At 40.7% G+C, this 72,089-nt stretch overlaps 1 protein-coding gene across 1 annotated transcript; it reads left to right on the forward strand.

The window, feature by feature from the left end:
• Positions 1-409: 409 nt before the first annotated feature.
• DCLK3 (doublecortin like kinase 3) lies at positions 410-18,549 on the forward strand. The gene is made up of 5 exons (XM_075214363.1): positions 410-479; positions 654-2,443; positions 3,978-4,110; positions 15,894-16,061; positions 17,236-18,549. The coding sequence occupies exons 1-5, from the start codon at positions 410-412 to the stop codon at positions 17,430-17,432; spliced, it is 2,358 nt and encodes a 785-aa protein (XP_075070464.1). The 3' UTR covers positions 17,433-18,549.
• Positions 18,550-72,089: the final 53,540 nt, after the last annotated feature.

A 72,089-nucleotide genomic window follows, 5' to 3' on the forward strand; every position in this document is an offset into this window, starting at 1 on the left:
TCCTTAGCGAACAGTGACTTCTTCTTTCTTCCCCTCTCCTCTCTCTCTCTCCTCTGTCCCTCTCTTCACACTTCCCTCATCGCTAGATTGGCTATGCATAACATTATGTGTTGTATCTTGATCCCTGTATATGTCTGTTTTGTTGTGTTTTTTCTCTCTGTATCTCCACTGGGCATTGCTACCAAATATGCTTGTCTTGCTGGTTCTCTTTCCTCTGTTTCCTTTTGAAAAACCCACTAAAAATGTTTATTCTAAAAGATTTGTGCAGGAAGAGTAAGGGAATATACTTGCAAGCATGTTCGTATTGCCCATTTAAGAACTGTGCTGGGGAGGGGTAAGGAGCTGTATTTATTTTCTTTATTTCTTTGAAGCCGAGTATCTTCAAAGAGACTTTGTAAAAATAACCGGCATGTGCGGGAACCATCTGGTCATCTACATCTACATACACGCCCAGGAGCTAGCCAGATATAGAGGAGGAGGTGCACTGCCTAACCTGTGCACCTCAAAACTACACACAGTGACAGGGGGTTACATATAATTTTTAAGTATGAAATTCAGGCTAACCAACTGTGGAAAGTATGAAATTGTACATTTGTTTTAATCTTATACAATTCTATACATTTATTTTAACAATTTGTTTTATTTTTTTTCAGGGCAACAATCACTTTATGGTCATCTAAATAGCAATATACACACAAAGTCCACAGACATGAGACACCAGGTAACATGTCCACCTCTAATTCCCAGAGGAATTGGCAAACCATGCCAGGGCATAAATAACTATACATCACCCTATTTCCATTCTCGAAATGGTTTTCACACAATACATTCTGAAAACAGCCCAGTAAAACCAAGAATTCTGACTGTGGTTAAACCCGGAAGCCATCCTGTAAAAAAAATCACTTTACTTCTTAACCGGAGGGCTGTCCAGACCTTTGAACAGCTTGTTGCTGATATATCAGAAGCACTGGGATTTCCAAGGTGGAAAAATGATCGTGTAAGGAAACTTTATAATCTCAAAGGCAAGGAAATTCGTAGCATGTCTGATTTCTTCCGTGGGGACGATGCTTTCATAGCATTGGGAAGGGAACAGCTGACTCTGAAGAGCATTGAAATTGTTTTAAATGAACTTTACCCTGATAGGCCTTTGAGACAGAACAAGGATCACTATGAAAAACTCAAATGCAAGCTGAGCAATAAAGGGCTAAATATTGATAGCGGCTATGAAGACACAGACGTAACCAACAAATGTGAAGACACCATGTCTCAGAGAGCAGCATATAAAAGTGATGGTAAAACTTATGCCAAAAATAGGATTGAAGAGACCAGGAGGACAAAAAAACATGAAAAATTAAAGAGCAATCAAAAACAATTACCTGGCATAATGAAAAAACTTGAATTTTGCCAGTGCAAACCGAATAAAATGCTTACTACAAGTTTAGATTATGCTAACCAATGTGAGCACTGTAAAGAATATAAATTTAAACAGAGACTTAACAGTGAACTTGACAATGATACATTATTAGAAGATACCTCTTTGATTGAAAGGTGTAGAAAACTACAAATGAAGAAGTGTAAGTCAGAGAAGTCAAAACTAAAATGTATAACCTGCCATAGTACATATAAGGACTTCAGTAGGGATTGTAGTGAGGTAGAGGAAAAAGTGGACAGCAACTTGAATCTGTATGAGAATTCACATTATCCACATTCCAGAATGGAAAGACAAAGTGACAGCATGCAAAGGAAAGCGCTTGTTAAGAGTAAATGTCACAACGAGAGGAAACAATGCAATGTTGAACACACCAATTACTCAACTATAAAACCCAGTAGTAGGCTCATAGAGAATTTCCTGGACGACACAAAGGAAAATGTGCAAACAAAAGGAGACAAAACAGCCTTGGACAATGATTCCAATAGTAACATAGACGTCATGAAAAATATTGACTTAACAGCACAGAAGTCTGAAGGTGGGCCACCAAGGATGGAGGAGGAAAAGGGAATTTTCAGCATTAATAGACCATGCTATATCAAAAACAGGATGGATATAGAAAGGTATTATGAGATTGGTAGGACTATTGGAGATGGGAACTTTGCAGTTGTAAAGCAGTGTAGACTCCGGAAAACTAATCAAGAATATGCCATGAAGATTATTGATAAGGCCAAGCTAATAGGAAAAGAAGATATAATTGAAAATGAAGTTAGGATAATAAAACTGCTTTCACATCCTAATATAGTGAAACTTCTAGATGATTTTGAGACTGACAATGAGATATACTTGATATTGGAGTATATAAAAGGAGGGGACCTATTTGATGCTATTACTGAAAGTATAAAATTTACTGAACACAATGCTGCCCTTATGTTGACAGACTTGTGTGAAGCCCTGGAATATATCCACAATAAAAATATTGTCCACAGGGACATCAAACCTGAGAATCTACTGGTGAGTACTGTTATTGTTAGTCTTATGGTTTATGTAAGAACATAAAAGTATATGGCATATACATATGTAGCAGTTTTATTTGAAACAGATGGTGCTGTTTGGAATATAATGACATAAGATATACAGATTGTGCCATAATCCTTGGCTTGATAAAGCCATCATAATTACTTGCCATGTAACAAGCTGCAGATCAGTCGCTAAAAGCTGTTGCAACTATATTGCTAAAACTGATAACTATATAATATTAAAAAAATATATATACAAGGTTAAAAAAACCAATATTTTCTAATTTATGAATTGGGTTATTTCATTTTTTTTTTATGAGTGAGGTGGGATGATAGAACTTCTTTTTGGTAGCATAGGGGCCGATTGATTTAGACATGAGGTGCCATTGGACATCATCTTGATGTTCGGCTACGCACATTGCTGGCTAATATGGCACAGAAATCTCCACTCATTTTCCCTCGCATCTCTATGGGACATTAGAGTAAATGAGTGAAGATTTTAGTAAAAACTCTGACACATTATGTCTCCGCGAACTGTTTCAGAGACACGTTGCGTCACCTCAGTCCACATTGAATTTTCCCCATAGTGCCACAAATATATCTTTATTATCTTTACCCCCATCTGCCACCACCATCATTGCCTCCATCAGACTCCCAAGAGAAGCCTGTTACTTTGTACCCACCCCAATAGTTCAGCATCCCTTTCTACATTGGTATTATGTAATAAGCAAATTAAAAGGGTTCCTCAGTGCAACTGTTTACATGGCAGAGATCACATAATATTGAACGCTCTCAAGAGGGGAGCTTGTTGCAAAAACCATGTCGGGCCATCCTCATACTGTATTCTCCCAGGTAGGCATCTTCTGTATTTCCTGTTCTTATAAGCTTTTAAAATTATAAACCTGCCCTTTTTAGAAATAATAACAATTAATTGTGCCATAACATAAAAAATTCAAGCTCCACAAGTATATTTGTACAAGCAGCACATTCCAAGGCACAAGAAAAATTCCAGCTAAAACTGAATTTATACAGCCTTATGAAATGAATACCGCTCCTTTCATATTTATCAGCATTGTGATATAATTTATACCTCTTTTTGCACAAAGCATAGACAGGAGTACTTTTTACTCCTTTTATCCGTGTTCAGTAAAGGTTACGCTAGCTGGCAACTGCTTTCCTCCAGTTATTCCCCCCAAGTTGCCCTGTATGCCTATGTTTGTATCCTGTATGTTATTACTTTTTTTTATGATTGTAACAGAGCTAAAACTGTTCCAGACCTGTGGTCACCTTGGGGACAGACTGAGCACGCCAAGACTGATCCAAGTGCAGCCTGCTCCATATGTGACCTAATGTATTAAATAAATCCTTTAGCTTTGAGTCCACTGCAAACACAAAAGAGAGCCAGGAACTAATTTAGCAGGATACACCATAAATACGCTGGTTCAGTCACCACACTTACCCAGTTCTGACTCTAATCAGAACCACTCCATCAATATTTGCATTAAATTTGGGTAACATTTTATTTTTAGGTACAACAAAATCCTGATGGATCTGCTACTTTGAAACTAGCTGATTTTGGACTTGCTGTCTATATAACAGAGCCTATGTTCACTGTTTGTGGAACTCCAACATATGTGGCCCCTGAGATACTATCAGAAAAAGGTACTTTTGCTTTTCCCTTCCTTATTATCAATAATGCTAATATTATACTAAATAGAAAAGCAATTAATTTATCTATAAACTGCATAGTTTCTGGACTAAATGTATGTTTAAACTATGCTTTAAATACATCTGTCACCTATACCCAGTGAGGAATTCATATATCTAAACATTGTTGCAGACCAAGTACAACCCTTTGTGGCAACTATATTCCCTGATGGTAGGGGCTTCTTTCAGCAGGACAATGTACCCTGCTACAATGCAAAAATTGGTCAGGAATGATTTCAGGAACATGACGAGTTCACGGTGTTGCCTTGGCCTCCAAATATCCCACATCTCAGTCCGATTGAGCATCTCTGGGATGTGCTGGATTCCGAGCCATGGAGGCCCAACCGCGCAACTTACAGGACTTAAAGGATCTGCTGCTAATGTCTTGGTGCCAGATACCACAGGACACTTTCAGAGGACTTGTGGAGACCATGCCTCGGCGGGTCTGAGCTGTTGTGGCCAGGGCTGCCAAGAAGAATTCAGGGCCCGGGTACAACAAATTCATGGGGCCCCCCTCATAGTCAAATAAGCCCCAAAATTTTTTTGCGCCGCCTTACGGCGGCGCAAAAAAATTTAGATATATGGTCATGCATTCAGGGGCGTAGCTAGCCAAACGGCGGTGCAAAAATTTTGGGAGGTGTGGTCATGCATTTTGGGGCGTGGCAAACGTGCCATTGGGGTGTGGCTAACATAAAAACCACTAGGCTCTCAATTCGCCGGAGCGTCACATATGTTCAAGCACTCCTGACTTTCAGGACATCTACCACCACAGTGTAGTATACAAACAATGCAGTGTGTACACAAACAGTTCAGTCTTGGCCTACACCTTACATTGGGCACAACATTCACCAAAAATTGGTATTGTCCCTACTAGAATCACAACATTTCACACACTGTGCTGCTCTCTCCTACCTGTTCTTCTCACTTTCTCCACCTGTGGCTGCTGGTTTCTTTAGTTGTGGCTTGTCCGGATCCAGAAATGTTGAAGGACCTATTTTGAAAAAAAAATGGCTACATTTAGAAAATTACAGCCAGCCCCGGCGTTAAATCAATAGCACCCACGATTAATAATTAGGCCTTCCTCCAGCCCCAACATTAAAATAATACTATTTACATTTAATAAATAAACCTATTTCACTTCCTGCAAACAGCCCCAGCAATACCTATTTCCCGCAACCATCACTGCCATTAAATAATTCATAGTCACATTTAATAAATAGACCTCATTCTCCCTAAACTCACCCCAAGATTCAATAGCCCCCAAACCACCCCATCTTAAATTAATAGTCCCTACTATTAAATTGCCTCACCATCACCCTACAAACAAAATAGCGCCCATTAATTAGCCGCCACCTACCTCACACACACTACATTGCAACAAGCCCCCTGTGCCATCACACACACAATACTGTGCCCCTTCATCACAACTACACTGTACCCCCTTATGCTCACACTGCGACCTCCATGCTGCTTTTCCCCCTTCTTTTTTACTTTGTGCCTCTCTCCCACTTTTTTTATTCCTCTGTTCCTCTCTCCCACTTTTTTCCTCCTCTGTTCCTCTCTCCCACTTTTTTTTCCTCCTCTGTTCCTCTCTCCCACTTTTTTTTCCTCCTCTGTTCCTCTCTCCCACTTTTTTTCCCTCCTCTGTTCCTCTCTCCCACTTTTTTTCCCTCCTCTGTTCCTCTCTCCCCAATTTTTTTTTATTCCTCTGTGGCTCTCTCCTTTTTTTCCTCCTCTGTTCCTCTCTCCCACTTTTTTTCCCTCCTCTGTTCCTCTCTCCCCAATTTTTTTTTATTCCCCTGTGGCTCTCTCCTTTTTTTCCTCCTCTGTTCCTCTCTCCCACTTTTTTTTCCTCCTCTGTTCCTCTCTCCCACTTTTTTTCCCTCCTCTGTTCCTCTCTCCCCAATTTTTTTTTATTCCCCTGTGGCTCTCTCCTTTTCCTCCTCTGTTCCTCTCTCCCACTTTTTTTTCCTCCTCTGTTCCTCTCTCCCACTTTTTTTTCCTCCTCTGTTCCTCTCTCCCACTTTTTTTCCCTCCTCTGTTCCTCTCTCCCCAATTTTTTTTTTATTCCCCTGTGGCTCTCTCCTTTTTTTCCTCCTCTGTTCCTCTCTCCCACTTTTTTTTCCTCCTCTGTTCCTCTCTCCCACTTTTTTTTCCTCCTCTGTTCCTCTCTCCCACTTTTTTTTCCTCCTCTGTTCCTCTCTCCCACTTTTTTTCCCTCCTCTGTTCCTCTCTCCCCAATTTTTTTTTTATTCCCCTGTGGCTCTCTCCTTTTTTTCCTCCTCTGTTCCTCTCTCCCACTTTTTTTTCCTCCTCTGTTCCTCTCTCCCACTTTTTTTCCCTCCTCTGTTCCTCTCTCCCCAATTTTTTTTTATTCCCCTGTGGCTCTCTCCTTTTTTTCCTCCTCTGTTCCTCTCTCCCACTTTTTTTTCCTCCTCTGTTCCTCTCTCCCACTTTTTTTTCCTCCTCTGTTCCTCTCTCCCACTTTTTTTCCCTCCTCTGTTCCTCTCTCCCCAATTTTTTTTTATTCCCCTGTGGCTCTCTCCTTTTTTTCCTCCTCTGTTCCTCTCTCCCACTTTTTTTTTTATTACTCTGTGGCTCTCTCCTTTTTTTCCTCCTCTGTTTCTCTGTCCCCTTTCTTTATAGTACTGTCCCTCCCTGTTTTCCTCCCCTTGCCTCTCCGTTTCTTTACTTACCTTTTGTCAACTTCTTTCTTTTCTTTTCTGCTCTTCTGTCTCCTCTTCTGTCTTCTTTCTTCCTGCTGGCTGCGGCGCTCCTCACTGACTGACAGGCGTGACTTGATGACGTCACGCCCAGCAGTCAGTGTGAATGGAGGAGAGGAGGGACACGGCGCCGCGCGATCACGTGAGTATTTTTTATTTTTATTTTTTTTTCTTCCAGCTCCCATGAACCCCCCCCCCCCCCGCGGGAAAAAAAAATAAAAAAAGTTTTAAAAAAAATAGCGCAACAGAGAAAAATAATAAAAAAATAAAAATAAATTTAATTAGCAGCGAGGGCCCGGCCCGGGCCCCCTGGCATGGCCGGGCCCGGGTAAACTGTACCCGCTCCCCCCCCCTCTCGGCGGCCCTGGTTGTGGCGGCATAAAGGGGACCTACACAATATTAGGCAGGTGGTTTTAATGTTGTGGCTGTTAGGTGTATATCACCTATAATTATTATATATTATCTATACTTAAAAAAGGCTATACTTCAGACAGTGTTGGAAGTTGGCTACTCCAGGGCCTTTGAATATTTTCTACTTTTTCATACAGCCTGTAATGTTTTAAGTGTAATAATTAAATAATACCTCTAAAGCATAATTAATGCAGCATCAAAACATTAGAAGAAGTAGTATTGGATCAAATATTAGCTGTGTGTGTGTGTGTAAGTGGCTGAAGAAAATGGTGTTGTAGAGGACAGTTATTGTATTGATTTAATTTAAATGTGTCAAACTGATCAAAACAATATTGTGTGGCAGAACAAAAAGCAAAAAGTGTGTTCAAGAAAACTGTATAAAAAGATTACTCGGCGGGGCAACACTGAGTTTAATAATTGAATATACTATTGTAATGCCTGCAGGGAACGGACAGATGCACAGAAAGTTTCTACCTTGTTCACAATTGGTCCACCTACTATTCGTATGGACCCCTAAGCATGGCTCCCAACATCACTTCGATCTAGGGATGAAATCAGACAGATTACTGAAGGGCAGGGATACAGGGAGAAAGGAGAGGGGGTGTCCGAGGTGACGGACAGGAGCAGAGACACTTCATTTTACCCCTATTGCCAACACATCAGTTTGATCTGGGCCTGGGAGCGGGACTATGGATATTCAAGGCAGGGAAGTATTTCACCCGAACAGTCTACTCACCAAGAGGAAGAGATGAAACAGAAAGATGATATTTACCAGATAAATCGCTACCTTCTCTGGATGGTCATCTGCACTTCCGGGATCGCACCTAGAGACAGGGGCGACACAAGACAGCCCACCCACAATGCTGTCTACCGGGTTACTATGTACTTTTCACACGAGTGCTAACTACAATAACACAAAAGAGTGCCCTGGACCTAACAACCAAACTATGTGACCTTGTGCCGTGCAAATATAAACTCCTAGCACTAAGTGTTGTGTACTAAATTCCATACCCATACACGCCTCACAGGTGTTACACTAAAATATAGGGAGGGGGGCTGCCTATGCTAAACTATAGGGAGAAGGCTGCTTATGCTAAACTATAGGGAGAGGGGGCTGCCTATGCTAAACTATAGGGAGGGGGAACTGCCTATGCTATACTATAGGGAGGGGGAAAGGCTGCACAGAGAAAACTATAGGAAAGGGGGGCTGCACAGAGAAAACTAGGGGGAGCTAAATAGTGAAAACTATAGGAGGACTGCACAGAGTAAACTATAAGGGGGGCTGCATAGGGAAAACTATAAGGGGGCTGCACAGAGAAAACTATAGGGGTGCTGCATAGGGAAAACTATAAGGGGGCTGCACAGAGAAAACTATAGGGGTGCTGCACAGAGAACACTATAGGGGGGCTGCACAGAGAAAACTTTAGGTAGGGGATGGGCTGCACAGAGAAACCTATAGGGGGCTGCATAGGGAAAACTAGGGGATGCACAGAGAAAACTATAAGGGCGGCTGCACAGAGAAAACTATAGGGAGGGGGGCTGCTCAGAGAAAACTATAGGGGGGGGTTGCTATAATGTGTGAGGGAATAGGGGGCTGTTTTAACAGTGCATGGGTGGAAAGTAGGCTAATAATTTAATGGTGGAGTTTAGGTGGGGGCTAATTATTTTATGGATGCTATTATATTTGTGTGGTGATATTTGGGCAATTTAATTTATTGGTGGGGTCTATTAAATTAAGATGGGGTGAAGGGACCTTTAAATTAATGCTGGGGTGGTTTGGGTCTATAATTGAATGTGGGGCTGAGTTTAGGGAGGAGAGTATTTATTAAATGTGAATATTAATTATTGCTGGGAATGGACATAAGAAATGGTTGTATTAAATGTAAATGCTGTTAATTTATTGCTGGGGCTGTTTGGAGGCAAGGTAATAGTTTTTTTTTATTAAATGGGAATACTATTAATTTAATGTTGGGGTTGGTTGGAGTGAAATAGATCTATTTATCAAATGTGAGTACTATTACTTTAATGTTGGAGCTTGAGAGAGTTCTAATTATTAAATATGGGTGCTGATGATTTAATGCTGAGGATGGTTGGAGTTTTCTAAATTTCATGTACCCATTTGTTTTCCAATAGGGCCTCCAAGGATCCAGACAAGCAGCAACTGATATAAAGAAACCAGCAGCCACAGCTGGTGAAAGTGACAAGACAGGTAGGAGAGAGCAGGACAGTCTGCCATCTGTTCTGAATCTGGTGGGGCAGTTCCAAATTTGGGTGACTGTCACGCTTAGTCAGGATTTGGTCTGACTACAAGGACAGTTGGGAGGTATGTCCCGCTTCACACTGTACTGCTCATGAAGGCAGAACTGCGTGCACCTAACAGTAGTACAGACAGTTGTGCCTGTGGATTTGTCTAAAATGATAACCCCCTGTCTTAAGTGCACCAGGCTCCCGAACACCCCATTTGCAGCGCTACATGGTATTAGGTGGGCCCCAGTCATTGCTTTCCCTAGTGGGCCCTTCTTGCCCCAGTCTAACATTGAGCAGTAGTATTACTTCTACCAATAAAAAGGTCATGTAAAAAAAAAGTCTCATGTAAGGCCCTCCAAAGACACTTGGTTATCGTTCCCAAATCAACAGCTCTTTCAAGCGTTAAGGAAAACTACCGCTAAGAATAATCATTGTGATGGATTTAGTAAAAATAAAATAAAAAAGCCAACATTCTATACACCATCTATGGAAAGGAAAGACTCAGGTCCTGTTACAGCTCATACTACAATACCCAGTGCCCACCAAGGTCATGCATCACCTTCTAGGAGTACATTTTGGTCTCTCCAAAACAGAAATGTCAAAGAGTCAGAAGTACAACGAGATTGAAGAAGAACCATTTTGGCTTTCATCTAATCCTGAAGAGTATAAGGATATTTGTAAGTTGTATGTTTGCCAGAGTCTGATATTGTAGCGTACCCTGCAGCCCCCTCCTCAGTTTATTAACCATTTAGAAATAGGAGGATGATTAGTAGTTACAATGATTTAGAAATTGAGGATGCTTATTTGGAATTTCCTACTAAGCTAAAGCTTGAGGGCAGTGTCGGACTGGGGCATGAAGGGCCCACCGGGGGAATGCAGTGATAGTGGCCCACTACATTGGAGTGTGGCCAACTGTAAGAGTGGGTGTGGCCAGTCAAGGGGGTGTGGCCTACAGTACAGCCAAGTCAAAGTAAATGTCATCTACGGAATCAAATGGACAGTGTCTATCCACCAACACGGAAATGAGACTTATTGCTACAGTTTGAGCAATCAGTCACAGAAGAATATTGTATGTGTGTGTGATGCAGATTCCACACCATGGAATGTGACATTGGTTAGCTGTGGCTTGTTGGACTAGAGATGTAACTGACCAAAACCTCATCACATTCCATAGCAAAATGCCCCTGCCACCCTCCCCCCTTTTGTGTAATGTTCCTTGTGCTTGCTAATAATAATAGCAGCAACTGGGCGTGTCACCTTTTATGTGCTCTTTAAAAAAGCCAAAAAAGCCATGGATAGAAGTCCAACCTCATGAATATATTAGTTAGGCAGTGCCTTTTAATATATTGGCTGCAAAATGGTTCAGTCAATAAAATGGATGCTTCCACTGTGTTTAAGTGCCTGGTCTACTTTACGCATAAACATTTTAACAAAGCTCTACAAAACACATTGATTTAGAGTAAGTATTATTCTGTATAATGTCCCATTAAAATAGAAGAAATAGACAAAATGTAATGCTATAAAACCATAGAGATGACATACATATATTTGTGGTCTGCAGCAAGAAGAAAATTACCACTGTCAAAAAGTAAAACACATCCAGAATTTGCAAGTATCCAGGAAATAGCGGAGAGAGAGTGAAACATAAAACCATAGTGTACAATTGCACTACTTCTCTGCAGGTGTGATGCCACACTGCCTTTGACACCCAATGCTCCTTTAGTACATTAGTGGGCCAATAACAGAGATATAATGCACAATGTATGAGTACATACACATGTCTGGTGAAAAAAAAAAATGACAGGCTGGCTGGCTTGAGAGGGTACTCACTTACCTGAACGCTCTGGCATCCTGCTCCTCTGGGCGGCTGTGATACCAGGAAGACAGCACACTCCTCCTCCCCTGCTGAAGTGAAAAACACACTACTGCGCAGGTGTAGAGAGCGGGCTCTCTGCAACTGAGCGGTAGTGTGTTTGTGACGGAAGTGGTCCCACCGCCGCGGACATCTGAAGACATCTAATGTGTTCCCCGTAAGCTCAGCCCTTACAGCAGAGGGGGCGGAGCTTCAACCCCGCTGGGCCTACCGGTGGATAGACCTGCTGCCCGGCAGGCCAGTCTGAGGCTGCTTGAGGGTGATGATGGTGGAGATGGTAATGAAGAAGGCAATGATGATACATATGTTGAACAAGTTGATGAGGATGGTGATAACGATTGTGCTGAACTAAGGCAGTCACCAATATCGCCATATTCTCTAGATAAGTGCATTGTTATGCCTAGCCAAAAGATAGATCCACCTACAAGGCATCTGTTGCTTCTGTCAGGCCACACTAATTAGAAGTATAAAAGCAGACCATCTAGGAACCTCCTCCCTGTTACGTTATTTGCAGCTTGCTTATTCTAGGAGTTTTTCACAAGCAGCAAAATCAGTTATAATAACAGGCAGTCCAAAATCAGCCTTGCATAGCATTGATAGATACCTACTGTATTCACGATCAATACCACCCTCATGCCTAACAAGTGCTGCAGCAAAGTTGCAGTTCTACATAATCTCCCATAATGCAATCATTTCTTCCTAAGCAGAATCCTTGGGAGCTGGGGCTGCTGTTGGTGAAGCTAGACCTCTGTTACTGAGGGAAACATCTAAGAAGAATAAGCATGTTGAAAATTATAAACAATTGACTCTGAAGCAATTCTTTGTAAGAAGAATCTGCTATATGGCTGCTATGTTAGTATTGGATGTGCCTTATGTGTGTCATCAATTCATAAGGTTTTCGCAGATTAGATGAGGTGTGTTGATGCTACTAAATTCCATCTCAGTTCTATTTCTCTTGAAAAAGCATTCCTCAGCTGTACTAGGAGATTAATTGGAAAGTCATGAAATCCCTTGAAAATGCCATTATTCGCTTAGGAGAGAAAATAATGGCCCCTCATCTCTCCCACCATGGCATGAAGGCAGCTCCATCTGCATTGAATGCTGCATAACACCCACTGGGAGCATACTATACATTTCTGAATGACTACAGACACAGGGCTCTGAGGAAGTTGTCAATATAGGCACATTTCCTTCCATTGGGTGACACCCTATCCATATGATATGGTGTTGGCCAAGGTGGGGTCTCTCAGTTCATTTGGATTTCAAGCCAATAGCTTATTCATGCTGTAGACTTCCATGTTGGTATCCATCAGAGTTACCTTCAAGTTTAATTGTCTACCTGAGAAAATTAAATATCTGGGTATCAACCTAACCAAGCACTATGACAAGTTATTTGTGGCTAACTTCCATCCCCCATAATTGCCACTATAAAGCGGGATTTGAACACTTGGAACTCTCACTTTATATTCTGGATTGCTGCTATCAAAATTATCTCTCCCTAGACTGCTCTACTTGTTTCAGACATTGCCAGTTGGAGTCCCCTCCACTATTCTCATAGATATCCAGTCCAGTATCTCCTAGTTTATATGGTCAGGAAGACATAGGAGGGTCCACCAGAAGGTCCTTCAGTTTGCTTTTCCCATTCAGTGTGTATCCATGCCTTCAAGCTTGTAGACAACCCTATGGCACAACCCTTCATTTCAAACTAGTCTCAACCCAAATGTCTTTACTGACTGGGCAAAATACAACTTTAAATTTATGCCGGATATCGTCCCATCAGGCTTTTTCCCTGAGTTTTCTGGGATTTGTGATCATCTACACCTTTCTCCCTCCTCTTTCTATCAATACCTCCAGATCCGTTATCTCTACAATTGCCAGATCAACCCACGTGTGCCCCGCTTCCCATCCCCACTAGAGACCTTCTGTCTTAACAGGTTGTCCTTTAGAGGCCTCATCTGCACCTTTTATTCACTGTTGATGTATCTTAATCATAACACAGGCCTGCAAAAAAATTTTTTTGGACAGCTGTTTTGGTTTAGTTGACTGATTCTCACGTTTTTTGGTGCGCTGAATCCAAAAATGACAGCCGTTTTGTCCTGGGACATCAGGTTTTCGAACAAATGGGTGGACATCGTTTAAAACAATCTCTTAACGCAAATATTTTATTTACATGAAAAATATTAACTCATTTGCACAGGTGACGACAAAATTAACACCACACTCAAGTAGATTGCTTGTGAAATCGTCTCCTTCAAGTACACCAAATGAGCAATAGGAATGAACGCATAACGGCCACCATTGTGAAGTAAAAATGCTTTTAAGCTTCTTTTGGAAGAGTCACTGAAAAGCCTCCATTCAGAAGAATTATACTAAACGTGGAACTGAGCCATCAACCCCTCTAAATCAGAGCAAAACACCAAATTGCCCTCATGAAAAAAGTAAGACAGAAAGTCTTTTTCCTGATGTCTGTACCATGCAAAGATGTACCTTCCATCAACAAATTTTTGCTTTTAAGTATAGAACCAAGTAATTCAGCAGATTGCATATTTATATCTAGGTCTCTCACCAAATCATTGAGTTCCTCTTGCGAAAAAAGTTTTGGTCCGTCAACTGCAACATCTGAAGAATTTGATCCATTTTCAGGCTGAGGTACAGTTCCATTCTCGTCAGGCCAATTGACTTCATCCAGGTTTTTAGGAGGGTCAGGCACAGGGACGTCTGGACCATGGGGAATGGGACGAATAGCAGATGGAAGATTGGGATACGTGATGGTGCACTTCCACTTTGAATTGTACCCCTTCACCTCACAGGAACAGAAGTAACAATCATCACTATGATTCTTTTGCTCACGCCACATCATAGGAATTCCAAATCGAAAAGCTTTTATCTTGCCTTTTGACCAATTACGAAGATCTTCGACACACCGCTTACATACTTTATGAGGAGCCCAAACTTTATCTTGGTCACCAAGTTTTAATTTAAAATAAACGAAATAAACTTTCTTAACAAAATCCATAATATTCAACTGCTGCTTTTTCACCATGAACTCTCCACATATGAAACAGAAACTGTCAGGTGAATTTACACACTTTCTTGGAGGCATTGCACTAATTTTGAACCACACAAACAATAGTAGGATGACGACTGAAATGAAATACAAGATTGTGGAGGAATCAAGAAGTTAATGCATGAAAGAACATGTCCGAGCAGGCCCTAGCAAGCACACTCAACATTGCAGTGATCACCATCAGGACCAATAAACATGTATTTTCATGCTTTTGGGAGCACTGGCAGTGAAAATAAATTTGTTTTTCCATGTTCAGTTTTTTTCCCCCAAGTATGATGAATTTGAAATTTAGCGATTTTCCAGCTACCTGTTTGACCAAGGCACATTTCGATTGTAAAAAAACCTGACGTCCCAGGAAAAAAAGGTGGTCATTTTCGAATTCAGCGCACCAAAAAAACATAAGAATCAGATAAAATTATGAAAACAGCTTTTTGGTTGCAGACCTGTATATAATCTATCGCCCAAAGAGCTCCATGAGTTTTGGTGGGAAGTAGACATCTGAGAGACCCTTGATATTGATATTGAAAAATGGGTCTCTATTCGAGAAGCAATCGCCAAATCCGCAATGTGCACTCATTTCAAGGAATATTCATATAAGCTTTTCTTATGATGGTGCTTGGTATTAAAGTAATAAAAAAAAATTTGTTCTTGAAAATTCTTCGACTTTTGTAATCCAATGTACAAAAACACCCCCATAAAATCTTCTTTTTCTCTTCAGTTGGATTACAAAGACAGAGTCATGTCCCACTAGATTACAAAAATGGAAGAAATTTCGATTAGACTCAAGAACAGAGACAAAATAATTTATTTTATAGTGGTTTCAATGATTTTGTTTCAATAAAACTTTTTTTAAAATACATGTTTTGTTTTGCTATTGTGGAACTACACTACATATTTTGGTAGTCATTGAATGGTTGTGGTTCAGCAAACGTCAGCATGCCCTTCCAGCCAATGGCTACCAGTGAATGCTGGAATATGTAATTCAATATAGCTGGCGGTAGTTCCACAATAGGTTTACTTTGCTTCCAACTTTCCCACTTGCAAAACTTTGCATGTTTTCATGAGGTCCAGTGAGCAGTCTGGTATTAAAATTGGGTGACTCTCTAGGTGCAATAAGTGGAAAAGCATGACCATGAAAAAGATGTGCATGCGAAAAAACTTCCACTATTGTTGTGGGATGGAATTAGCCCCATAGTGCCTATAGTAGTGTCATTGTGTTTTCTTCTTACAGTAACTGTATTACACCAAGTACCTTTTTATGCTCCATTTTTACTGTAAAAGTGATATATGCCATTGCACTTTCTGATTATATATTTTATTTTTAGAATTTATAACTAGATACTCTTTAAAAAAAGTAAAACTGTAACATGTAACGTTAACCATAGTAACATCACTAATTATTCTTATGATTCTACAGGGTACGGGTTAGAGGTTGATATGTGGGCAACTGGAGTTATCTTGTTTATACTACTTTGTGGATTTCCGCCTTTCCGAAGTCCAGAGCGCAATCACGAAGAACTGTTCCAGACAATACAGTGTGGAGAATATGAATTCACCTCACCTTACTGGGATAACATATCAGATGGTAAAAGGATATTAAAATTGTTGTGCGATACACAAACCATGCTGGCGGATGGTAATAAAAACTGGTGCATTGGAAAAAGTACTGTAACCGATAGTAACCAATAAAATTCTGTAATTTCTTCCAGTACAGTTTAAAAAAAGGAAAGCAATCATGCGATTATGGATTGTAGCACAATTCTTCCAGTGTACCCACAGTATGTAGTGGAAATTATCTAGCGAAATATTCTTTTATTATAACTAGAGATGAGCAAAATTTTAAATTTTCTGTAATGCAGTGGGGAAATTTATTCCCAGACTGTATTATTTAATAAATATTAGATAAGTATTTTAACATATACACTATAACTAAGATGAGAGAAGGGAGAATGGACATGGCAGACACATTTAAGCAGTGTTCATCAAATGATGCAATCATGTTGGGGTGGGAAGGAAAGTGCAATAACAAGATGGCTTGTCCAATTGTCAAAACATTTACTGGGATAAACATGGCTATGTAATTTAATTACAGCAAAATAAGAACAGTCTATTTTTAATACAAATATGTATTTGGACAGTATAAACTTTATTATGCTACCATCAGAAGGGAATTGGTTGTTACAAAACCAGAGAAAAAACAAGCCCGCGCTCGGTATATCCCATATTATATATGGTACCAGCTGCATGGCAATAAGCCTGCACTTGGTATATCCCATATTATTTATGGTACCAGCTGCATGGCCATGTAAATGCCCATATATGTATACATAGCAAAATGAAAACATGAGGTATTAGTTCATATTTTGAGCAAAACATTTAAGCCTGCATCCCAGCATTACCGGCACCTCATCATATGCAGGTCCTACACTCACCGATATACTAACACCATTAAAATGCAGTTAAAATATAAAACCTCATGTTTTCGTTTTGCTAGATACACACTGATATGCAGTGTTAAGGATAAGCACTGACAACTGTCTGTTTTGTTTTGGGAATTGGTTGTTGCCTGGTGTTAAGCTAAATTTTAAAGAATCTGATAGGAGAAGAAAGTGACCAATTGAATAGAGAGCAATAACGTCTTACATGTATATGGACCTGTATTCTGTGACTCTTCTTCTATGTTTCGATACCTATATATCCTAATGCCATCTAATGGATACTCCAAGAGTGCTAATGAAAGGTTTTCTCTACAATTGCAGAAGCTAAAGATTTGATCAGCAGATTGTTGGTGCTAAACCCCAAGAAGAGACTTACTGCCAGGTGCGTTTTGCAGCACAACTGGATCAGGTCACGAGGGCAAATGAATGATCGAAATCTGCAGAGAGAAGTTACCATTAATATCGAGCGTCATTTCCGGAACCGCCGTCAGAAAGAGGACACATACGGAAACCAGTAATATTGTGCTGTAATAGGACCTTTTTTCTTGACTGCTTATTTTAACTAAATACTTTTATTAGATAACTGATTAAGAGGTCATTACACAGCTCAGAAGCAAAAAAGAATTCCAATATTTTCACATTTACAAAAATAATTATTTTTTTTATACTGTTAGATGTAGCCTGGATAAGAACCTCATCTGTTGTTCAGAAATCTATTAGAGAAAATAGTGCAACCTCTGTGGAAAATGTAAAAATGATATAGAATCGTGTAAATTAATACAGAAAATGAAACTGAAAGTCAGTGGAAAAGTATAGCTTCTTAGCGTAGTGGGAGTTGTTATATTATCATACATTTTATGTATTAATTCAAGAGGATATTATTAACAGTGGTTTTGGTTTGTTGTTTTGCATTAATTCACATGATTTGATTTATTTGTGAGCTTTACACTGAGGTTGTGCTTCTGTTTAATTTTTTATTTTTCACTTTTAATCACATATTGAATTACTGCATTTTGGAGTTTTTTGAATTTCCATCCATTCTGGAATTTTGTGCAAGTTATTTTGTTTCATCAGAAAATTATTAGTGTTTACCCGCTTAAAAATACAGTTACACACAGGGACTAATGGTAAGTTGAACGCAAATTGCGTTCTTGGCGTATAATGAGATTTTTTTGCTTCTGGGCAAGCGCACAAAGCACTAATCCCAAAATTTCTTACATTTTTATTAACATCACTGAACAGCTAAAGAAACATGCTCAGAAATTCATATAAGCAAGTTTGTTAGAAAACACTGCATACCAGGGTGGTAGATGATACACACACCTGAACGTTACTACTATAATGAAAATTACAGGTATAGGTATGTGTGTCAAACACAAACCATCCACAGTTTTATGTCTGATTGTTCATGGTAAATCTCTAGATGGAGGCTCAGAGGCAAGAAACACAGTGTCATATGATTGTATAGCCATATCCATAAAGTTACAGGCCAGACTGTGAAATAAGGTATAACCCCCCCCCCCCCCAAATTTTCCAGGAAAATTATTGTGACAGAGCTCTTCATAGTCCCAATTAGTCCAGGCCACATCACCATATAAGGGTCACTCCACAAGATGGACAACCATTTCCCACTGCTTACCACTGTATTGCCGAAATGTAAACTATTTTTCCTTTCACAAAAGTCATTTATTTCTAAATATGTAAATGTGAAGATTGAAAGTAGCATAGAAACGTAGAATACTGATCACCGATAAAGACCATTTTACTTTTTAATGGTCTCAGAACATCTGTTTAGTATAGGCTTTTTAAAATGTGTTTATTGTTATTGTTACTCACTAAATCTGCTGGGAACATTGCAACATAAATATATTTTTATGTAATAGTTTTATTTATATTCTTTAGATTATTATTTGCATTGGTCCTTCTGCTTTTGGCAAGAGTAATATGCTTTCAAATAATAGGTACATGAGAAAGGGTTGTTACATCCATGTGATAACTGCATAGATTATATCCATGCTGGGTCAGTCCATGCTATTGCCAAAAAGTAACAGAGCTTCTTTTCTTACCTTGAAAACTGCATGCATTTTATTAGTTATTCCCTAATTGGAATTCTGGACAAGTGCAGTTTATTTACATTTGCTGTGTAGAGGAATGTAAGCGACTGTTCTCTGCTATTAACCATTTCTCATTTGGCAGCTGGCTAGTTGCAATGTCTTCTGTGAAAATTAAAAATGAGAAGTCTTCCAACATGACATTTCTCTCATAAGTTTCATAATATCTGATATGCTCTTTTTAAATTTGTTCAGTTCTAATAAGCCCCTAAAGCTTTAGACATACATTTGTACAAATTAGCAAAATTTCCTGTGAATTGAGATTTGTGACATATTTCGGGGAAAGTTTTGAAAATTTTGCTCATCTCTATACGTTTTTAGTAGCACTTTATAAATGCAAACATATAGGGCTCATTTATAAGTGGACACATATGGACTCCAAACATATGCAGAAAAAGACGTACCTATAAATAGCGTCTTTATTCTCATATGTTGAGTCGAATGTATTTGAAGATACGTCCAGCTAAAAAACAGTAGCATTTACACCGGGTACACTGATACGTAACAAGTGTGTGTACTTACACCCCACAATAGCGTACAGATAGTGTAGAGCTGTGGCTTGACAGTGTTAGTAGTACACAATATAGTAATCTCGTTAAGTGTTATATACACAAGAGAGAATATGGTCTTGACAATTTTTCCTAAATGCTAAAGTCGCATTTTTAATATAAATGTAATTAAATACAAACATAAATATAAAATATAAATACAAAAAATAAGATAAATATAAACATTTATTGTTTTCCACTATAAATATGAAATGGGAATATTTTTTCCTGCAATAGTTCAAATTGAAGTGTTAAGTAATGCAATAGATGGCCATTATTTGATATAGTATAGCTGTGGCACTAATGAGGTGGAGTTTATATGTAATCAGCCAATCAGAATAGAATAGAATAGCTAGATAGTACCATTTATAGTCATCATCACCACTGAGTATCGTTGCTCCAACCCTCCAGCCCCCGTAAATGGTATGTCTCCTAAAAGGTGTGTCTGCTAATGCGTCCACGTTTAGTTGTATCACAATTAAGCAGTCTACACTTGCCTGTCCCAAACTGCCCCCATTACTCTGCTCTAGGTATAAGGAGATGGAAGTCAACAATAGGCAAAAAAATATCCAGACGTATGCATAGATATTTTTGGTGTGTATGTACAGTACAGAAATACATAACGTACACAAAAAATTGACATATGAACAATTCTAAATGAGCTCCATAATGTCTTCAGAGCACAGGGAAACAGGCAAAATGAATAGGAGATGTTGAAATTATAGATTTCACATTAATATATTTTTTATACTTGTCTTATTTTATGTATAGTAATATTCAATAAATATATTGAAATATTGTGTTTAATAGTCTTATTCCCAGATCTTATGGTACTTTATGTTGTCAAAATTGTCATAGAATAAACATTTTGCTTATTAAAAGAATCTGCATTTTATGCCAGAAAGTAGGAATACAGTGGTAAAGGTGTTACTAATGACTGTATGGGGCCAATTGAATTCGGCCGCCTTATTCTAGGAATAACATCGCCCGCGCACTATTACGGTAAAAGTGCGCAATATTAACGTTAGTATGGTAATTTTAACGCTGATTTTTGCTCGCACCTCTCAGGGCTGTATTAATGGTAATAATACTAACGCCGCTTTAATCCTAAACTAAAGTGGCTGAATTGAATCGGCCCCTATATGTCCTACAATGTTGCCAAAAGTACTTCAGGACTCAGAGATATCTAATGACATAATACAATAAAAATATCTGGGTAGGGATTGAATAGGCTGTTCATCCAGAGAACTGCACCAGCATAAATCACTGGCGTAAATTTCCAAAACATCAATGTATGCACCCATACTTTACAAAGATCACCCCCTTCAATAATGCCTGACCATTAGCAGTGTCCATGTTAGTTTGTTGTTTGTTTGTTTGTGGAAACATAGCATTGTCCAAAATGACTTGGTATGCTGAAGCATTAAGCTTTAAGAAGCATTAAGAGTGCCCTTCACTGGAGATAAGGGACCTAGCCCAAACCCTGAGAAACAGCCTCATACCATTATCCCTTAACTACCAAACTTCACAGTTGGCATAATGCAGTCAGGCAGGTAACGTCTGTGTTTAGAAGACCCAGACTTGCTCATCTGCTATACAGAGAAGCGTGATTCGTCACTCCACAGAACACGTTTCCACTGCTCCACAGTTCAGTGTCGGTGTACTTTACACTACTCCATCCGAAGTTTGGCATTGGTCTTGGGGATGTGACCAATTAGGTGTGACTTCATTTCATTAAGCTCCAACCGCACAGTTTTTGTGCTTACATTAATGCTAGTGGAAGTTCAGAACTCTTCAGCTATATAATCAACAGAGCGTTGGTGACTTTTACGCAACATGCACCTTAACAGTTGTTGACCCGCTATGTGATTTTACATAGTCTTCCGCTTCGTGGCTGAGTTGCTGTTACTCCTAAATGGTTCCACTTTCTAATAAAATCACTTACAGTTGATTGTGGAATATCCAGCAGGGATGAAAGTTCACAAACCGTCTTATTGCAAAGGTGCATCCTATCACAGTTCCACGCTTGAAGTCACTGAGCTCTTCAGAACGACCCATTTTGTATCACAAATGTTTGCAAATGGAGATTTCATGGCTAGGTGCTTCATTTTATACACCTCTGGCAATGAGTCTGATTGAAACACCTCAATACAATAATTAACAGGTGTGGCCAAAAACTTTTGCCCGTATAGTGTCGGTACCTGTCTTCACATTAGTAATTGCCAGCATAGGGAAATCCCCTACCTTTTTTGAGTCCTGACAAAAGTCACCATCATTGCCACTGAGGGCATAGCAAGAGTTTAATGGCCATATTATTTTAAGTCACAGTTTCTAGTGATGTATACATGCTGTTAATAACCTGGTTTCGTTTAGCAGCCCTATGTTGCTGCAGACACTTTGGCCAAGAAAAACAGATTCAACACTCAGGTTCTTTTATTATTTTATTTTATTAGTCTTCCTCTCCAGAGACATCCCAAATAAAACCACCACCATTTGTGATTGCCACTAAAGATGCCAAAATATATCCACACCCCCGCCACACTTAGGGCACATTGGTCCAGAGCATCCCCAAATTTCATCAATGTTAGATGACTTGGGTAAACTCTACATAGAATGTTCAACTGTAACTGGTGATAATTTGTGCAAAGTGTAAACTCTCAAGCTAATCCAAAATATATGTCCATTCACCATGTCTAAAGGATCGAATGTCTTCTAACCATTTTGCTTTCAGCACTGGCAGATTATCTGCACTTATTTTCATCAGCGGCATTGTATATGTTCCACTTATTATTTTATAGGGTCCTACACTAAGTATGGTGCTTTTCATAGGGGAAACCACAAGCCTTGCATATTTGAAACTAAGCCCTCAGTGCATGTCAAAGTTGAAGATATTTATGAAAGAGTGTTTTGAGAGTACTAAATTCAGTCTGTATTTTTGTAGAGCTGTCCCACTGTAACTGAACCAAAAGCCATTGTCCCTCATATTTATGTTTCCCCAGTTTTGCATTGTGCCAACGAGAGGTTTCAGTATCCACTCCTGTAACACCCAATAGTGTGTACATTGTACCCCATATTGGAATAGCTGGTATGATAAGTGGTCTGATGAATTTTAGGAGATAAATGTGACTCAGAGGCCGGGGCATAAAGAAGACAAGAATTATGATGTAAGAATGACTACACACCCAAACCACTGGTGGAAATCAGAGTTTCTGTTCGTTGCACTCTTCTCCTTTTCCCTTAGGCAAGTACTTGGGTACTCAGAATTACCCAGGACTTAACTGCATGAGGAACTTCTGTTCTTCATCAGCGCAAACAAGGATAGCAGAACCAAGCTTGGATAACAATGATGAAGGAGCAGACAATAAAGGGACTAGACAAGCCCTGGGTGATTGGCACAACATGAAAATATACAAAGATATAAAAGATACACAGAAAAATCAAACTTAAGCAGGGCATAAACAAAGTTAACAGTAGGACAGAATAACAGAACCACCACACAGTACAGAAACTGACTAAGACAGGAACAAACAAAAACTGAGTCTACAATGAGACAAGACTAGACTATAACTAAGACAAAAACCACAAGGCAGCAGACAAGAACAAAGGTCATTTGCAAATCAAACATGAACTAGCATGGGCTTGAGATGGAGACAAGCCGAAGAATGCACCAGCAACTTTCAGGGTTTTAGCAGATTTTACATAGGCCTGGAGATCCTGGGAACTGACTACTGCTAACCTAGTCAACTCTGAAGAGAGACGTAAAATAAATAGCACAGAGAGGAATTTCACAAAACTCATTTGAAAGAGGAGACTCTTTAAAGTAATGCTCTTTTTGATGTTTAAAGACACAAGGATTTTTAAATTTAAAATTACCTTTAGTGTTTCTCCTATGCAAGCTCCATTAAAATAAAGCCTATTGGTGAATAACCTCTATTAAAACAAACCTGAATGTTTGAAACACACCATTAAACATACAAAAACACTCAAGGAAGTGGTTATCGAAATCTAGTGAATATTCTGTTCTATTTGTGTAAGTGATTAAGTATTGAATAAACGCAAGTGTGTGCAATACATTATTTTGAATAAAACTACATGAAGAAATGAGTGCAGATATCCAGCGACCACTAAATAATTAATAAAATTTATAAAGAATGGTTTATTGCTTAATCTACTGCTTAATCTCTTTTTGCAAACTTTTTGAGGGGACTAAAATATTTGACTGACCAATATATTATTCGGTATATATTCTAGAAAGTTTGACTGATAAGTAATTTGGCTAATTGTTATTTTTTCCTTCAATAAATGACCTAATCCTCACTGACATAGTGATAGATTTTTTTATTTTGTATTGGGAAATAATTTGATGGTTATAAAGTATGAGCTATGGTGTCCTTCAAAATGTTACGATTGGGGCAAGTAATTTCTATTTACAGCCCTAAATGCAGCACAAAATATATTAACTCAAGTATTATAACAAATAAAGTATTATTTTATAGATACAACTGTTTGCATCATCTTATTAGGATAATTTGAATAGTAACAAAGGTTTAGATTGTGACTATGAGAAAAAGCTTGCTACTTACAGGACTCATTTAATGACTTGAAAAAATTAATGGATTGTAATGTAAATGTCAAGTTAACAGTACATTATGTTGCTCTCTAAATGCAGTTAAGTGTTCTAAAATGTTTTAAGAATAAACCCATCGGTGTCAAATACTTATTTTGTTAAAGAAGAAATACAAGTTTTGCAAAACTATTCAGTAGAGCAAGGGTACCACAAAAGATAAACAGTGCTGGCTTAGGTCACTGAAAAGTATCAGTTGTAATTATAGAATGTCAGATCTGCTTTTCTTAGCTATGTTATACAAAAAAAAGCCATTTTAATTAAAACCAGTAATACATATAATGTATAAAACCCTAAATGATAGAGTTTATGTTTGAGAATTGGCTTATAAATTAGTAAGTAAAATAAAACAAATCTTCAATTGCAAACTGCTAAAAAGAGCACTATAATAATACACAAATTAAAACCAATTACAATAAGATTCATCTGTAAGTAGAAAGACACAAATTATCCTATGTGCACTTCATATGCATATATATAAGAATCAATGCAAGCATATCTCAGACCACAATGGTGACATAATAGATAACACTTTTAGTACACACACTGGTACCCAATTTTGAAGGTCAGATCTCCAAGGCCTGAGTCCCACACAGACATCAAATCAGACCAAGTGCCATTTACCAGCAGCAACATATATGCTCTAAGAGCACTGCTTAATTAATTTAACTTAATTTTTTTAATACATAAGTGCTTTGCTTATAAGCTCTAGGAGTATATATAATAAGGATGGCCATCTAAGGTCACTCATGGGTAATTGTTAACATCAGAAGCCTTATACAGCATTTCAAATCTGCTTCTCTCACATAAATTATGGATTGTGACACGTTTTGTCTATGCAGACTTTGGGTTTTGTTTTAACAATTATATTGAGCCGTCAGAGATTAATTCTTGCAGTAGTCACCTTATGTGCTATGCTTTTTTACTAATTATTCTGGCAATATACACAGCAGAAGAACTGTGAGATATGGAAGAAGCTGGCACAGGAGCAAGTGTATGAAATAACAGCGTTGCATAGCGGGGGGCTTGATGATGCAAAATCTCGTCATTGAGCCCTGTCTCCACCATGACCCAGGAGGATGTCTACTCTTTCCGGGAGTCTAGGAGGACATCCCTAACTTCAGGAACCTCCTGGAAATTCCGGGAGAGTAAACAATGATGGTTACAAGCTATAACAAACAAATCTGGTGATAAAGCAGGAGGAAGCATAGGGCCCATTACTACGGGAGGGCTGGCAATTGTTAGACTGGGGGACAAGATTCCACTCAGCAGCCTATTAGGAACATTTTAAGGGAAAAAAATGCAGCTGGTCCAGTGACCTAGCCCAAGGTAACCAACTATGGAACCGGCCCACAGGGCATATGCCCCCCTGACCCAGCCTGCTCCTGCCCATTACTGATTTAGAGATAAAAGATGAACAGATTAAAAGACCACTAAACCCTAAAATGAAATTGTTTTAATAAACCCTGAAGCTAAAATACATTGCTAAGTATTAACCCAAAATTCCACTGCAGCTCTTTAAAAACATCATTACAGACAGATGAAGCCTCTCCCACATTTAAGCCAGTGTCTTAATGGGATCTGATACTGATCAAATATCTGCTGTGACATCACTGACCCTGTCTTTGAGAGAAGATCTCTTGTATGGACCATTATAGCCATGTTGGGACAAATTAGGCAAATTAGATTTTCTTTTTTTTATTTAGCTCACATAAATTCAACAAAAATAAATTTTAGTGTTTGGTGGAGTTATATTTATTGTCAAATACTGGTTCGATAAATTGTATCAGTTTTGAAGTGAATTGTATTGGTTGCACATTTCAAAACTAGGTTTATTTTCCCATGCAATCTTTTGCCAAAGAAAGAGCAAACACAAGTTTGCAAATCTCTATTTATGACCTATGTAGTATGTTGTGTACTTAGAAAATAATTAGGTTTTGTTTTTGGAATTCTTTTGCGAAGAACAAACTTTGCTATCACATCATCAGGTTGAAAGAAGAGAAAATAAAAAGAAATAGAAACAGAATTCAGATAATCTACATAGTAGGGATCGAACAGTGCAGATGGCATTGTTTACTGGTAAGCACCAGGTGGTGCTATTGCCACACTTAAAAAAGAAGATAGACATGGTAACATGGTTTATTGTTGAAATATGTTTAGATAGACAGATAGATAGATAGATGATAGATAGATAGATATATAGATAAATAGATGCATAGATAGATAGGTGGATAAAGGGTTTTATACTGTTACAAGAGACATCTGACATCCATTGTATATAATAGAACTTTTAATAGAAGCTTTTAGAGCAATTATGAAGCTTTCCCAATAAGGGAGAAACAGAAACACATTATATACTGATACCAAAGCCCATACTGCTGACACTTGGCAGAACATTTAGCATAGACAGGTGACCTTGGCTTTAGGCAGGGGCGGATAGGGAATTTAAAGTGGCCCTGGAAAATATTATGAAAGTGGCCTCATATGGTAGGTGTAGCGAAATGATCAGTAGACGGCGTCAAATCAACAGAAGTTGGACTACCGTTATTAGTGCCACCATGGACCAGGATGTGAGAGTAACCAGCGCACAAAGTGTAGCTACTGCTTGAGACAGTGTTAGGCCATCCTTCAGCCACTTTCCCTTCAAACACACTGACAACGCTGCACTCACCATTGTTAGCTGCATGTGGCTGCCCCATAAAGAAAAACGGAGGGAAGAAGGACAATACTTCCCGTCTTTCTCTATAGTCCTGAGTGTGCGAAACAGTCCCACTACAAACAGTTTGCAGACAGTCTCTCCTAACTGTTCTTGCAACTTTCACTACCTGCTGGCGACTTAAGTTCAGCTGCTGTCTGACCGGATTCTGGAATGTTGGGGCCCTATTTGGAAAAGGGTTAGATACTATTCACCTCTTGAAAAGCTGAGCAACTAATAAACACTTGACTCCCCCCAAACAAGGTACCCAGTTTCCCACCTCTAAGATAGATCACTAATTAATAGATTACTTTACACTATTGAATTGAACAAGCACTTGCCCTGATACAGCCTAGAAGGACAGTGTAACTTAGATATACAGCAATTATATTGAGTGGATAGATTAAGCCGTCCTGCACTGGGAGCTGCAGTGGCTGCATGCACAAAAGCAGTGCCATAAGGCTCCTGACTGCAAGTAGAGTTGTCGGTGCTGGAGGAGGGATTCCCCATGTTTACTATATGGGGCTATGCAAATAATGGGGTGGTTGTTCATGAGTGCATAAACAGTACAATGGAACAGAATATTAAAAGATTATTCATTTAAAGAAAAAAAAGGATCTGTTTGTAGACTTTTCCTTGCTGAATTAAATAAGGAACGTTACACCTACTACTTTGTTAAAAAGTGCAACATTTTTGCAGCCTCTGGTGGTAGTAGTTGCTAAGTTAGTAGTAGTGAATGAAGTTGCAGATTGGTGTGTAGCTGAATATAGGATAGGTGCACTCAAGCACTATATTGTATGCATGGGCCAGATGTTTATATGAAATTCACAGGCTGGAAATCGTACATTTTGGTTTACTGGATGTTAGTTTTCCCTGAAAAATTAGTTATTCTTTACCGTTGCTGGAGATGGAGTCAACATATACCTACAAAGGTATGCCTGTTTTACTATCCAGACATGGGACATGCATTTTATAAACAATATGTGTGCAAATACCCATTGGCACAAGGTTAGTACTTAACAGATAGTAGTTATCAGTCTTTTTTTCTTTTCTTTTTAATACTTTCCACCATCGAAATCTAAACTTTAAACTAGCGTATAAATAGGCATAGATTAATTTTACTGGGGCAGTCCCCCATGTTCCAGGCTGACATATAGGTGCATCTGCATATAAAACAATGAATGTGCTGCACTTTTGTTAATTTTGCAGTTAGTAAATTTTAACTAAACTGTGCTGTTTGAATCTATGGCTAAGTTCCTACTTTATTTAGCTAGGAAAATTGTTTTGCAGCTCTGCATTATTTGAAATGCAACTATTCAGGGTCTGCTAAGTTATTTACCATTACATTTAAATACAATAGGCACCTGTCACTTTAAAGCTGTGCTTTTTCTATACTGTAAACATACAATTGCATCTTCCTATGTGTGCTAGGTAGTTGTATTTTATTTTGTGTTGTGTATTTCAACTCTTGTGCTGAATTGTAAACCATAAATGACCCCCTCCCTGTTTTTACTTTAATGATTTTAGATCCAGCATACAATCTTAGAAAACAAGCATTAGTTCAAAATGTTCAGTGTATAAAAGCATGTATGTGCTTACACAGACTCAGGGTAAAATGTAATACCAGCCCACTCTCCACGGAATATAAACTGTGCACAACAACACACTGCTATCTGTGCAAACACCTGGCCTGTCCTGTACAACTCTTCACAGACTTAGCTGTTCCCTGTGACCAATCATCCACAGCAGTCTGCAGTGTGCAGGGAAAGAGAAGGAAACAAGGTATCTGGTAACTCCCACCTTGCAGATCCTGATATTCTCTGGCGGTGCAGGCAAAGATTATGTGTGACAGTGTTTGTTCTTCTCCCCCTCTCTCTTCGGTTTTGATCTTCTGACCTCCCTGCTCAAACACTGATATGAGAGTCTGCAGTGCTTTGGACAGTGGAGAAACAGCAGGCTTCTCCATACACTGACAGCCCATGCTGAATGAGTATAGGGCGGGGAGAAGCAGGAAGGGGAGGGACTAAAGCAGAAAGGAGTATAATGCCGGGACTGGCCACCAGTGAGACAGAGTCAGCCCCCGACAAGCTTGGTCTGCTCAGTGCATCACTTAAGAAAAAGAAAAAAATCTGTTTTAAAATGCCTTAAGTGGCCCCTTAACCTGTCGGCCTCCTGGGAAAACTCCCGGTGAGGCCAATGGCCAATCCGCCCCTGGCTTTAGGCTAGGATAAGGTCCACCTAGATGCAAGATAATTGTGGCACTTGGGCGTAATCCAGGGCGAGAAAAGTACTGGCACCGTGAGGGTGCGAATGCCTACTGGCAGTACTGAGTGTGGGACCGTTTGCCCAGGAAAAAGACACAGGGCCTAGAGTGGTAACGGTGATCCATCTAGGTGCAGGTTTGGCGAGGGTTGGTACACCCTGCAAGTCAGAGTGAGGAGAGTGCTTCTGTAAGTAAAAGACTAAGGTGCTGGCCAGGTGTTCGCCGGGGAGTAACAGTGTCCCCTGGGAACTGCCAAGTATTACCTAAGTGAGAAGACTGGGAGCACACAGCGAATTGGCCCTGACAGGGAGAGCAAGACAGAACCCCGACATGGAGCACCAAACACAGGGGCTCCAAGGTGGCACAAGTAAAGACTATTTACCGACTGGAGTAGGGTACGCATGCTCTCTCAGAGGTATTAGGTGAAGTGAGAGCAGGACAGAACCCTGCCACAGATACTGTTCGAGGCCCGGAATCCCTTGGAGCAGAGTGCGTGGTAGTGGGTCCCAGCCCCACAGATTATGCACCACTGATCTTGTAACCCCATAGCAAGTAGAGTGGGTCCCAGCCCCACAGAGTACGCTTCAGTGGGCTGTAACCCAGCTGCGAGTGGAGTGGGTCCCAACCCCACAGCGAGTAGAGTGGATCCCAACCCCACAGCAAGTAGTGTGGGTATCAGCCCCACCATAAAGATGGCCATGAAGAAGGGAACAGAGAGCCATAGCAGTAACAGCACAAGGACAAGCATATATGGAGGCACCCCATTATACCTCCAGGACCCAGAGCTGCCGCTGTCCCTCAGAGATAAATGGGTCTGTTCGCCCTTGGAGCGCCTCTATATGGTCTGTGATGAAGTCAGCAGCTGGATTGGAGTTCAAAAGCAGGAAAAGTTGGGAATTCTGTTTGATATATTTGTGCAATGTCAGGCAGAGGCCAGAGCCCTGCACATGGTGAAACTGCCTGAGTGGAAGAAGGCGTTGGAGTGGACAGCCCATGAGATGTTATAATTGGGCCAATAGATTTGAGCGCTTAGTTCAGAGGTTCCAGGTCAACAGGGAGAAGAGGCTGACCTCGACAAAGTGGATGATAGGGAGCGACACCTGCAAATCCTTCTCTCCTCACTGGGGTAAGGTCACAGCGAAACGCTCAGTGAGCAGCCTGAGCTGTTTTACGACTGGCCATTTGCGGGCTTGGAGGATGAGGACTTGGTAAGTGAATTCCAACCTCCACCTGCCTTGAATGCTACACTAGGGGAGGCGAGCATCGAACAGGTGAATGCCAGGTTACACAAACTTCAAACTCTCCCATCCAAGGGAGAAGGACACAGTGTAGACAGTATGGAACCAGCAGGGAACACTTGCCCTGATCATGTGGACATCAGGAGTTGTCATTTGCAAACGCTTCTTTCATTTCGGGAAGATGCTTGTCACACACTGGCCTCATGGGACCTCCACTCGAGGATCGCGCGCGTGTGTCCTCATCCTGATTCTCCCTATCGTGCATGCTGTCCTGCCAGCAGCAGTCTGCGCCTGTGCAACTGCGTCACCTGCTTACCTGCCCTATCTTTCCATTGATTGGCACTTCATTATAAGGCTCCTCCCCTCACCTTTCAGCGCTGGTTCATCGAGTCTTTACCTGGCCTGGAAGCAGCTCCCTTCTCCTTGTTGTGATCAACTCCCGCTACCTATCCTGTACGCAACGCTGATCTCCGGTGATCCGTTCCACTACCAAGTGGTAATAGCTGTGGCTCATCCTTTGCTGTATATCCTGCGCATCGCTGACCTCTGCTCATCTGCTCCACTCGTGGATAGCATTATCTTGGCTCATCGCCTCCTCTTCTCCAGTGCACTGCTATAGACTCCTGTTCTCTACCCTTCATAGGGTCTCATCCCTCAGTCTCAACTCATCCTACCTCCAGTAGCTATAGGGTACTCCCCTCACCTCTCGAGTTACTTCTCTGTCCTGTCTCACTGGGAACTTCCCTAGAGGGCTGTGACCTGCAGGGTGGAAGCCGCTAAGCCCAAATCTCCTTGCGGGGATCCCTGGTGAACACCTTCCACTCTGTTAGTCTCCGCGCCTCTGGGTGTAGTGTAGCCAATCCCAGCCGAGAGAGCAGGATCCCACTCATCCCTCGTAGACTCCATGACAAAGCCACATTGTCAGAGACCATGGAAGATTTCCAGGAGGAGGACCCAAGTGCAATTAGGCTGGCAGGGATAAGAGCAGAAGAGGCTGAGCATGTTGTTGCCACCGGGCCAGAGGCTATATTACATTGGCAGGAAGACAGTTGGAGTGCAACTGTAACCTTCCTGCAGCCTGCTGTATACCTGGGTACCACAACCGAGATTCCAACAGAGTTGCACCCAGGAATTGGCACGGGTTTCCCCAGTCCAGCTAACCCTCCCTCTGTGGAAAAAACACTCCCTCCCGATGCGCCAGAGGCGAAGGAGGCGAGCACGGGCAGTAAGAAGCCCCTAGGTACCCCAACTCTTGTTCCAGATTATTTTGGATGTTTTGGGAAGGAGGACTCGGGCCCAGATTTTTTGGATGGCATTCTGCTGGGACCGCTCAATGTTTTAACTTTAAACAGTGGAGACATGGCTTTTGAGGGGGGAGAACTGACTACAGGAACTTTAGGTCTGTTTACTCCTCTGCAGCCAACCGGGACTTATTGGGTGGGAAGGATTAGTGGAGAATGCTGTGCAGTAACCCTGTTTTCCAATATAGATTTGCTGGGGGTTGTAAATTCCGTGAACACAGACCAGTGGAGAAAGAAATGGTGCTTTGACTGCATTGGCTGAGACTTGTGTAGTGCCACCGGACGTATTGACATGTACTGTTTCACTTGACGCTTGTCCAATCAAGCAGGCACTTCCACCATGGGATTTGTTTGGCCCAATTCCCTAGGACACTGGTGGGGAACTCAGAAATTATAGACTGCGGCCTACAATCCCCCTGGACCCAGGTGACACCCCAGCGGCTCAATTCAGTTGCTAAGGCCAGAGACTTTGGACTTGTGGAGGAAGTTGCTTGGGCCATACCACAGCCACCAGTTCCAGGGCTAAAAAATAGGGGCAGGGCAGGAATGTGGGGAAACGAGGTATTAATATTACCTCAACCTGTCAACTGCCGACAATAAAAACTTTTTCTAGCCCTCTGGTTCCCTATATTTCTCAGTCATATTTAGACTTCTGTATATTCTATTTTGAAAGTAGTAAAAGGTCTGCCAACCAGTATCATTATCTTGCAGACTAGTCCATTGTTTCAGTCTAGGCAAAAGGGTTATTGTACACAAGTCCTGTATGAATGTACAGCACACATGTACAGTCTCTTGTCTTTGTTTAGATGTGAGCTCGATGTTTAATTACAGAGGACTGCATTGTGTATTTAAATGTAAATGTGTCTGGATTGTGATCTCTCCTGTTTTAACAAACTCTGCTGTATAGCCCCAGAGCAATACCTGTCCCTAATTAAATCAGGAGTGACTCATCTGCTATCCCTTTGGCTGTATGCTTACCTGTGAAAAGGTAAACACAGAAAAGGACCAATCAGGCAGGTCCTGAAATTGCTGATGTGATAATTTTTGGGCTTAAAAGAGAGCTCTAGTGGACAGAAAGTGGGCATTCACTTCCAAGTGAGAGCTGAAGTCAGGCTGCCGTTGAGATATAGATCTCTGCCCCTGACAGGAAAGGGACAATCGGCCCCTTGATTACTGACTTTGCACTGATCTACCTCTCCAGGTCTTGTGGAGCTGTGTGTCCGCCGAAAGCGGAGTGACAGTGACTGAAGGAGAGAGGGAGATAAGCTTGGATTGATAGACAGCAGTCCCTGAAAGTGACAAGGATACTGGTGAGGTGTTTTCATTGTACCCTGTATGTTGTCTTTTCCAGACTGTAGTGTTATTTGTTGCAAGTTAATAGTTAAATATGTTTATTGCTGTTTTGTGCTACCATTTTGTTAAATAAAGTTTTTTTTTTATTTTGGATATTTGCCTGGGTGATTTTGAACCTTGGGTAGGTACCGGGTAGGCCAGCTGTGCAGCGCAGAAGGTTACGTTAGACCCGGTATCCTCACAGTACGGTATTACGAGTGGGACGCAACTGGGGTTGCATGCCACTCGTAATACCCTACCAAGCTGTGGCACAATCCCACTCCTACTCTTTCATGTAAGTCTTAGAAACGCATTGCGTCCGAATCTAAATGAAGCCCATACTGTGTTTCTTTGGTTACAATCTTTCCTATTGTTCTTATTATAGCACTGCAGTTAGTTAAATTCTACATTATAAGTTTCTTTACCTCTATTCACTTTTCTCCTTCTCCTTCTGCATAGCCAGGTAAATCAAATTTACTTGAATCTTTTTTTAAAAAGGCAATAGACAATTATAGTCCTACCAAAATTCTGCATACCAAAATGATAATACCAAACATATTATTTGAGAACCTAATATTCCAGGCCATGCAATTAATCTCCACCTGTCATTTGATGCAGAGTGTAAGCTGATTTACTAATGTGTTAGGCCTCAGAAATGTATTTGTAATTATCAAAGATGAAAATCCAAAATCCATTACCTCTTAGCCAGGGGATAATCTAATCACATTCTATTTGCAAAGAGAGCTCAACACTTTTATTAAAAAAGGCATATGCAGCTTCAATGCTAACCCTTTCCATTGTTTATCTCTGCAGTGATATGGGATTGACCATAAATTGGATTTAGAGTCAACAACCATTGTTCCCAGAAGGATTTCTCTTTAAATGTTGCTGATCCTCTCAGAAGATAAGGTTTGAGTGTGTTTGAGTTGTTACTTGGGATACATCCTTTCTGACATCAGACAGTTTACAGTTAATTATTGATATTTATACATTCCACAAATAAAATAAATAATGTAATTTTCTTACCCTGTGTGCCAAATTATAACCATGGGGCTGATTTAGAGTTAGTTGCAAATTCAGCTACTGGATGTAAAATCTGCACCAGGAAAAATATTTGTTTCTGTGGGCGAGGGGGTGTAAATCATGAACCTGACAGAGGGAGCCGTGGTTAGTCAAACTCTATATTGCAGTGTCCAAATACAGCTTGTGTGTGCAGCATGATGTATTTGCCCTGCACTTAAAACGGTAATGGCAAATGCACCCCCTGCAGTGCAACACAGATTGCTCGGCTTCAAATTTTGCACCGTTGGAAAATTTGCACATAAGGCTAGGTACACACTGAAGATTTTTCCAACCGACATGTTATCTCAAACGATTGTACCTACGACTGACGGTCCGATAAGTCTGGTGATTCGTGCATACACACTCACACGATTTACCTTCAGATCTGTGCTCCTGATCTGGTCCTAAATCTGATCCTCTAGTCTTCAGAGAATGACAGCACAATTTTCATTCATTCATTCTTGTCACATTGTCACACTGATTAAACCGCCTTGTTATAGCTATCCACATGTCCTAACAAATTTCGTTAGCTTCTGTGACTCTGAAACAAAACATTCTGTCTCAAAGCGAACAAATCAATTATTCCTTCTACAGCAGTCTCTACATTTATTCACCGGGACATTCATTGTTAGCATTGGCTGAAAAGAACACGACTCTGTAAACTCAATGGAGATTGTAAGCATGAGTGCATGCACACTACATGATCGGTCAGTGGTTGGTCGGAAAATATTAAACAGTACGACCAACCAAATGAAATGATAATTGGCACTTTGGGACGACTTTATATCATAGTCACTGTACACACTCACACGATATCTACCCTAACGGTCGGATGTTGGCTGATTGGAGGTTTTTCGTGCATCATGGAAACAGTGTGTACCTAGCCTTACTCTTTTTATTTCACAAATCTTTTTTTATTGAGCTTGAATATGGGTTACAGGAAGGAAATAAGGTAGGATACAATTTGTTTCTTTCAATTTATAGTCTGGTAGTAACAGTATATTTAATGAATTTAATACGCGCAATAAAGCTTGATTTAAGATTTCCTTTCATTTTGGGGTTAAGGAATGAGATACCCTTCGGGAAGGCAAGATACTGAAAAGAAGAGGAGCAATAACCAAGCTTGCAATCAACAATAGTTCTTTGCAGGGTGAAGGATGATATGCAGTGGGATAAGATGCTCCTGTGTGGATCTTTATGTTGCTAGAATAAGTAGTATTAGTGAATAATGCTTGTTAAAATTCATTAGATGGGACTTCTATTAGATTTCTTGTCTCATACCATTTTGTGTTTTGGAAGCAGTTTTTTTATTTGGCGTATATTATCTTTGGCTAGTGTATGTTGTCGAAGTCGTATAATAGGATGAAAGAAAGTATATTGATTAATATTGTTTTACCGTGCGATTGCGATCAGTACGCCACGTGTTACGTGTCATGGCGCAATCGCATGATAAAGCATGCACGCATACACTCGCACTTTCACATTCATTTATATATATATATATTTCATATTTATAATGGTTCCATTCCACAGTCATTTATGAGCAGATGTTATTTAGTTTATAGTTATATATTATAAGGTTATATGTACACTTTAGTGATATTTTAAGTTCAGGTCACGGGAAGCATGTCATGTTTGGTATCATTCTAATCCCCTATTTATCTGTAGTTGTCCTGTTCATTCACCGAAAAAGAATTGCACATTGCGTGCACTAGTTATGGATGATGGGGAATAAATGATTAGAATGATATTGTCAGTGTAATGCTAATAGACCAGTTTGAACCAGTTCTTGGTGGGAAAACTAAGTATCAAAAAATAAAGTACCGACGCACCAGGGGATCATATATCCAGTCTTATATCATTCAATTATAGTTATCAAATGACTGGAATGGTGCACCCTACACATGTAAGACTAATTGGTACAGATCAAGGGAGATGGTTTAGAGGAAAACCATGTTAAGCAAGGGCACTCTATGATGTAGACATTGATTAAAACTTACATTTTATTAATTCATTAAAATGCTCATATAGTCCCCCAATAATACCTGAATGACGCTAGTAGCGAAATAAAAAACACAAAAATATGACAGTAATAAACTCGAGTGTGAAATAATATAACTAGACAAAAATAAATTAAAATGACAGTTACAAACTGCCTCACCTCGCTGTGTTAGTGATATTTATCCTTCTAAATTATTATACATATAATTCCTATATGACTATATGGACTATATGAGCATTTTAATGAATTAATAAAATGTAAGTTTTAATCAATGTCTACATCATAGAGTGCCCTTGCTTAACATGGTTTTCCTCTAAACCATATCCCTTGATCTGGGAAAACTAAGTATACATCATCTGAAGAGCAAACCCCCACCCTTGGAATGTTGACCCCCACCCTTGGAGGGGGTTGTTTGAACTGGCCAGTGACCTACATTGCACTGGACCCTCCTGAAGCCTGAACCTATGGAAGTAAGCCAACTCATCTGTATTGTTTTCACTGTATCACTAAGTGTTTATATACAGCTCCCTGGGACCAGCTAAATAGTCATCTCTGACTACACACAACACGGCGTATGTATGTATGTATAATATATCGGCTGTACTGTACTTTACTTATTTATTGAACTGCTTAACTTTTGCTTTTGCTAAATAAATTGCTTGTGTTTTGTTTTGGAACCACACAAATCGCTTAGACAATGCTTATTGGAAAACGATGAAATTACTTTAATAATGTATATAGCACTCCCATACCTCAAAAAACTTTTTACTCGTTTTTTCTTATATAGGGTTGTTTGTAGCCAATACATGTTGTATACGTTGACAGGATGGACCAGCGTTAACTCACCTGGATTATGTTACATCCTGCTCACAAAGACATTATTTCCTGTCTTTATATGGATTTATTGGTGTGGATCTGGAATAGGAGATGAGGGACTGACATACCAGGGGCCTGATTCATTAAGGAACTTAAATTAAGACATTTCTTATTTAAGTCTCCTGGACAAAACCATGTTACAATGCAAGGGGTGAAAATTAGTTTTCTGTTTTGCACATAAGTTAAATACTGACTGTTTTTTCATGTAGCACACAAATACTTGATAGCTTATTTGTACACTTAAATTTAAAGTTGATATTTGTGTGCTACATGAAAACAGTTACTCTTCTCCTGATGCTCTAGCTCCAGCCCCTGACTTCCTATAATGCCTTGCCTGTTCATGTCTCCTTGCCATACTATTGGGATCCTACCAGTAGTCTTGTTCAAGTTGTTGTTTCCACATTTCTGCCTGTAGTTATCCACTATTCATGTAGCAACCTCAGATTGTCCTTAGCCATGCCTCTACCTCAACCCTTTTGCCTTATTGCTTGACTGTGTACCAAACCCAGCTGCCATTGACCATTCTTTATTACATTTTCCCGGCATGGTCTACCTTCCTTCTTGCCACTGGACTTCTATTCAGTATGTAGACCGTTACAGCTAGAAGGAAAAAAAGAGCTCCAATAAATCAAGTATAAATATAAAATGAAATATTGCACTTACAAAGTCTTAGATCAGGCCTGGGTAACTTGTGGCTCTCCAGGTTCTGTGAAAAAACAAGCCCCAGCATGCTTTTCCAGTACATAGCAAGCCGAAAGGTGGCAAAACTTTCTGGGACTTGTAGTTTCACAACACCTGGAGAGTTCTTAATCCCCGTGCACTGAGATAATTCATTAAGGGAATTTTCCAAATTTAGTTTTGTAAGTGGTTTGTGCGTTGGTAGAACTCTTGCACTTCCCTCATTCCTTTTTGAATGGCCTTTTGGATCTCTCTCATTGAGTCCTCTTTAAATAATAAATAGTGCCCACAAATTACATTATGCCATACAGTAGTGCCCCCAAATAACAGTATGCCATACAGTAGTGCCCCCAAATAACAGTATGCCATAGTAGTGCCCCAAATCAATAGTAGTGACCAAACAAAAACTCATTCACAAATAAAAATTAGTAGAGCATATCAGAGCATATCAGATACTGAGAGTGCGAGTCCCAGGAGCAGCTTAATACCCCATTTACAATGCAACGAAAATAGATATATTGACACAATCACAGATAAAATGTATGCAAGCAGCGTTTTTTCCTCTTTATTAAAAATCTCTGTACAGATAAATATGCAAGAAACATTACAGCACAATAATGAGCAATACATAGTCTTTTAAACATCATTAGATACACAGTAGTGCCCCCAGTTCAAGAAAGGATGGTGAAAAACACATTGGACACGAGAAAATATATGAACTTACCAGATTATGACATCCTGTGTTCTGTTCTCCTACTGGGCGCGCTGGGCGAGGAGGGATCCGCAGCTGTCAGCTCACAGAGGCAGTCGGGAGCAGGGACAGAGGGCAATGGTCAAAGTGGAAATTTAGAAGTGGGGGTATAGAAAATATACGTGAATGGAGTATGAAGGCTTGATTTTTTTTTTTAACACTTGTCCCCTCTGTGCATTCCCATTCTTCATTACTACTTGTATTTTATGATGGCTGCATCCCTGACATTCCCATTGTTAAGATATCTCTCCCTTTACACTTTCTTTTAGCTATGCCCCTGCACCATCTTATCCTTTGTCCCTCTCACCCCTGTTCGTGCACTCCCTTCCCCCAGGCTCTGTCATCCCTCTTCCTGCAACCCCTTTCCCCCTGGCTCTGTCACCCCTCTTCCAGCACCCCTTTTCCCCCAGGCTCTCACCCCTCTTCCAGCACCCCTTTTCCCCCTGGCTCTGTCATCCCTCTTCCTGCACCCCTTTTCCCCCTGGCTCTATCACCCCTCTTCCAGCACCCCCTTTCCCCCTGGCTCTGTCACCCCTCTTCCAGCACCCCTTTTCCCCCTGGCTCTGTCACCCCTCTTCCAGCACCCCTTTTCCCCCTGGCTCTGTCACCCCTCTTCCAGCACACCCTTTCCCCCTGGCTCTGTCACCCCTCTTCCAGCACCCCTTTTCCCCCTGGCTCTGTCACCCCTCTTCCAGCACCCCTTTTCCCCCTGGCTCTGTCACCCCTCTTCCAGCACCCCCTTTTCCTCCTGGCTCTGTCACCCCTCTTCCAGGACACCTTTTCTTCCTGGCTCTGTCACCCCTCTTCCAGCACCCCCTTTCCCCATGGCTATGTCACTCCTCTTCCAGCACCCCTTTCCCCCTGGCTCTGTCACCCCTCTTCCAGTACCCCCTTTTCCCCCTGGCTCTGTCACCCCTCTTCCAGCACCCCGTTTCCTCCTGGCTCTGTCACTCCTCTTCCAGCACCCCTTTCCCCCTGGCTCTGTCACCCCTCTTCCAGTACCCCCTTTTCCCCCTGGCTCTGTCACCCCTCTTCCAGCACCCCGTTTCCTCCTGGCTCTGTCACCCCTCTTCCAGCACCCCCTTTTCCCCCTGGCTCTCTGTCCTCTTCCTGCACTCCCTTACTCCCTGGCTCTGTCACACTAGTGATGGGTAGTTCACGAATGATTAGTTCAAATGAACTAATCTTCAAAGTGAACTAAATCATTTAGTTCACAGCTCTGGCAAAGATTAGTTCACCAGGAACTAAAACAAGTGGGAGGAGTTAGAGATAAAGCCGAGCAGCTCCAGCAGCCTCACTTACTGTCTCATTCACACTGGCTCTTTTGTTTCTATTCAACTCTCTCATTTAATACTCATGAGTCAGTACCTCTAAACTACCAAAGGTGGTACTGCTGTGCTCAGACATTGTGTGAGACTGTGGAGCTGATCACTGACTATGAGCCATGAGTCATTCTCTCAGGAGTTCATTAGTTCATCTAGTTAGTTTCACTCAGTGACTCATACGAGTCTCCAAATGATTTCACTCTTCAAATCATTCCACTCTTCAGATCATTCCACTCTTCAAATCATTCCACTCTTCAAATCATTCCACTCTTCAAATCATTTCAATCATTCAGATCATTTAGCTCATGAGTCACAGGATACATTCCCTTCCCTGTCAGCTCAAGACACACTGCACTGCTGAGTGCTGCATGTTATATACTGTAGTTCTGTTTACTGCACCATATATACAGGGGAGATGTATTAAACGTTCAAGAGAGATAAAGTGCAAACGTTGCCCATAGCAACCAATCATTTTCTGTCATTTTATAGACTCTGCTAGATAAATGACAGAAGCTGATTAGTCATAATTGCCAACATTATGTTGGTTATGTCTGGGAGTTCCTGGAGCGGGGTATGGGCATAGGGGGCGGGGCTTTGCAAATTGTGCCATTTTGGCCCCGCCCCCAGTGAAATGATGCCTATTTTGGGTCTTTTTACAGCTGTAAAAATTCCCCCCTAAGGTTTGATACATCTCCCCTATATCCTGATTGCACTGATCTTTTATTTAAATTTTTGGCACTCCAAGTGCTTTTGGGGTGTCCCATATTCCCCAGTGTTTTACAGTAATTTTTCTGGTTGTCAAAAGTCATATTTGTCAGCAGTATCTAAAACAATATTTTGCACTCCAAGTGCTTTTGAGATGCCCCATATTCCCCAGTGTGAAACACAAATTTTTTTGGCTGTCAAAAGTCATATTTGTCAACAGTATCTAAAACAATATTTTGCACTACAAGTGCTTTTGGGGTGTCCCATATTCCCCAATGTGAAACATAAATTTTTCTGGCTGTCAAAAGTCATATTTGTCAGCAGTATCTAAAACAATATTTTGCGCTACAAGTGCTTTTGGGGTGTCCCATATACCCCAGTGTGAAACACTAATTTTTCTAGCTGTCAAAAGTCATATTTGTCAGCAGTATCTAAAACAATATTTTGCACTACAAGTGCTTTTGGGGTGTCCCATATTCCCCAGTGTGAAACATTAATTTTTCTGGCTGTCAAAAGTCATATTGGTCAGCAGTATCTAAAACAATATTTTGCACTCCAAGTGCTTGTGGGGTGTCCCATATTGCCCAGTGTGAAACAATAATTTTTCTGGCTGTCAAAAGTCATATTTGTCAGCAGTATCTAAAACAATATTTTGCACTCCAAGTGCTTTTGGGGTGTCCCATTTTCCCCAGTGTGAAACACTATTTTTTCTGGCTGTCAAAAGTCATATTTGTCAGCAGTATCTAAAACAATATTTTGCACTCAAAGTGCTTTTGGGCTGTTCCATATTCCCCAGTGTGAAACAATAATTTTTCTGGCTGTCAAAAGTCATATTTGTCAGCAGTATTTCTAAAAAAAATTTGCACTACAAGTGCTTTGGGGTCTATATTCCCCAGTGTGAAACAATAATTTTTCTGACTGTCAAAAGGGATATTTGTCAGCAGTATTTCTAAAATTTGTTTGCACTACAAGTGCTTTGGGGTCTCCCATATTCCCCAGTGTTTTGGACCAATTTTCTGGCTGTCAAAAGTGAAATTTTTTAGCAGTATTTCTAACTTTTTTTTGCACTACAAGTGCTTTGGGGTGTCCCATATTCCCCAGTGTGAAACACTAATTTTTCTGGCTGTCAAAAGTCATATTTGTCAGCAGTATCTAAAACAATATTTTTCACTCCAAGTGCTTTTGGGGTGTCCCATATTCCCCAGTGTGAAACACTAATTTTTCTGGCTGTCAAAAGTCATATTTGTTAGCAGTATCTAAAACAATATTTTGCACTACAAGTGCTTTGGGGTGTCCCATATTCCCCAGTGCGAAACACTAATTTTTCTGGCTGTCAAAAGTCATAGTTGTCAGCAGTATCTAAAACAATATTTTGCACTCCAAGTGCTTGTGGGGTGTCCGATATTGCCCAGTGTGAAACACTAATTTTTCTGGCTGTCAAAAGTCATTTGTCAGCAGTATGTAAAACAATATTTTGCACTCTAAATGCTTTTGGGGTGTCCCATTTTCCCCAGTGTGAAACACTAATTTTTCTGGCTGTCAAAAGTCATATTTGTCAGCAGTATCTAAAACAATATTTTGCACTCAAAGTGCTTTTGGGGTGTCCCATATTCCCCAGTGTGAAACAATAATTTTTCTGGCTGTCAAAATTGATATTTGTCAGCAGTATTTCTAAAAAAATTTTGCACTACAAGTGCTTTGGGGTGTCCCATATTCCCCAGTGTAAATAAATATTTTTTCTGGCTGTCGCACAAAGTCATATTTGTTAGCAGTATCTATCTAATACAATTTTTTGCCCTACAAGTGCTTTGGGGTGTCCAATATTCCCCAGTGTTTTACACTAATTTTTCTGGCTGTCAAAAAAAGTCACATTTGTCAGTAGTATCTATTTAACACAATACTTTCCACTACAAGTGCTTTGGGCTCATTAAAATGGATTCAAAGCAGTCCACATATGAGCAGAATCAGCAAGCAGGTGCTGGCACCAGTCCTGATGGTAGTGTTCCCAGTACGTCATCTGGTAAAGCCTATGTAAAAGTACATAGTGTTTTGAAATCAGGGAAAAAAACACACACCTTAAAAAAAGTTACCATGTTGAAGCGAAAAAGAAGTATAACTGAGGAAAAGTTAACTGTTAAAAACAAAATTGCCAACATGCCATTCTACACACGCAGTGGCAAAGAAAGAATGATGCCTTCGTCTTTCTCTATTACTGCCTGATCTAAAAATGTTACTGAGCCTTCTTCTTGTAAGGTCACTCTTGAGCAAGCAAGACCAAGTAATTTGGAGTCTAAAAGTGGTGCACAACTACTGTTACGCGTGAAAGGCGAGCTGCAAGAAAACAGTAAGGCATTAGAGGATAATGTATGCTCAGAATCAGAAATGACACCAATCCCTGTGGAGAGTCCATCCACCAGTGGTATGTGTAATGGTGAGCATTCTGTTAGTGTACCCATAAAGAAGAGTCCTTTCAGCAGTTCTGCTGATGTGTGCCTTAACAGCCCGAGTGCAGCGGTGATACACCAATTGAGGATGCCACTTTGGAATTAGAAGAGGATGAGGGGGAGATTTGTGTAGGCGATGAGGGCACTAATGATGATGTTGATGAGGATGATGCAGACAGATACCAAATTGCCTTTCTCAATTTCTATTTATATTCTAGACTCTATAATGGCTGAATAGTTTTCTATTTTACTCCTAGTGGAGAGGGGGTCTGATGCAGACAGATACCAAACTGCCTTTGTCCATTTCTTTTTATATTCTAATTCTACAGTCTATGCAGGCTGCTTTTTTCTATTCAACTACAAGTCGAGGGCGAGGGGGTCATAGACAGCCACCAAACTACCTTGGTCCATTTATTTTTTATATGGTTCAGCCTATGCAGGCTACTTTTTTCTATTCAACTACAAGTGGAGGGCGGGGATGGGGGGGGTCATAGACAGCCACCAAACCAAGGTAGGTCCATTTATTTTTTATATGGTTCAGTCTATGCAGGCTGCTTTTTTTCTATTTAACTACAAGTGGAGGGGGGGGGGCTATAGAGACTGAAACCAAACTGCCTTTGTCCATTTCAATTTATATTATACAGTCTATAACGGCTGAATTTTTTGTATTTTCTTCAAGTGGAGGGGGGCCTAGAGAGACAGAAACCAAACTGCCTTTGTCCAATTCTTTATATATTTAACTATAAGTGTAGGGTGTAGTACACACCCAAAGACAATAGCTGCATTGCCAATAGGCTAAGATTAAGAGGAAGACAATCAGGTTTGTGTGCAGAATTAAGGACGGCCTACTAGGGATTAAACTGTTTTCTTCATTAATTTATTAGCTTTAAAATTACCTTACTTATCCAAGAAACAGGTGGAGCACTAAATTAGGTTATTTTATGCACAAAAACATTGATTTTTAAACAAAATTGCAAAACAAAACCAAACAAAACAAAAAAAATCCCGAAAACACACAAGGGCGGTTTGGCAAAAACAAAACCAAAACCATAACACGACGGTAATTTAGATCCAAAACCAAAACCAAAACCAAAACGGGGGTCAGTGAGCATCTCAAGTCCTGAATGAGATCCAGATGTCGGTCTAGACAGATGATAAATGCAGTCCACCAGATTTGACTGTATATGCGGTCCTGATCATGTGGGATTTTAAAAACTTTATTCAAATGATGCCAGGTTCTCAATATTACAACAAATGCAAATATATAATGATCATAATCTGTTGTGTTGTTTGACCAATAGTAATGTTTATTTACGAATAACAGATAAGCCATAAGTTAGGGAAGATTGCAACATGCCAGGGATGCTCAGGTTCGTTTTTTTGAAAAAACGAGTCACCCCCGAACTTCACCAATCAGAGTACTGAGCCAAGCCGGCTCGGTACTCGCAAAACGTCATTGGCATGTCATCAGATCATACGAGGTTTGGATTCCATAAGTACCTCCCTCCACGGAGATCTGGTGCCATTTCTCAGACAGACACTGGAGGGCTAGCAGCCTTCTTATTAGTCTCCAATGACATTGTTTTGTACCATTGCTTATACAGAAACAGGAGGGGTGGCATTGTTCTTATCAGTCTCCAGTGCCATTGCTAACACAGAAACAGGGCTAGCAGATAGTGTTCTTGTCAGTCTCCGTGCCATTGCTCAGTGTCATTACTCATGCAGAAACAGGAGGGGAGCAGTGTTCTTATCAGTGTGGAAGTCGAATAATTGCATTATTGCGGCTAAATTAATTAATATTGGTTTACCGTGAAGTTGAGATTAGTATGCTACATCTAATGTCACAATCGCACGGGTAAATAACACACACACATTTACATTTGCACTTACACTTGTAAATAGTACTCATTTTCTAAAACTTCCAATTCCCACTCGATTATTTAATAAATGAATTAAAGGTTATTTATACGTAGATAATATTAGAGTAAAGGTATTTATGGTTCAGGTCCTCTAAAATGTATAGAGTTTGGTCTCATATCAATCCATATTTCACCATCTGTAACCTGGTTTTTAATAGAGTAGCAATCACATCTACCATTCGCTAGTGATGAACAATATGAGATTAATACTCAAAAGTACTCTTCTTATTGGTCAGTTCGAACCGGTTGTTTGTCAGGAAGACACGTATGCAACAGTTGGTGTGGGTTGCCCCCTCCTTTGGAAGAAGATCAAATGAACTGACCTATGACCAACAGTCTACTTGAACACCTTAAACCCTGGACCAATGAAGAACTCTCTTATTGTTATCTGTGTATATTTTGTGACATCATCAGTGTTTCTTTCTAAACTTAAGAGCATATAAGCAGTCCTCAGATTCAGGAACGGTCTCTCTTTGCCAACAGGCATTTGAATTGGTTGACTGTTCCGGGATCCATGGCTGCGTTGTGTATGTATCGGTTGTACTTTATAATATTATTGTGTTTTACTAACTTTTGCTATTAAATCTCATTTGTGCTTTGTAACAATATTAATCACATCGAACAATATTTATTGGTAGCGACAATACAGATATAACATCAGTCTCCAGTGACATTGCTCTATGCCACTGCTAATACAGATAATAAACAGGAGGAGTGGTAGTGTTCTTGTCACTCTGCAGTCTCAGGGCCATTGCTCACACAGAAACAGGAGGGGTGTCAATGTTCTTATCAGTCTCCAGTGACATTGCTCTGTGTCATTACTCACATAGAAACAGGAGGACTGGCAGTGTTCTTGTCATTCTGCAGGCTCAGGGCCATTGCTCACACAGAATCAGAAGGGGTGGCAGTGTTCTTATCAGTCTCAAGGGACACTGCTCTGTGCCATTGCTCATACAGAAAGTAAACAGGAGGGGTGGAAATGTTCTTGTCACTCTCCAGTCTCCGTGCCATTGCTTACACAGAAACAAGAGGGGTGACAATGGTCTTATCAGTCTCCAGTGACATTGCTCTGTGCCATTGCTTACACAAAAACAGGAGAGGTGGCAGTGTTCTTATCAATCTCCAGTGACATTGCTCTGTGCCACTGCTCACACAGAAACAGGAGGGGTGGCAGTGTTCTTGTCACTCTCCACTCTCAGTGCAATTGCTCAGTGTCATTGCTTACACAGAAACAGAAGGGGTAGCAGTGTTCTTGTCAGTCTCCAGTGCCATAGCTCAGCCCTATTGATATGGCAACCAGCTGCTGGCACCAGTCATGATGCTATTAGTCTTTCTACATCATCTACTAAAGCCTATGCTCAAGGGCATAGTGGGTTTAAGTCAGGGAAACTGATATCCAAAAAACCAAGCTTTTACATTGGTATAGAAAACACACCTCTCTAGTAAAGGGGAAGTTTACTGTAGAAAAACATAAAATTGCCAAAATGACATATTAACAAACATACTAACATTAGCTAACTCCCTTCTCTCCGCTAGATCCCAGCAACTGCAATCTACACTGTCATCATCCTCCCCCTCATCAGTGTGTACATCATCCTCACACAGTATTAATTTGTCTTCGCTGGAATCCCCCATTACAGAAGTCTCTATACTTTGATGTAATTGCCTTTGTCGTGAAATTTGTGAGACGGCATAGCTGTCATGATTTTTGGGCAATTCTTTTAGACTAGACCAGATGTCAAAATGTTGTGCTGAATCATATGCATCATCACTGGATGTCTTGGGAATGTTAAGATTTGTCCTAGCACTAGTTGCCAGAGAAACTGAACGAGGAACGAGGACATCGTCATCATCGCGTCATGTACCACTTGAGCAGTCAGCTTGTTGAACAGGAGCTCATTGCATCTCTTGAGATCTGGGTCAGTTGGAAAGAAAGGGAAGACATAGCTCTTAAACCTAGGATCAAGCACCATTGCCAAAATGTTGTGATTCAATTTTAAGATGTTGATAACTATTGGATCCTGGCGAAGCAAATAAAGTACTTAATCTACAAGTTCGACATAGTTAGCAGAATTGCTTTGATTCATTGCCTCCTTCAATTTCTCTAACTGCTTTTTCAAAAGTGGGGATGTGTTGGAATTCTCCCCACTGTTTAATGCTCTAACAATATTGGTGCTGTTTTCAGAAATCACATATCCTCAGGAGAGTCCAAGTGGGATAAACCATGTTGCAATGACATCCCTTAGTTTTTCAAACAGGTTGTCAGGGGTATACCTCTTAGTGAAGCAGGTGATACACAGAGCAGCCTGCCTTTGAAAGATTTGGAGTTGTTTGTTAGATGCTGCTGCTGTTCCTGCTGGTGAAGGCGATTCACCAACCCAGTGGGCTGTCACGCTACAAATGGCTAGACAATTGTCAGGATTTGGGTCAAAATAATTCCACACTTAAGAGGTGGATTTTTTGGTCTTATGCCCAGGCATGACAATGGACTTCTTCTTATTACTGGCAAGAACTGCTTCCCCTGGTGCAGGACTTGCCACTGTAGAATTCATTATTAGCACTGTTAGCTTGGCTGCCTTAAGCCCATTGTTAGCTTGTTTTGTGGGGGCCCAAACAAACCAAGCACTTTAGCCACGAAAGTGTCACTCCTTGTCGAAGTGCTTGGTTTGTTAAAGTGTGCATGTCATTTTTAATATCCAACATAAAGGTGGGTGGGAGGGCTCAAGGACAATTTCATCTTGCAACAAATTTCTTTTCTGCCACTTTCAATTTCTGCCAGTGTCAATGATATAAACTGCAGTGCATTTGTGCCGTTGCTCTGTCGCTTAGTAACCAAACAGCTCGCTGCAGTCTTGCAGTTCATTGACTTTCATTGACTCCACTATTAGCTTAGCTGCCGTAAGCCCATAGGTAACTTGTTTTGTGGGGGTCCAATCAAAACCAAGCACCTCAGCCACAAAAGTGTCACTCCTTGTCGCTGAAGTTCTTGGTTTGTTAAACTGTACCTGCTACCCCTCCTTTTTTAGTGTGAGTTTGTTAAACATTTTTAACATATGGGTGGGAGGGAGGGCCCAAAGACAATTCCATCTTGCACCACTTTTCTTTTCTGCCACTGCTGTGTGGCAATTTTATCTAGATGTGCTATGAACTGCTGCGTGTTTGTGCCTTTGCTCTGTTGCTTAGTATCCAGCCAGCTCGCTGAAGTCATTGGCTAAAAGAGGTTAATAATAATGTAGGAACAAAAAAAAAATAGCCAAATTATGTGATTTTAGCATGTTTTAGCAACAAATACAGATCCAAAACCAAAACCAAAACAAAAAACACAAAGTTAATACAGATACAAAGCCAAAAACAAAACATGCGGGTCAGTGTACCTCTTTACAACATGCACAAGATGGTATAGTGCGCATTTACATTTCAAAAAGTTTCTCACCTTGTCAGATTCATTGCACAGCCTCAGGCCCCATTGATGTAAAATACCAATACCCTGTTCTACACCATGTGCCGTACAACATATATTTAAACATACGTGCTGATAATTAAAATGATAATTGAATAATACAGGCAAGATGATGAAAGAGGGGGCAGCTTGCCTCTCCTGTAATTCTACCACCTGATGCCCAAGCCATTCTGATTTCTTTAGCCTGATTTAATTATTAGCATAGATACCACTATCATTATCATGATTTATTTATATAGCACCAGCAAATTACGTAGCGCTATACAATTGGGAGCAAACAGAGTAATAAAAAAATACAGGGTAATACAGACAAAGTGGTAAGAAGGCCCTGCTTGCTAGCCTACAATCTATGGGATCACTCTCTGTATAGTGTTTGCATATTCTCCAAATACTTACATGGGTGTGCTCCAGATTCCTCCGGCAGTCCAAGAACATAGCAGTAATGTGAATGTGTGTGGCAGATAATTAGACTGAATGACCAGGAGAAAAAAAAAACATTCTCTGCAAAGGGTTACATAAATTGTTGTTGCTATAAAAATAATGTCTCTTCCTCTGGCTGCTGTTTATTGCTTCCACTTCGCTGTTCTCTGGATTCAGCAATTACACTGCGGACGATTGCGCTTCTCATCTGATTCTGCTCCAGGGCTTCCAGCTCATCAGGACCTCAGTGCTTCATCACCCTGCAGTCTATTACTCTCCTGTGTATACCTATTTCACCTCCGCAGTCAAGACTTTGCCGCTGTGCTGCAGATCGTTGTGTATCTCTGTTAATCCTGCTCCAGGGTTTTTATCTTATCAGGAGCTGGTACGTCAGCATCCTGCAGACTATTGCTCTCACCTCCAGCACTCTGACATATCCTTACTGCAACCATTATCTCCTGATCCCCCATCTAGTCTTGCTCATCGCGCTATAGAGGACCGCAACCTGCAGTTAGAGAGCTGCTAAGTCCATATTCCCTTGCAGTAATCCCTGCTGAAAACCTCTCTTTTCATTAGACTCCGCACCACTATGGGGATAGTATCCACCTGAACACACTTCGAGGCCCATTCTGACTCTGATTTCGTGACAGCCAGTTATGCACCAGACAGAAAGCTGTTAGACATGTGGTTGGATCAGCCAGAGAAGGGATGTAGTCCTAACATCCTGTACCAAAATGGTGTGTCAGGAACCTCCAAATGTTACACACAATATGTGTGCCTCTGAATAACATGTGCCTAGCGAACAACATGTGCCTAGTAATGTGCGTGGGCTGCAAGGCCTTGTAGCCATCAGACTTCCCTCCTTCTAAATGCATTATAGCTTCCATAGAAAGCCTCTCCAAAGCTGCAGCGTTAACTGCCCCAATCATAATGGAATGGTTGCCGTATTCCTACGAGCTAAACTTTCTCCAGTTTAGTCAGGGGAGAAAAAGGAATGTGTATAAACCCTGTGGTCTAGCGGCTACAAACTCTGTGCCAAATCAAGCCGATAAATGATTGGGTCTGCATATGCAGCGATGGAGACCAAAGACCTTTACCTACAGTCATGGCCAAAAGTTTGGAGAATGATACAAGTATTGGCATTCACAAAGTTTGCTGCTTCAGTATTTTTAGACCTTTTTGTCAGATGTTGCTATAGTATACTAAAGTAAAATTACAAGCATTTCATACATATCAAAGGCTTTTATTGACAATTACATTAAGTTTATGCAAAGAGTCAATAATTGCAGTGTTGACCCTTCTTTTTGAAGACCTCTGCAATTCGCCCTGGCATGCTGTCAATCAACTTCTGGGCCACATACTGACTGATGGCCGCCCATTCTTGCCTAATCAATGCTTGGAGCTTGGCAGAATTGGTGGTTTTTGTTTGTCCACCCGCCTGATTGACCACAAGTTCTCAATGGGATTAAGGTCTGGGGAGCTTCCTGGCCATGGACCCAAAATTTTGATGTTTTAAACCCTGAGCCACTTAGTTCTCACTTTTGCTTTGTGGCAAGGTGCTCCATCATGCTGGCAAAGGCATTGTTCGTCAGCAAACTGTTCTTGGATGGTTGGAAGACGTTGCTCTTGAAGGATGTTTTGGTACCATTCTTTATTCATGGCTGTGTTCTTAGGCAAAATTGTGAGTGAACCCACTCCCTTGGCTGAGAAGCAACCCTAGACATGAATGGTTTTGGAATGCTTTACTGTTGGCATGACACAGGACTGATGGTAGCGCTCACCTTTCCTGCTTCGGAAAAACATTTTTCCAGATGTCCCAAACAATCTGAAAGGAGTTTCATGAGAGAAAATTACTTTATCCCAGTCCTCAGGAGTCCAATCCTTGTACATTTTTCAGAATATCAGTCTGTCCCTGATGTTTTTCCTGGAGAGAAGTGGCTTATTTGCTGGCCTTTTTGATACCATGCCGTCCTCCAAAAGTCTTTGCCTAACTGTGCGTGCAGATGTGCGCACACCTGCCTGCTGCCATTCCTGAGCAAGATCTGCGCTGGTGGTTTCCCGATCCCGCAGCTGAATCAACTTTTGGAGACAGTCCTGGCACTTTCTGGACGTTCCTGGGTGCTCTGAAGCCTTCTTCACAACTATTGAACCTCTCTCCTTGAAATTCTTGATGATCCGATAAATGGTTAATTTAGATGCAATCTTGCTAGCAGCAATATCCTTGCCTGTGAAGCCCTTTTTTTGCAAAGCAATGATGACTGCACATGTTTTCTTGCAGGTAACCATGGTTAAGAGAGGAAGAACAATCATGTCAAGCACCACCCTCCTTTTAAAGCTTCCGGTCTGTTATTCTAAGTCAATCAGCATAACAGAGTGATCTCCAGCCTTGTTCTCATCAACACTCACCTGTGTTAACGAGAGAATCACTGACCTGATGTCAGCTGGTCCTTTTGTGGCAGGGCCGAAATGCAGTGGAAATGTTGTTTTTGAGATAAAGTTCATCATCATGGCAAAAAGGGACTTAAATTAAATTAATTACAATTCATCTGATCACTCTTCATGACATTCTGGAGTACATGCAAAATTGCCATCATAAAAACTGAGGCAGCAGACTTTGTGAAGAATAATATTTGTGCCATTTTCAAAACTTTTGGACATGACTGTAAATGGTACTTATCGGACCTCTGAATTTTAGTCAAACAGTGTCTCTGCAATAGCTCTCTCATGTGTTTTTTTTTGGGTCAGGGGGGGAAATCATCCCCCCTGACAATCCTGTGTGCGCCCCTGTAGATGGGGGACATATATGGAAAAGGTGTGGGCTGCAATGAGTTGGGGAGAATGGAGAAAGGAGGAAAAAATTATAGAGTGGGGTGGGATAAGAACAGAAGGAAAAGGGTGGAAAGAGAAGACAGAAAGCAAGAATCTGAGAAAGAAGAAGGCTAAAGGAACAGAAGAGGAGAGAAAATGGTAAGAGTGAGATAAGATGAATAGAAATGGTAAGACATAGATACTTTTCTTGTGTTACAGGCGCGTGAGTATTCTCATGGTCCCTCCTCTCTTCTCTGCACCATTCACACTGACACGCAGCCAGACAAGACCAAGCCAGAAGACAGAAGAGAAGAGAAGAAAAGAAAGAAGCTGACAAAAGGTAAAAAGGTAAGGAAAGAAACGGAGAGGCAAGGGGAGGAAAACAGTAGGGGACAGTGCTATAAAGAAGAGGGAGTAAAAAAACGGGGGAGAGAGGCTGAGATTAAAAAAAAAAAAAAAAAAGGGGGAGAGAGTCTGAGATTAAAAAAAAAAAAAGGGGGAGAGAGTCTGAGATTAAAAAAAAAAAGGGGGAGAGAGGCTGAGATTAAAAAAAAAGGGGGAGAGAAGCTGAGATTGAAAAAAAAAAAAGGAGAGAGAAGCACTGCTTAAAAAAAAAAGGGGGAGAGAAGCACTGATTAAAAAAAAAGAGGGAAGGCACAGAGTAAAAAAGAAGGGGGGAAAGCAGCATGGAGGGTGCAGTGTGAGCATAAGGGGGCACAGTGTAGTGATGAAGGGGCACAGTATTGTGTGTGTGATGGCACAGGGGGCTTGTTGCAATGTAGTGTGTGTGAGGTAGGTGGTGGCTAATTAATTGGTGCTATTTTGTTTGTAGGGTGATGGTGAGGCAATTTAATAGTGGGGACTATTAATTTAAGATGGGGTGGTTTGGGGGCTATTGAATATGGGGGTGAGTTTAGGGAGAATTAGGTCTATTTATTAAATGTGACTATGAGTTATTCAATGGCAGTGATGATTGCGGGAAATAGGTATTGCTGTTTGCAGGAAGGGAATAGGTTTATTTATTAAATGTGAATACTATTATTTTAATGTTGGGTCTGGAGGAAGGCCTAATTATTAATCGTGGGTGCTATTGATTTAACGCCGGGGCTGGCTGTAATTTTCTAAATGTAGCCATTTTTTTTTCCAAATAGGCCCTTCAACATTGCAGGATCCGGACAAGCCGGAACAAAAGAAACCAGCAGCCACAGGTGGAGAAAGTGAGAAGAACAGGTAGGAGAGAGCAGCACAGTGTGTGAAATGTTGTGATTCTAGTAGGGAAAATACCAATTTTTGGTGAGTGTTCTGCCCAATTTAAGGTGCAGGCCAAGACTAAACTGTTTGTGTATACACTGCATTCTTTGTATACTACACTGTGGTGCTAGATGTCCTGAAAGTCAGGAGTGCTTGAACATATGTCATGCTCCAGGGAATTGAGAGCCTAGTGATTTTGTTGTTAGCCACACCCCAATGGCGCATTTGCCACACCCCCAAATGTATGACCACACTCCTGATTATTTTTTTTTGCATGCTCGACTATAAGGGAGGCCCCATGAATTTGTTGTACCTGGGCCCTGAATTCCTCTTGGCAGCCCTGGTTACAGGACCAATGGATTTTGTGCAGCAAAATGAGGAACCAGCCACTGGGGGGAGAATATATAACCCAGAATAGGTAAGTGAATGACACTTGCACAAACATGTGAGTGTAAGTAAGTTTGGCTTTATGGCCTCTCTTGTCAAGAACACTGCATGAGAACTAAACATTTACTGAGCCCACTCTCTAAATGCTACTATATGAGGCACAGATCTAAGGGAAAGCTATGGTCAATAATATAAATCCATGCTTTGCCTTATATCACATAGTCATTCTACAGTTGTATGTTTATGCCTGCACATACCGATCAGTATGACCAGCAGCAACTTCACAACTACATCACCATGTACGAGACTGATTAATGATAATATCTGTGTGAGTGTCTACAAATCAAGGTTTGCATTGAAATGAATTCAGCAGTTATCTTGATTTAGTCTACTGAATATGTGTAAAGATTGGTGGTGCAATTTGCTATAGCATTGTCTAGGTTCTAGTGGTGAATACATTACAAAAAGCAGAGCCATAAGATAAATTGAGAATTACTATGAGCCAAAAGAGTAGACAAATAATTGATGCTTTGACTCCTTTTTCCAGTGAGTTTTAATCTATCACTGAAACAGATTGCAAACCTAGCACTCTTCTTAGGATGATTTGCAGATACATCAGATACATTTAAGTTGTTTCTTTTTTTTAACATAAGTACTGTATTTTGTCAAAGTGACTGAAATTGATTAAACAAATTGTTGTTATGTTGCGGATTTTAAAATTGTTTTATGAAACCATGGACAAACCTATTCAGCATACACAGGTTTTATTGTTTAATAGATTGATTGTTAAACTCAGTGGAGAGAAATATTACCATCTTCAGAAGTAACTTTTTTTTATGGGGATAGTACACATTTGGCTATTGCTGAAGTAAAACCAACACTATTTTAATATGTTTAGGATAATCTATCTATCTATCTATCTACCTATCTATCTATCTATCTATCTATCTATCTATATCCCAGGCATGCATTGTACAATATATGGAACTGACAGCTACTGATGGTAGTAGTGCAAATAATGTTTTTTTTATTACCGGTATGTAAGCACACTTTCTTAAAATTGGCCATTGCATCATAAAGGCAATCTAGTAGTCAGTTAGATCACTGTAGTATTCACATCTAGTTTAACTGGTTTGGAAGGTGACAAAATCATCTTTATCTTTTACGTCACTATTTTTCAATTCCTTTTTTGACTTAATAAGACTATGGGGCATATTCAATTGTTAGCGTTACTGGCAAAAGTAACGCGACTTGCGCACTATTACCGTCATTACGGTAATAGTGCGCGTAAATACCGTTATTATGGTACCTTTCACGCTGGATTTCAACTCGCGTCTCAGGGAGCTGTGAGCTGAAATCCGGCTTAGTATTACAGTAATAACGGTAATACTTTTAACGCCGCTGGGAAACTCAACAATTGAATATGCCCCTATATTTTTTATTAACATACTGTAGTTTTTTTAAATTTAGAATTCTGAAGTAGTTGCCTTGTCATTTACTATAATTACACATTGATGTTCACAAAAATAACTCTTGATAGCAGAATGAAAATCTTAGTCTTTATGGACCTGATTCATTAAGGAAAGTTGAGAAAAAGTAAGTAAGGCAAAACCATGTTGCATTGGAGGGGGAGGTAACTTTCAAATGTGATTACAGATTTATATTTGGGGAAGGGCATGTCCTAGATAAACTTAAATTTCAGTGTACAAATAAGCTATCAAGTATTTGTGTGCTACATGAAAAATCAGCCAGTATTTTCGGATGTGCAAAATAATACACTAATATGCACTCCTTGCATTGCAACATGGTTTTGCCAAGGTTCAAATGTACTCATTTTTTGCTTTACTTTCCTTAATGAATCAGGCCAAATATCTCATCTATTAAAATATGTTGTTTACAAAAAGGTTGTCTACCTTTGAAAAGGTAGACAACAGCAATGGCATGGAAATACATTGCTTTTCTCAGATAATGTGCTTTTGCTTCTGAATATCCTTCATTTGAAATTTTAATCATTCCACAATTGAGAGAGCAGCTAGATTAACAAACAATCTGATGCAACTAGATTTTGTATTTGATATTTAAAGTAAGGTGGCATGTACACCAACCATTTTATAAATTCTGTGGGATAAACTTTGTCAGGAAACTATGGGTTTTGTGCACTCCTTCACTTAATTATTAAGAACAGCCTTTACACAAGAATAAGTATGTTGCATATATCTTTTTCACTTACTTTTAACTTATGAGTAATTCATAGAAGGTTTAAATAATTGCTGGGAATGCAAGCCCCCATGCCAATGGGGACAAAAGATATGCAAATATAGACCAAGGGGTAAATGTATGAAAGTGCGAGTTTGCCAGCGTGTTTAAATTGCGGAAAATCTCGGGTGTTTACCTGCGAGTTTTGAAAAAAACAAAACTGAAATGTATCAAGCTGCGATTTTGACACTGATGTTCAAAATCGCTGGTCATCTCTGGCGATTTTGTGCGATGTAAACACTCCCGAGTTTAGCTAACTCTCCTGTGTTTGGCAACACATCACTGTTACACTGACCTGTGTGTTTTTATTTTTATTAAATAGATGTGGTGTAAATGAGGGTGGTTAGTGTGTTTATTGTGTTTTTTTTTATTTTAAATAAATGTATGTGGTGTTTACTAGGGTGCTGTTGTTTATTTAACCTTTTTTTGTGGTGTGGAACTACAGGTACTAGCAAGCCAGGGATGTCAGGGCATGTTGGCACTTGTGGTTCTCCAAGTGCCAACATGCCCTGGCTGCCGAGGGTATGCTAATGCTTGTAGTTATACAAGCAGCAGCATGGTCCACACTGTTTTTGGCAACCTGGCTGGCTGGGACTTGTAGTTCCACAAAACAAAATGGCGTCAGTTTATTATTTTTACTCACTTTCGCCGTTATTACCCTACTACCCACAGCCCAGGGGTAGTAGGAAGAGCCTTAGTGCTATCAGCACTGGGCTGGTTCTTTCTAGGGGGGTGGCGCTCGTTTTTTTCGGCGGACCCCACTCCCTAGGGAATCCAGCCCAGCGCTGAACAGTCTAAGTTTGGTTAGTCATTATGGCAGGGGGACCCCTGTCGTGTGTCCCACTGCTATAGTGCCGCCAACCCTGGCTGGTTTGCCTAGTGCTGGTAAAGTGAAAATCGGGGGGACCCCACGCAAAATTTTTCCCCAATTTTCACGGGACCAGCACTAGTCAGGCAGCACTAGGGTTAAGCATGAATAGCGGGGGGACCTCACGCTTTTTTTTTTCACTTTTATCTATTCTTTAACATTTTAACACTGCCAGGGCAGTGTAACAGTGATGTGTTTGGACAACACGATGCTATCAAGCAGCGTGTTGTATCTGGCGTGTTTTGAAGCAAACTCTCCTGAGTTTGCTTACTCGCAGCTTCATACATTGGAGACTTGTATAGCTACAGTGGCAAACAGTCGGGAGTTTGATCTCTGGCGATTTTGCACATAGCTATTTTGACAGAAGCAGAACTCTGGCGATTTTGCATGAAATCTCAGCTTCATATGTGGTGGTCGAGTACTGATGGGAAATCCTTCCCTTACCTTGTCTCCCAGATACGAGTCAGGTTCTTTTCTCTTTTGGATATCCGGTGGTCAGGAGATAAATACTTCAATGAAAGGGACAAAGATTGGTCAAACAACTTGATTTTATTGAGAATGCGGTAAGGATAGTTTTGGTAAGCCACCGCGCCACTGACCCCTTCAGCTCAATAGTAATGACAAAATAATGTGTCTGATCAGCATAGAGCACAATAGCATTTAACATATAACATACACCTAGTGAGTATAAGGCAGAATAACGATAACATCTTCAATACATATTGTCTAATAAGGCACACTGGTAATCACAGTTACTACTTTCACGTTAACAATATCTGACTGGTGATGATGCAATAACCATCAATAATAACCCATCAAGACTCTTGAGGTCACTACCGCGCCCACTAGAGGGCTACTTCTTATTCAGGTGTTTGGGGTACCGTGCTATTCCCTATGGGTCAGGCGCCCCACTTTTAGCATCTACTGCTGAGTTAACTTGAATTACAGTGGTACCACTAACACTGAATGTCACACCTTCAATATTAATAAATCAATTCTTAGGTAAATCACATAACATTAACATCATCTAAAACATTTGGTGCACCAATATTATCCCCGGTAACGTTACCATATTTTCCACTCAGTCCTGGGCTGACCTGTGCACAGGAATTTGGGTAGTGTTCCAATGTCCTGCAGAGGTTTCCATCAAGGGTTAAGTATTATAGTAGAAAGCAGAGCTGTTGCTCATTTCAGCCACAAGATGGCGCTGTTCTCTCAACAGTCAATGAATCTCTATCAGCACATGTACTCTGCAGCAGGGTATAATGTCCAGATATCAGCACCCACACACACACAGGATATAGCTGAAACGACCGTCTTAATTGTTCCCTGCAGCCTGTGTATAGGTATGATCTGGGGGAAAAGCTCTCACAATCCTTCCTTGTACAAGAATGCAATGTCAGTGTTGGATAGATTCTCTCATCACTCTTCCCTCTGACACTGGGGTGTGTGCAATACACTACAGGCTAGGTTTTACCTTGAAAAGAGTTCTGTAGTTAGTGAATACTGTCTTTGGCGCCCCACTGCGTGTCCCCAGCTGTTCTCCGTCCGCTTTGCTGGCAATGTCACAGTTCTGGCAGCAGCTTATCTTCTCTCTGCTCGGCTGCACATCCTCCCCCTTGTTCCTTCCACCATGCTGCTCTCTCTCTCCTCCTTCCTGCACAACCTCTTCCTGTTACTCCCCCAGCCAATCAGGGCCTTCATCCTCCTCCTGTCAATCACTCCTGGGCACAAGTTTTCAGGAGCACAATTAACCCCTTGTAGCCCTGCATTTTAAAAGCGTTTATGCACTCCTCTGTGCTGTTCAACAGGGCTTTGGGATACCACACATACATCTGCGAGTTTCAACTCTCCCGAGAAAATCGCTGGAGTTGCAAAATCGCACTTTGATACATTTACCCCCAAGAGTAAGAAACTTTAATAGAGCTACTTAGAGAAGATATCAAAAGTACCCTGAAATTAGTAGATACAGAATAAAATGACCCTTTGATTTCTGTATAATCAAGCCTGTTAACTAAATGATTTAAGTAGAAAAAAATGTGCTATATGCCTGTTGAGCACGATGAGTTGTTATATAGGCTCCTTCTATTAAAAACATGGCAATTTCATCTGTTGTATAAGAGTCTGTTGGTTTTTTGGCCTCCTGCTTTAGATGCCGAGTTTCTGTTCCTCTAGCCTGTCTCATTCACTGATGGCACACAGCTGATGTATGGCACTCTGACACATCCTTGTTGACATAATTTTTATTCCCTATTGGAAATTGAAGACCTGTCATTCGCTTGCTCATGTGAAGCAAACTTTGACTTGTTTTCTGACATATTCTTTGGTATTGACCCAGGTATTCCTTAGAACAATGTAAGGAACCGACATTCTGTCATTAGATAGTTTTCCTGCTTATGAAACTGTTCCACCAATGCTGACCGTTTGCTTGTTCCTATCAGGTCCGGGTTGTAAATATAATGCCAGCTAAGATTGACATAGTCAGAGAGTGGTGTGCGGAGTCTTAGTTACTAATGATATTCACCAGAGCACGCCCAAAAAACAGGATGGATTTGGCTGCATGTAGTAACCAGGTTGTGGTCCACTGAACTGGCCCTTGGCGTGGTAAGCAGAACAGTACAGTTATGTAGCTCTGATGGCAAAATAGTCCAACAAGCCAAGGTCAGCAGGATGCAGAATAACCAAACAGAATCACTAGTCAGAGCAATAGTCAGGAAAATCCAAAGGTCAAAATCAATCTGTCAGCGCAATAAAAATTCATGATCCTGATATCACAAAGTTAGGAACAAGCTTGATCAATAATCAGGTGATCAAGCAGTAAACAGTAAACAGGATATCATGTTCAGGAGCTCAGCACAGCAAAGTTGATACTCTTTCAAGGAATGACAGGCAGAGTAGGTTTATATACTGTTTCGAAATTCGCATTTCTGTGATGTCAGTAATCACCTGATTGTAACTCAGCTAACTTGCATCAGCTGTGCTTGCCATCATCATCATCATAATCATCATCATCACTATTTATTTATATAGCGCCACTGATTCCGCACCGCTGTACAGAGAACTCACTCACATCAGTCACTACCCATTGGGGCTTACAGTCTAAATTCCCTAACATACACACACACACACACACACACAGAGTAGGGTCAATTTTGTTAGCAGCCAATTAACCTACAAGTATGTAGGAAACTCATGCAAACACGGGGAGAACATACAAACTCCTCACAGATAAGGCCATGGTCAGGAACTGAACTCATGACCCCAGTGCTGTGAGGCAGAAGTGCTAACCACTTAGCCACCGTGCTGCCCATGCCCAAGGTGTTGCCATCTGCCCAGAGACAAAGTAGAGAAGTTACAGGGATACATAGCCTCAGCTCTGACGGCGCCGTACTCTTACATTGAAGTACAGGCACGTTTGCGGGCAATGCAGAGGCCCCCATTCAGCAAAGAATTGCCCGCGGCCCTTCGCCAAGGACATTAAAGGACAAGGGCCACCCTACTCCGCTAATTAATAAAGCCAGTTCCCCCATCAATCTGAAGGAGCTGGAATGCTGGTTCCGGCTATCTTCAGACGCAGAACTTATATCATTTTTACATAATGGTTTCGAATTTGGATTTAAACTCCCGGTAAAGAAAGAAATGAAAGCCAAGGCAGTAAAAAACTTAAAATCAGCTAATGCCCTGCCTCATATAATCAACGAGAAAGTCAGCAAAGAAGTGCAGTTGGGTCGTATGGTAGATCCCTTTCCCGCCCCCCCCAATAGAAGGTCTATTTATTTCTCCCATCGGGGAAGTTCCCAAGAAAACTAAGGGGAAGTTTAGATTGATCCAACACCTGTCCCACCCCCGGGAGGGTCAGTAATTGACGCTATAGACGATGCCGATAGTTCGGCGAAACGTCACTAAACTCAGGTGATAGGGACAATAAATGGTACCTGCAAAGTAAAGGTTAACTCCTCTCCAGTTTCCAGCCAATGGGATGGGAGTGGGTGTTGACTCCTGGAGAGGATGTAAGGAGGTACACCGGACACAAGCATGTTCATTTCTTCTTACCCGGCTGGATGTACATTGCGATTTGAACAATGAGTCCTGCATCTGAATACAGGATTTCTGACAGTTCCAAACTTTAACTTGAATTTGTTCTGTTAGTCACTTGCTCCCAGGTGGAGCTAGCATGGGGGTCACAGCGATCTGTGGGCACCTCACAGCAAAATACATCTCATGCATTTGATGACTCTTTTGGTCCTTTTATTCTGCTGACCAAGGGACATCTAAGGAATACTCTCACTTTTTAAATCCTAGATTGAGGTCCTGACTAATACTACAGTTCTTAAAACACCTAGATGAAACCTTAATTTCAATAAGCATCTTTGAAAGTTATTTCATAGGTACCTACTTAAACAAATGTCTAGACATCATTGAGTAAGTTTTCTGGTGCTCGGTATGAAAATATGCACTGAATTTTTTTCAAGTCAATTTAGTTTGTGCTCAAAATTGTTAGGGCACTAGATAGGTCCCTAGAACTATATTATTGAGTTCTTCTTATAGCAGCCCCCGTTTCCTTGAAGCTCGTTGTGTTCGCCAGTACTTGAATGCCTCCAGCATTGACATGGATTAGTAGAGCCTTATCTTACTTGTCCGCTTTGTTTGGGTGTATAAAAATAAAGGTAGCTAAGGGTCAGTACAGGTATCATGACTTACATTTGATATTTTCTGTAGGTGGACTATTTCATTCTATTGTGGACCAAGAGTTGTATAAAAGCTTCATCAATTTGTCCATATTTTCCATGGTGCCTGATAATGATCCTATCAATATCAAAAGGATCTTTATTGGTCATTGTGGTTGTTTTTGGCCACGCAGGCTGCACTGTCTCAGTATGATCTATGATATCTTCTGTGGTCATCAATAGTTTTGGAGAGCTTTCTGCACTAAAACTTAAATGAAAATTGTCATCTGTATGTCACCCCAATCCAATCAGTCAGACATAATGGCAGATCCAGAGTGAGTACTACGCCAGTTTTTGTAGTGTAAAATTGCTCAGCACATGTCCAGAAAAGTGGGCATGCACTAATATTCTCCCCTGCAGAGTTGTGTGATTCTGCCACTTGCTTATTTGCTCCTTGATAGTTGTGATGATGCAGGATGGGGACATTCTACCCTAGTCTGAGTACATAAGGACATGATTGCACAATTGTGGACAGTAGCAGACCGGGACAAAGACTCATATGGACCTGGAAAAGCAGTATTATCTGTGGGTGGTCTGAGGCAGGTGCAAATAACAGATGATGGTCCTCAAGCCACTTGTGATTGGCTGTTTGCAAATGCTTTGCTGACACTGGCTGGTGATTTCTTTGTTGCTCAGGTACACATTTTGCATTCTGTGTCTGTGTTTAAGCAAAACTTATCATTTTTTCCATAACTGGAAGTGTTATGGACTATAGAAATCCACTTAGATCAGAGATGTAGATGTACTATACATGTACCTGGACCAGGGCTGACAGAAGGTCAGTGAGCACCCTAGGTGCTCCGCACCTCAGGAGCTGTGCCCCTATTTCACAGTCAAATAACCCCTTCCCCTCAGGCACTACTCCCCTATCCCCCATCCCACTTCTTAAATAAGTGGGCTGAAGGGAGGGGAGGTAGCTTCCTCTACTTCTACTAAACTGAGAGGGTGGCACTGGGTGGCATCACAACTCAGCAACACACTCAGCCCATAACTGACATCACATTAATCAGCAACTTCATAGATATGAAGCTGCCAGCTGCTGCCCCTCCATGTGTTGAGAAGTCAGCAAAAAGTGCAATGAGGGGGGCGCACAGGGGCTACACTAGGCTCTGAGAAAACAGTTATCCCCGCATAGACATAAAGCAGATGCTGAACATAAAAGTATACAAAACAAGATATCTGGTCCCGAGCATATCTGCAAAGTAAACTCGATTATTGACAATTAGATAGATGATAAAGAGCAAAAAACGTTCTGGTATTGGGCATCTGTACAATACAAATTACATTCTAAAATCTGTCCAAAGAAATTATTTACAGCAACTATATGATTAATGGATATAGACAGATAGGGTGGGTTGCGCTACCTCTAGATATGTGAAGCAGCCAATAGACGAACCTGAAAATGTGTAGGAGGGAATCCCTACCCTCCCAAGGGGAAACAGGGTTTGAAATAAATAAATATCAGGTTCTGGGCGCTGATCAGTGTGAAATATATGGCAGGATGGATAAGTGAAGTAGGATATAATAGATGTTTATTGTAACATGGTTTACATGAAACACATTCCGGCCGGAAAAAATATTGTGCATGCAATGCACTACATGGTGTAATAAAGGCACATGATATCACAAATGTATCACAAAAAATATATAAATAAATAAAAATATTGATATATATCACAAAAAAGGAGGTCACAAAAATTGTATATATGTGTATACAGGAGCTCAAAAGTAACGGATAACAATGGAAAAACAAATGAAAGGTAAAATCACGGAAAAAAATGACAGTCCTGGCTTAACATAAAGCCCGCTATGTAGGCTATGAGCCCTTGTGGATATAGCGTTAATGATTGAGAATGTTGTCCAAAGAACCAATGTGTATCCAAAGGGTTAAACAAATGGTCCGGGGTGACTTACATATTTTCGTTCGACAGAGAAGGGTTGTTCACGGAGCTCCTGTATACACATATATACAATTTTTGTGACCTCCTTTTTTGTGATATATATCAATATTTTTATTTATTTATATATTTTTTGTGATACATTTGTGATATCATGTGCCTTTATTACACCATGTAGTGCATTGCATGCACAATATTTTTTCCGGCCGGAATGTGTTTCATGTAAACCATGTTACAATAAACATCTATTATATCCTACTTCACTTATCCATCCTGCCATATATTTCACACTGATCAGCGCCCAGAACCTGATATTTATTTATTTCAAACTATATGATTAATACATTTTAATTGAGGGATATATGATAGTATCATTAGTACATGTTTACATTCCTTACGAGCATTCTAGTAAAAGTAAACAAATAAATACACATCAACAAATCAGACATACCACATTAAAATCATGCATTATTTTTAGAACTTATAAACACAAGGTAAAAACAAGTGTTTTACCTTTACAGGTGTTTTTTTTAGCAATGATCGCCTAGTAACGACCATTCAAATTGTGCTCACAGTGTGGTAATGTTCCTGCACCTCAGGTAAAATGCATGATTAGTACTTAGTGTGTATGAGCCTTAAGGTGGCATTCACATTTGAATAAAGCAGACTTGTGTTGCTCACCAGACTGTCTCCTTCTTCTTTATCTGGCTCCGTTTTAAAAAAATCAAACATTTGGTGGACCCTGACATCACATACTGTGTCCAGGCACCTAAGGCAGACTGAGGGATGAAGTTTCCAGCACCTGTTCCTCCACTGGATGGCTCCCTTCTGCTGGCAGCATATCCTCCCCTGTCAAATAACACCTGGGACTGCCCACTCTCATGACATGTGAGTGCTGGATGCTGGATCAGGGTGTTACACATCTGATGACATGAGATGCGTCTGCGTCAGCATCACATGACAGGGGATGCGGCCGCGTCATCAATGACGCGGCTGCATCGCTTTTCATGAGATGCGGCCACCTGTGTGCCCCTCCGGGCTTACCTCTCCCAGCCCGCGCCTGCCAGCAATGACCATGGATGACAATCAACAAATAGAAATCTTCTATTAGAAAAAACTTGTTATGCTGACTATACACTGCAATTTCTGCATGATATTACCAATTGACGTGTGTGGTTCCAAAATGACAATGATGGTCAAATAATCTGATTGAAATCAATCTCAGACATCTTGTCAGGTAAATGCATTCAGACGATGATTGCAGACCACTATTGACGTGCATGCAGTTATGTTCCAACAGCTCTAAATGGCACCAATGACAATAAAAGAGACCCAGATGCTTTCCAATTGCTTTGACCAAGTGACCAGTAAATCACAACATTAGGAATATTTTCTGATTTAACTCCTTCCCTCTAAACAGCGCAACACCAAATTAATAGTATTTACATAATAAATAAGCCCTTTCCCATCCAACCCCAATAAATTTATTAATACCATTCCCATTTATTATGGTGCTCTATCCCCCCCACATCAACCACGACATTAAAGTAATAACATTTCCAGTTAATAAATAGTCCTATTTCCTCCACTAACTCCAAAATTAAATTCCCCACATTTAATAAAGGCTATTGTTGCTATTAAAAACATCACTCTATTTTGTATAGATTATGGATTTCATTTTTATAATTATATTTAGTTACTGATTATGTATTTACCATAAATAAATATATATATAAATATATATATATATATATATCAGTATGTACCATGTATTTATATACCACAAACAAATTCTCCTTTCTCTCCACCCCCCAGCCCTCTGAATCCCCTTCTTGTTCTCTCAAGCCTTGTGTTCCTCACTGTTCTCTCCCAGCCTCCCTCCTGTTGCCTCCAATCCCCCACTCCCCATTTTCTACAGTCCTGTTTTATCCAGCCACCTTTCCCATGTGTTCTTCCTGCACTGTTCTCTCCAGCCACCTTTCTCATCTGTTCTCTCCAGCACTCTTCTCTTCAGCCACCCTTCCACCAAGTTCTCTCCAGCCCTGTCTCCCCCCCATACACAGCAGTCTCTCCAGCCACCTTTCCCCCATTCTCTTTGAAGTAAATTAATTACCTTCTCTTCTTCTATCTTCTTGCCTACTTATCTGCTTCTTCTTTCTTCTTTGCATTCTTCCTGTCTCCTCTTGGCTGCTTTCATCTTACAGCGTCGTGATGTCACAATCGGACCTGGGGGTCCGGTGGCCTTTCCTCTATAACTGGGTAGGTGCTAAAATGTGATGCTGCATTTATATATACCTGGGGGTGCAGCTCGGGCAAATAGCTGGTGGGTGTTGCGCTCCCTGGGCGGTCGCACCACCCATGGCTACCTCGATACAGTTCTGCTTAAAAGAAGTTATCAGAATATGTTATGAGTACTATTTAGAATTCATTCCTGCAAACAAATTGTATGATAACGCCATGCTGAAGTGCCTGTAAAACTTTGTTGTGCTATGCTTTATAATAATAATAATAGCTGAACAGATGCGATATCTAACAAGAATCATTGTTTGTCTTCCTGTGCTTAGTGGGTGCAGGATTTTGTGTGAGTAATATGAAGCTAAGCAGATCATGTTCTCCTAATCTTCCTCCCACCAAGATACAATTCTGATATTAAGAGTCATTTTTCAAAGCCCAAAAGTATGGATCCTGCAGTGCAAATCCTGTTTGCCCCTGTGTTTGCACAAAAATATGCCTGATTTTGAGTAAAGCAAACAGCTTCTATGTGAAAAGGCAGCACCTGGAAGGAGGAATTGGATAGATCACTGCATTGCTTGCTGAGTGAGAGGTATGCACACCAACTAGTTAGAGCTGGGGACCATCATCATCATGAGTGTGTATTTGCACCAGGCACTCGTAAATGATGTGACTTTGACAGGCGTATCTGTGTCTCTGCAGGTCTGCATCTGTTCAGAATTATGCAAACACGCCCTTACTTTACTTGGCCTACATTAGACTCTCCCCCATCTATCCTGTCACAAACAGGTACACGTGCAGACGCATGCAAATTTTCATATGTACATATTAGAGATGTTCACTGATCCCTGTGTTTTGGTTTTGGTTTTGGATCTGGATTAACTTTGTGTTTTGGTTTTGGCAAAACCGCCCTCGTGTGTTTTGGTTTTGGTCTAAAATCACATCAATTTGCCCATTTTTTGTTCCTACATTATTATTAACCTCAATAACACTAATTTCCAGTCATTTCCAGTCAATTTTGACCACCTCACATGTCACAATATTATTTTCATACACTTTTGGACAAAGACTGCAGTGAGCACAAACACACAGCAGTTGACAGGACATCTAGGAATCATTGACACACAGAAGTGGCAGAAAAAAAAAGAAAAGTGGTGCAAGATGGAATTGTCCTTGGGCCCTCCCACCCACCCTTATGTAAGATATTGAAAAGGACATGTTTGGTTTAACAAACCAAGCACTCCAGCGTCAAGGAGTGCCACTTTTGTGGCTTAAGTGATTGGTTTGTTCAGGCCCCCACAAAACAAGCTACCAATAGCTTAGTTGCCTTAAGCCCAACAGAGGCAGGATGATAAATATGTCCAGGTTAAAGGACAGCTAAGACACCTGAAAAAGCAAATGGGTGTGTCTCCAGACCCTGCAGACGAAGATTTGGAAGATGAAGACGAGGAGATCGCCATCACCCAGAGCACACGGCCAGTACAGTGAAACTGAGAATGGCTCATTAAATCAGTTATGGTTCCTTTGATCACCCCACCCATTACTTAAATAACTGTGGTCATTCTACAGCTAGTACATGGCGATGAGCGCAGGCCCCCCGGGATGCATGTTTTTATCAGATGAAGACCAATCCGGGGTGCCTCGTTGGGTTGGAGATGGTGAACGCAGTGAAAAAGAAAGTATGTGGTCACACGTACGAAAGAGAAGCAATTGAAAGGATGATTGAAAACAAACTTTATCCTAACACAATATTAATTAAACCCCGCAGGAAACCAACATTGCAGAAGATTCTAACATAAATATCAAAAACAAAAATGTAAAAAAAAGCTTTTACCTTTTTAAAGAAAAAAACACATCTGTAATAAAGGTGAAACTTTGCTGTAGAAAAACATAAAATTGCCAACATGTCATTTTACCCAAATATTAATAAGCATTCCAGCATCAGCTAGCTTCCTTCTCTCAGCTAGATGCCAGCACCTGCAATCTACATTGTCATCATCCTCACCCTCATCAGTGTGTACATCATCATCACTCAATACTAATTAATCCCGGATGGAATCCACCATTACGGAAGTCTCTGTATTTTGATCTAATTGCCAGTAAAGACCTTCCTCGTGGAATTTGTAGTTAATTTTACGACAGAGCTGTCATGATTTTTGAGCAATTCTTCTAGACCAGACCAAATGTCAAAATGTTCTGCTGAATCATCTACATCATCCTTGGGTCTGTTAGAAAAGCTTAGTTATTTCCTAGAAAATGGATGAGGAGCGCACTACGCGATAATTTAGGTCAGCAGCTGAATAACAGGATAGTCCAACCTGAACATACAATATATACGGAAAAATTCTGCGCTTGAACCTAAAGGGTAGTAGGGGGTACAGGTACGTCTCAGAATCTGAGTGTTGATGGGTATTCTGTGATGATCCCTGAGAAATTGATAGTGAGGGCTACAAGGTATTGTGTGAACACTTTATCAAAAACCAAAAAGCAAACAATACACAAACATGTAGATAAAATCAAGATAACAACATATGCACAATGATGACAATATTGGGCAGAGATATAACACCAGTTATTTCCTAGCAGCAGTAGCCTGAAGTAGGAGACGTCGTCGTGTCAGGTACCACTTTAGCTGTCAACTTGCTCACCAGGAGCTCATTGCTTCTCTTGTGATCTGGGACAGTGGGAAATAAAGAAAAGACATAGGGCCTGATTCATTAGGTATCTTAACTTGAGAAACTTCTTATTTTAGTCTCCTGGACAAAACCATGTTACAATGTGAGGGGTGCAAATTAGAATTCTGTTTTGCACATGCTAGTTAATCATCCACAACTGTCTGTGGCCTAGCAGTGCTAGTTATCCCCTGATAGTAGGAAATGCCGAACAGCAGCACCTCTGGAGGATCACAGGTACTGCAGGGTAATATACAGACAGGGAAACAAGGCAAATCATAACACAGAGTAAAATGAACACAAAGATACAAGGCAGATCATAACAGTTATACGGTGTTCCGTGAGATACAAATGTATTGCGTACAGCTTGACGCTCTATTAGCAGCATAGGGCGCACCAGTATCAGGCAAAGGTATGTACAAGACCGCTAAGAGAAATTTGGAGTCCAATTATAGTGAACTTTTGGGGCATGTCCCCAATTAATATTAAGCCACTATAGAGCCCCCAAATCAAATTATGCCATACAGTAGTGCCCCAGTTCATATTATGCTATAAAGCAGTGCCCCCAAATCACATTATTTCACAGAGTAGTGTCCCCAGATCACATTATACCACAGCGTAGTGCCCCAAATAAAAATATATATCACAGAGTAGTGCCCTCAAATCACATTACACCACAGAGAAGTGCCCTCAAATAGCATTATATTACAGAGTAGTGCATCCAAATCACATTATACCACAGAGTAGGGCCCTCAGATCACATGATACTACAGATTAGTGCCCCAATTCACATTACACCACAGAGAAGTGCCCTCACATCACATTATACCACAAAGTAGTGCACCCATATCACATTATACAACAGAGTAGTGCTCCCAAATGAAAATATATATATATATATATATCACAGAATAATGCCTCCAAATCACATTATACCACAGATTAGTGCCCTCAAATCACATTATACCACAGAGTAGTGGCATCAAATCACATTACACCACAGAGAAGTGCCCTCAAATCACATTATACCACAGAGAAGTGCCCCCAAATCACATTATACTACAGAGTAGTGCCCCCAGATGACATTATACCACAGAGCAGTGCCCCCAAATAAAAATATATATTACAGAGTAGTGCCCCCAAATACCAATATGCCACAGAGTAGGGCCCCAAAATCATATTATACCACACAGTAGAACCCTCAAATCACAATATACCACAGAGTAGTGCCCTCAGATCACATTATACTACAGATTAGTGCCCCAATTCACATTACACCACAGAGAAGTGCCCTCACATCACATTATACCACAAAGTAGTGCACCCATATCACAGTATACAAGAGTAGTGCCCCCAAATGAAAATATATATATCACAGAATAATGCCTCCAAATCACATTATACCACAGATTAGTGCCCTCAAATCACATTATACCACAGAGTAGTGCATCCAAATCACATTATACCACAGACAAGTACCCTCAAATCACAGTATACTATAGAGTAGTGCACCCAAATCACATTATACCACAGAGTAGTGCCCCCAGATTACATTATACCACAGAGTAGTGCCCCCAAATAAAAATATATATCACAGAGTAGTGCCCCCAAATACCAATATGCCACAGAGTAGGGCCCCAAAATCATATTATAACACACAGTAGAACCCTCAAATCACATTATACCACAGAGTAGTGCCCTCAAATCACATCACACTACAGAGAAGTGCCCTCAAATCACATTATACCACAGAGTAGTGCATCCAAATCACATTATACCACAGACAAGTGCCCTCAAATCACAGTATACTATAGAGTAGTGCACCCAAATCACATTATACCACAGAGTAGTGCCCCCAAATAAAAATATATATCACAGAGTAGTGCCCCCAAATACCAATATGCCACAGAGTAGGGCCCCAAAATCATATTATAACACACAGTAGAACCCTCAAATCACATTATACCACAGAGTAGTGCCCTCAATTCACATCACACTACAGAGAAGTGCCCTCAAATCACATTATACCACAGACAAGTGCCCTCAAATCACATTATACCACAGACAAGTGCCCTCAAATCACATTATACCATAGAGAAGTGCACCCAAATCACATTATATCACAGAGTAGTGCCCCCAGATCACATTATACAACAGAGTAGTGCCCCCAAATACTAATATGCCACAAAGTAGGGCCCCAAAATCACATTATACCACACAGTAGAACCCTCAAATCACATTATACCACAGAGTAGTACCCTCAAATCACATTATACCACAAATAAGTGCCCTCAAACCACATTATACCACAGAGTAGTGCCCCAAGATCACTTTATACCAGAGACTAGTGCCCCTAAATAAATATATATATCACAGAGTAGTGTCCCCAAATACCAATATACCACAGACTAGTGACCCAAAATCCTATTAAACCACAGAGTAGTGCCCCCAGATCACCTTATACCAGAGAGTAGTGCCCCCAAATAAATATATATATCACAGAGTAGTGCCTCCAAATACCAATATACCACAGAGTAGTGCCCCAAGTTCAAGAAAGGGTGGTTAAAAAATACTTTGCAGCACAAGAAAATGCATTAACATACCTGATTATGGTGTATTCTATCCTACTGGGTCCTAGGCGAGCCGCAGCTGTCAGCTTAGACAGGTAGTCTGATGCGAGATGTGTACACTTGCCGGGAGTTGAGTTGAGTTGAGTAACTTGATGATCTGGCAAAGGTTGTTTGGGGCAGGCAGTCTATAGAGGCCAGAAGCAGGTGTTTAAGGTTCCAGCAATAACGAGGCAGGTAAGAGCAGTCTAAGTACCACAGTGGCCCTTTTGGTTGACAGTGGTACTGCAGGCAGGATACAAATATATACTAAGGTCCAACAAAGTACCTGCAGACAGGAGCTGCAGGATGCAGGTCGTGACATTGAGAATATTCTGAAGACACTTTATTTTTTGGATTATTTCTGAATACTGTCATAGCAGCACTTTTGTGAGTTCCCTGTGTCTCCAAAGTTCATGCATCAACACAGGCTGGAATATCTCTCAACTTCTCACCATGGTGCCATAGCCAAGTGGCAAATTTCAATTAGTTAGGCAGTGCCGCAAAGATAATGGATACTTTGCATAAGTTGTGTTGGCAGGGGAATTGCGATTTCCCTGGTCTATAGCGGGCACCTGATATTGTGTCTCTTCATGTGTCCTTCACTGCCAGTGAATTGGTCAAGACAACAGTGGCTGGGGGTGGGGTGGAGGGGGGGCGTCAATCAGACCCACAGTGTGACAGGAGGACTCAAAGTACTGACCTGGAAATAGCTACCAAAGTTCAGGCTGCTTAGATACAGAGTGTTCTGCGATATAAACTTTATTAGAGAAGAGCTTTTCCTGATGGAGGCTCAGGGTGTGTGAGAATCTGTCCTCAGTAGCCTGCAGTCATCTGGGAGGATGAAGTGGCTGTGGTTAGACCTGACCAAATCAGAGGCACATTATGTGCAGAGGTCAGCCTGAGTTTATGGTGGTCCGGGGTGCGGCTCCCCGTGTGCAACATTTCGGTGAAATTTTATTAGTACAATATGCGCTGGGATAAGCGACTATAAGAAATATTTTTTTTATTGCTACATAGTGGAAAACATGCTGGAAATAGAAGGAAACAACAAAGCAGACTTGACACCCTACATAATTTAGGCAGGGCCTCCAGTTCCTTATGGACTCCCCCATGCTGCGCGTGCAGTCAATGCGTGACCATACTGACAACCTCCCCAGACTGGGTACGCAGCTTTACCAAAAGCATAAAAGTAGGTATTACCCTTATGGCCTAGTGGGACAGAACAAATAGCTACATTTCGACTCCCCACTCTTAACCACCATCACCAGTCCTCCAAGGTGGGCATGGCCTGAAGTCTCTGTTCTCCAGTTTAAGCATCCCTGTATTTAGAACTACAGTAAGGGCCCTAGAGACCCTGTGGTGCTACTACCACTGCAACCTGTATTGCTAGTGCTAGACCACTGTGAATAACAAATGTACACTTACAAACTCAAATATCTCATAAATATAGAAAACCTTTTTCAATCTAAATACATACGGTATTTAGATTGAAAAAGGTTTGCTACATTTTAAGTGGGTGTGAGCAACTTATTACATTGAATCTTCATCTCCTGCAATAGTTGTTTGAAGTTTTAATATGGGCCCAATCTATAGCCAATTTTATTATCAACATGCTCATAACAGCAGGAGATGAGAAAGCTGATTTTTGTGGGAGGCAGTGACATATTCACTCATGTTATTATGTTAGTGAGTACAGGGGCAGCCCATAACAGG

This window comes from Mixophyes fleayi, chromosome 5 (genome assembly GCF_038048845.1).
Source record: "Mixophyes fleayi isolate aMixFle1 chromosome 5, aMixFle1.hap1, whole genome shotgun sequence".
Taxonomy (NCBI): Eukaryota; Metazoa; Chordata; class Amphibia; order Anura; family Limnodynastidae; genus Mixophyes; species Mixophyes fleayi.

Excerpts from the sequence above, each read along its gene's own strand:
- DCLK3 (XM_075214363.1), top strand. The coding sequence starts at position 410 with ATGTGCGGGAACCATCTGGTCATCTACATCTACATACACGCCCAGGAG. Across the intron at positions 4,111-15,893 it reads TGAGATACTATCAGAAAAAG|GGTACGGGTTAGAGGTTGAT; the intron begins GTACTTTTGCTT and ends ATGATTCTACAG. Across the intron at positions 16,062-17,235 it reads CTGGGATAACATATCAGATG|AAGCTAAAGATTTGATCAGC; the intron begins GTAAAAGGATAT and ends CTACAATTGCAG.